This window comes from Xenopus tropicalis, chromosome 5 (genome assembly GCF_000004195.4).
Source record: "Xenopus tropicalis strain Nigerian chromosome 5, UCB_Xtro_10.0, whole genome shotgun sequence".
Lineage (NCBI taxonomy): Eukaryota > Metazoa > Chordata > Amphibia > Anura > Pipidae > Xenopus > Xenopus tropicalis.
In genome coordinates, this window is record NC_030681.2 from 69,894,752 (window position 1) to 69,955,699 (window position 60,948).

Here is a 60,948-nt window from a genome sequence, read left to right on the forward strand (position 1 = left end):
TTCTCCTTGCCGAAGTCACGGCTACTAGGAAAGTCGTTTTCAGAGTCAAATACCATAAGGAAATTTCTTGTATAGGCACAAATGGTTTAACTGTTAGGGCTCTTAAAACAAGGGGTAGATCCCAAGGTGGACCCCGTATCTTGATTAGAGGATGTATTCTTTTGGCAGCCACCAAAAAACGAATGACTAAAGGCTTCTCTGCCCATCTCACATTTAACACAGCAGATATGGCTGAGACTTGCGCTGGAAGGGAGCTCCATGACAGACCTCTATCTAGACCCGACTGTAGAAATTGTAAAATATTGTTTATAGAAGGCTGAACTGGATTAAAACCCTGCTGCTGTATGCTACACAAGAACTGATCCCAAATCTTGTAATACTGTGTAGTCACCTTTCTCGCCTTCATCAAAGTGGAGATAACCTCTGTAGAGATTCCCATATTTACAAGCCCTCTCCTCTCAACCTCCGTGCCTTGAGATTTAGATGGTGAGGAAAGGGATGATGGTCCCTGCACAAATCCCGTCTGTTCCTGAGGTGGAGGGGTGGTTGACTCATCAGTCTCTTGAGAAGAGGGTACCAGGGTCTACATGGCCAGTCTGGTAAGATTGCTATGACATTGGCTGTGGATTTCTTTATTTTGCGGAGTACCAGGAAAATCATAGGAAGGGGGGGAAAGATGTAGGAGAGTTCCTCCCCCTAATCCTTGGCTAAGGCATCCACTGCCTCGGCCTGCGGGTATGGGACTCTTGAGAAGAACCGTGCCACCTTTGCGTTCCGTGGGGTTGCCATCAGATCTATGGCTGGAATCCCCCATCTCCGAGTTATAAAGTTGAAGACATCTTGATTGAGTTCCCATTCCGTGTAATCTAGAGGAAGACTGGAAAGAAAGTCTGCCGTGATGTTCTCTGTGCCTGGAATGTACACCACGGTAAGGTCACCTTTATTGAGGCACCGGCAATAAGATCTAAGAAAGCTCGTAGAGCCTGCTCTATGGCCCTTAGCTCTAAAATATTTGAAGGGACATGCCCTAAGTTTGAATGCCAGACACCTTGTGCTGAGCGGCCAAGGCAATGCGCTCCCCAGTCTTCTGCTGAAGCGTCTGTATAGACTTCGATCAAAGTCGGCTCTAGGATTGAAAACCCGTTCAACAAGTTTCTTTCTTCCTTCCACCAACGGAGACTTGTTCTTATTTTTTGCGGTAGAGGAATCAATTGCGACCAATTCTTTTGGTTTCTGTCCCACAGACACAGGAACTGGAACTGGAACTGTAGTGGTCTCATCTTCCACCTGGCCCACTTGACTAGGCCAATGCAGGATGCCATCAGACCCAGAACCTTCATCATATGTCTTGCAATGACCTGAGCCTGCAGACAAACCTTGGAGATCTCTGCCTGTAACTTCACAACTCTCTCCCGGCTTAATCGGATTAAGTTGTTCTATGTGTCTAGAAGAGCCCCTAAAAACACTAGAGTTAGAGAAGGGAGAAGATTGCTCTTCTTGTGGTTTATTAATCAACCCAATTCTCGGCTTGGATATTGTCAGATCCCGGTTCTTCACCGCTTGTTCTCTGGACCTGGATACCAGGAGAAGATCGCTCAGATAATGGTAAATCTCTAGACCTGCCTGTCTGAGCCATGCTATGGCCACCACGAGAACTTTTGAAAACGTCCGTTGAGAGTCCGAAGGGTAGACATGTAATTTGAAGGTGCAACGTTCTCCAGGCAAATCTCAGGAAGGACTGATGTTCTACTGCCACTGGCACGTGGCTATCGAAATTAACCAATCCCCACAATTGATTGTTGGCCTGATGGTAGCTAATGACTCCATCCTGAAGGACTGTACTCTTACAAACCTGTTCAATTTTCTCAGATCTAGGATTGGCCAAAGATCTCCAGTATTTTTTGTTACAAGAAAAAGCGGTGAATAAAATCCCTTTGACTGATGATGAAATCCCTGATGACTGCCTCCTTCAGGATCAGTTGCTGAACATACTCTTCCATGGTTCGAAAAGCTTCCTTGTCCCTTGGGACTCTTGTCTCGCGAAAATAGTTTCGAAAAGGTTTTGAGTAAAATTCTATTCTGTAGCCCCTGAAGATTATACATTTTTGCAAATTTGGAATCTGTAGGCATTTTCTTGGCAGTCTTTTGCTATTCTGCCTGTCTTTTTCTTTTTATTAATAAGTACCGCAGAAGAAGAGGAAGCTACAGAATCTTGGAGAGACAAAGTCTGTTTAACAGCCTTAATAAGTGTGGACGCAAGCTTATAATCAAAGCCATATGATTCATCGTCCTCAGAGGAAGAAACAACTCCAAAATCATCTCTAATTGAAGAAGAACTACCTGCATCACAGCCCTTACTAGTAGAAGCCCTTGCTCTTTTAGGAACAGCAGCCTGTTTAATCCCTTCAGCAACAGCTTGCTTAATCCATGCTAAAACATCTTTAGAGGAAGACTCAGCCTTGTCAGAATCCTCAATATCACAATTCATAGGGAGTCTTGCATGCACTGGTTCAGACACAGGAGGTTTTAAAATTTCAAGTACACAGTCCTTGCAAAACTTCTTCCCCTTTAAAGCAGATTGAAAGCAGGTTAAACAGGCTCTGGCTTCAGCAGCAATATCAGGATTCTTAGGGGTGAGCGATATACTGCAACAAAACAGCAAGGGAAACTCGCTTAACTCCCACTCTCTCTTTGGTTGTTAAGTAGGGCAAAAACTAAAATATAACTTTACCTCAAGCGGGGTGGCACAAACGCACGGCTGGCACAGGGACAAAAGGCAGGAGAGGCGCGTGCACCGCATGGGACGCTGTAATAAGCGGCGCCTATGATGACGTCATCACCTGTGCCAGCCGGCCGTAACCCAGGCAACGCACACCGGCAGAGCGGTCACAAAGTTTACAGCCCGTACCGGGCTAAGAAGGGGGGGCTCCAGGCACCCAAAACCTCACCACCAATGGGCCCTGCACCAAGACACTCCTCTGGAGGCTGAGCGGTGCGGCATCGGATGGGAAGAGAGAGAGGGGAGACAACTCCCCGCCCGATATGAATCTGCACTGCTGACAGAAGGAAAAAGACATGGAGCAGGAAGGGGGAGGAGGCTTTATAGGGCAAATTGGGGTTTTCCTTCTGTCATCACTGCGGGAGGAAGGAATACCTTGGGGCTTTGAGATACTATGATGGGATGGCCAGGAAAGTCCATTTATTATGTACAGTGACCGACTCTGGTATCAAGCAGGAGCATAAGCAAAACAAAAGTAAACAAAACCCTTCCCACACTTGGGCTCAAACTAATACTTAGGGTGATTTCCCTCTCTATTACTGGTCCCCTACAGGGTTACCGGCTAAACCAAAAGAACCGCTATACATCACGGAGTAGGAGATGAACCTAGGGGAAATATATCTTCCTTCAACCTGTTTTCCTGTTACCAGTTCACAACACTTATGAGCTGCCCTGCTGCCCTGTACTCCACCCCTCATGAACACATTACTGACAAATGCAATTTTGTCATCCAGCTCCATACTTGTCATCATTTAGGCACACAATCCAGGGAGCCTTGGCATGTACACTGCACTACCGAAACCTGTTCTTACCACTTGCCCGGTGGCAGTCAATAAGTACAGGACTGTGTTATGTCTGCCCTCACCACACTGCACCTTGTGCCAGAGGTACAAAGTGCAGATAAGCCCCTGCTGCAAGTTCTTTGAGAATGAACACTTAAGGGGGTGTGATTTTGTATTCCTGTACTTGCGTAGGGGCATAACTAATAACTGCTCTTATCTATTCCTAGCTAAGTTAGCAATGTATATATAAATATAAGTGGCATTCAAATAAAGGATATTTGATCATACTTTGTCTTGTGGGACAGGGGCTCTAATTTCACCATGAAGCAAGATAGCTTCTGGTAGCCAGAAAGTAAAATAAAGTAGGTGAGTACACAGGAAATAAATTCCCTCATGCAAGCACAAACACATTTGTTTCCAAAACTACTACTTCAATATTTTATATTAATTTAGGTGTGTCTTGGCAGGTGTGTCTTGGCAGTGGCTCTGTTTTAAGAAGAGAAGAATGAAAATTAGAAACTTTACAAAATGAAGAGGAGAGAAATACAATTCAGCAACAGGTAAAGGAAGGATCAAATCTAAACCCTCTCAGAGGGGAGAAGTACAATTCAGTAACAGATCAAATCTAAACTCTTTCTACTTTCTTTGGCACTCTGTAGCATATGTGTAATGTGCCTCCATAAAAGGCACATTAGTCAACAGTAAAATCCAACCCTGGGTGGCAGCACTGGGCATACTATGGTATGCCCAGTACTGCCACCCAGGGTTGCATTTTAATGTTGACTATTATCTAAAAAAGCTTCTGTGCTTGGTTTTTGCTGATGATTTTCCACACAGGTCCTCCTGTGGGGATTCACATTCACTTCTCTGGTTAAAATTCAGTCACTGGTGGCGAGGGCTCAGATTCCTAGGGGCACATTTACTAATCCACGAACGGGCCGAATGCGTCCGATTGCGTTTTTTTCGTAATGATCGGTATTTTGCGATTTTTTCGGAAAATTATCGTGACTCTTTCGTTACCAATACGATTTGTGCGAAAAAACGCGAGTTTTTCGTAGCCATTCCAAAAGTTGCGCAAAATCTGGGGTTTTTTCGTAGCGTTAAAATGGGCGCAAAAAGTTGCGATTTTTTGTAGCGTTAAAACTTGCGTGAAACGTTGCGCCTTTTAAGTTTTAACGCTACGAAAAAATCGCAACTTTCGGAATGGCTACGAAAAACTCGCATTTTTTCGCGCAAATCGTATTGGTAACTAAAAAGTCGCGATAATTTCCGAAAAGTCGTAAAGGCGCCGAAAAAATCGCAAAAAATACGAAAAAGTTGCAAAATGTTCGTTTTCAAATCGGAATTTTTCCAATTCGGTTCGGATTCGTGTCTTAGTAAATGTGCCCCCTAGTGTCCCATCATTTTTTAAAACAGGCTTGTAACTAAGAGGCGCTATTACAGAAAATAAGGAATGTTGTTGCCATTAAGCCTACGAATGGCATTTCAGACAAGATTTAGGGTGTATTATAGTAACAGGATGAAAGTTTTCAACAGTTGTAGTTACTCATAATAACAGATGTAGACTAATAGACACTTTCTTTTGATCAGTTGCTCTGGGTTAGAAGAACTTTAACAGACATCTTAGTAAAACATTTTTTAAAGGGGATCTCCACTGAAAAACATTTTTTTCATAGAATTTGATGTAAGACATCTTTAAAAACCAAAGCTGGGTCAATAACACATCTATTAAAACTAATACTATGGACTATATATTGTTCTTTTGATAAAGAAAAGTCATCTTGCAGATGAGGATAAGGAAAACAGTACTTAGTAATAATTAAACAATATTCTGGTATACTCACCAATGTTCTTTGTACTTGAGTTTCTGTAATTTGTACTGTAATTTAGTTGTACATATCAATAGATAAGCTAAACTGTGCAATTGGTTTAGACATTCACCACACTGTTATCTGACTATGCAGTTTATCTCAAGTCCATAGAAAGAAAGTAATCTATTGAAATTCCTATTATGCATGTGTAAACAGATAAAATAGCTTAGTCTTTGACCCAATGTTTCACCACTATCTACTTGATGTCTCACAGGAAAATGCGTCCAGCCTTTATATACAGCAGTTCTTTTGTTTTATTATCCATTAGGTCACGTAAAGACGTATTTGTTTTCATCTAAGTTTTAGGACACTTCACATTGTAGCAGGCTTTAGCAAAGCTGCCTGCGGCAGTTAGAAAAAGCATGAAGATGGATTCATCAACTCTAAGCTTAGAGACTAATGAACCTGTTAAGAAGAAAGGAGTCAATAAGTATAAGATTCTGTCTGCAGTAAGTATCAAAATTTTTATATGTCTTGTTATTGTTAAACATAGCTTTGCTGTTCTTTGTACTGAGGGTTTTTTTAGCTTAGGTAAAGTACAATTACATTTTTATTCATATGCTCAAAAGGAAAGCTGTGTGTATTTATTTGCAGTATTAAGTTAGAACGAGGACATTTTGTGGATTCTTTATGGGGCTTATTCTGAAGTCACACATAATGTATATAAGTCCTGTTTGTGCATTTCCTGTCTTGGAGAATGTCTGTTGAATAAATTTGAGGACTGCGCCCAGGCAAATTTACTACACAGTTATGTGAGTGCTGGCATCCTGTTCTGCATGTACTGTAGATATATATATATATATATATATATATTTGTCTGTTTACTTAGAGCCCTATGTGGTGAGCATATTTAGGAGGTTGACTTTCCATTTACAAAGTCAGCAATTATTTTAAAAATCCACAACCTTAATGAATGTGGTGGGGGTGTGAGTTTGTGTAAATAAACAAAGCACATGGTGGACCCTAGACATTTTAACTGGGGGCCATGTATTTGTCACAGCCTTTCCCGAAAGATTAGTAAAATCTGTGGGGAATCACACAGTTCTCTTTTTAACAAGAGATTGTTCATGATTTTGACCCCATTTTTACCTTATTTATCTTATGTTTACTGGAATAAAAAAAACAAGAAGGAGTTGAACTGGTGGTAATTTTCTCTGGGTTACCCCTTATTCTGTTATGGGGGATTTTTTTTTAAACTGGAGGCTTTGGTCTCTATTTTGTATAGTCCTTTTCCTCCCTCATCATCTGCATGGCTGTACCAACACTCAATTTAAATAAATTGTAAACATGGTCAAAAATGTTTCTGCTTCTTACTGGATTACTTCTAAAGCTACTTCCCCCCACCCACTCATACCAGGATAACACTAGATTTTTTAAATTTGTAACTAAAGGTTGGGACTGGCAAATTTTGCTCCTGTCAGGTTGAGAAGAATTTTGAGGTCAAACGCATTTTTTTGCATCGAGCACACAAAGACATAAACTTATCAGTTTTCATTATTCAGTTACATTCTTTTTGGAACAAGTTGAGATGTGATTCATGGCTTAATTTGTTGATTTACTTGTTTATATCAGTGTTTTTGCTGCATAGTAGTGAATTATTTGTGAGTCACTCAATAAATTCACAAAAATGATATTTAAAAAATCGTTGCGTTTCAGGAAACTTTATAGACCATGATACAACTATATAATATATACTGTATAATTGAATTTTAGTTCAATTTCTTTCAGTTATTCACTGTTGTTGTAATGTTCACCTTTATTCTTTTACGGGGTTATAAAATTAAATGCACTAAGTTTTCCCAGGAGTAGTAACTCATAGCAACCGATCAGCAAGTAGCATTTAATGGTCACCTGTTTAAATGCAAATATCTTATTGGTTCCTATGGGTTATTGCGCCATGCAACCGCTAGCAGCCAGTCATAGTAATTTATTATGCTTTGTAAAAAAACGGCAACAAAATTTGCCACACATCGGCAGGGTTTGCTGTGTAAAAATTGCCGCCATTTTTTTTGCATAAAATAACAACATAAAATTTGTTTAGACGCCCTAATTCTCAATTTATTTGACACAGCTTTTTACATCCTTATTTTGGTGAATTTCATTTTCACACAGCATAATAAATAGCTCCCTAAATGTTCAAAGGTAAACTGTATTCAATGGAGACAAACATTACCAGTGATGTTGCCCATAGCAATCAATCATCAATTTGATTTAATCACCTACAGAAGTTAAAAAACAAAAGCAAAAATCTGATTGGTTGCTATGGGCAACATTGCTGGTGTTGTTTGTCACCAATGTTAATAAATACACCTCTTAGGGTTGGCGACTTTTTACGAAGAGCTGCTTAACTGGCTGTGACTCTAGGGCCTTTCTTAACATGCTTCCTGAACAAGAAAGAGCTGCATCGGCAAGGGCTGAGATCAACGTGTTTCTACTTGCTTGCAGTTAGAGCCCTGGAAGTTTTACGTAAAGAATGGACAGACTCCTTATTTTTTCCAGATCATCGATAAATTCTCAGGCAGGTTGGGGATGAAGGGAAAGGAATGCCACTTTTAAAGTAATTAGAAAGGCACTTCAATCATCACAGTCAGTGCAGCAGCCCTATGCGGGGCAGCAACGATGACTACGATGTCAGAGGCGGAGGCTGTGCCCCTGTAGACTACGGGTTTGCTAGACTAGATTCTTTGTGCTTAGTAAAATTTGTATTGTACACTGCCCTCAAACGTTTTGTTTGTGCATGGGTTTAGAGGTTAAATTGCAAATTTCATGTGTTATGCAACTAGATCTCAGTACACTGCATGTTGTAAGTTATTGTTTGCACTGCACTTATTTTAGGCGGAGTGACTTTCTTTCTTTTGCACTTTTTACACTCTTGATCTTAATACAACACCTGAAATGTTAAACTTATTCTGAAATGAATGCTGAACCATAATAGGGCACTAAATATCCGTACTAAGTACTAATAAGTACTAATTACTCTTAGATTTTAGGCAGGTTTCAGGGGTATCTAAAAAGTGCTGATTGGTGGTTACTTATGCCAGCTGATTCTGAAGCAGCAAAAATGTATACATTGGACTTGTGTAATAAAAACATTTAAATTCCATATACAATACTAGACCGCTAAATTATTGGATTGGGCTTCACTGAGAGAGGAGGCTTCAAGTTTCATAAAATGTAGATTAGTACATAATGTCATATGGCTAAGGTTTGTTATGTAGTACAACTGCATTATGTTGATGCTGGCAACTTTGTGTTACTGGTATTTGGTGTAGAGCTCTAGCACTGCTTCAAAGATGGATTTGCCACCAAGGGTCACAGGCCATGGTCAGTTCTCTAATATGTAATTTTATAGTTGCAGTATACTTAACATATGTCTTTCTTTTTCAGGTTCTGCTTGTTGCCTTGGTGGCCATGTCTCTTGGCTTAGGTCTCGGATTAGGACTGAAGAAAAGTGAGAAGACTGAATCAGCCCTAGGTACAATATATTTTATCCTAATTTCTGGCTGTAGATAGGTTAAATTCCCAATTATAAAACCTAGATGATAGATGTCTCAAACACAGAAAGAAATTTGTGTGCAAATTTAAGCTAAATATTGCTTCTTGTTGTCATTCAGCCTTTAGAACAAAGAACTACTTACAGGTGTTTGTTAGCTGGGGCTTACGGCCAAGGGCACATGGGGCCTAGGTGCAGGCACACGCAAAATTTGTCATTTATTGGCAGATATTGGCTGTGTGTGCCTGCACCTGGACGCATTCAATCCTCACAGGTGCAGGCACAACTATAAAAATGTTTAAGTGTAAGGGCAGATTGTCAGCCTGCGCTTATCCACAGGCTGGCAATTCGCCCTGTGTGCCATTGCCCTAAAGCAGTGATCCCCAACCAGTGGTTCGTGAGCAACACTTGGATGTTGCTCTCAGTGGCCTTAAAGCAGGGGCTTATTTTTAAATTTCTGGCTTGAAGGCAAGTTTTGGTTGTATAAAAACCAAGTATAATGCCAAACAGAGCCTTCTGTATGCTGTCAGTCCACATAGGGGCTATAAAGTAGCCAATTATAGCTCTTATTGGCACCACAGGAACCTTTTTCATACTTTTGTTGCTCCCCAACACTTTCTCCTTTTAAATGTGGCTCACATGTATAAAAGGTTGGGGATCCCTGCCCTAAAAGCTCCTTGCTTACTCACTAGTGCTCCTGAATTAAGGGTAAGTTCAACATGGTCTTACTACTCAGTCACACTATCTGCTGGGGGGACTAATGCTTTTAAATGCACTACAGACAGAGATCTACAAAAAGGCAGTGTAGTATTTATAATGAGGGGTCTAGACATGGCACATGAGCTTACATATTTTGACCAAAGTGTGGTACAAACACCTCATTTTTGTAACTTTTTTAAGGCAGAAATTGTGGGCTGGTAAACATTCTTCTTCTTTTTATGGATGAATGCCTGACAGGTCTGATTTTTATAAAGGGAATACATGCAACAGGCTAATAGTGTGTGTAAAATGTTCCTAATTGAGTATTGTAGTAGAGCACAGTTTGGAGGCCCATTAACCTCCCCTTCCCTAGTGGACAGGACAGTGTGCAAAAAAATTGGGTGTCTAAAAAATATAAAGGAATATGAAAAATTCCTTGGTATTGTATTATTACTGTTAATGTGAGCACAGCTGCCTTGCAGCACTGGGGTTCAGCATGCAATTCTTAACTGGACACCATCTGCAAGGATTGGGTATGGATGATCTCCCTTTGCTTTGATGGGTATTCTCCCATAAAATAAAGGCGGGTTAATTTATTATTGATTGAATGGACCCTAGAGTATGAAATAGGTGACTCAGACTGTAAGCTTAACTGGGACTGGTATGAATAATCAACAATCTCTGTAAATACTGTATAAATGTGCCTGTATTTGTAACAAATACAAATCCACGAGGTCACAGCAGTGACTTTCTTAAAGGTAGCATTGGGAAAGGCTTATTAAATCAGACTGGCTTACTGTATATCTGCAAAGCAAAGTTTATTTACCATGAACAATGATATCTCAGCCCTCTTTAGGGCTGTGGCACACGGGGAGATTAGTCGCCCGCGACAAGGGAGATTTGTGTTACATTCTCGCCAGTGGGATGGCATTTAGGGGAGATTATTCGCCTGCGACAAGGTAGATTTGTTGCAGGTGACTAAACTCCCCGTGTGCCACAGCCCTAACTGAAGTGATAGTTACTTATCCCTTTATAGATTTGAGAGGGGTTATTATATGCAAAATACAGTAGCTGGTGTAAAAAACCAGTTATAGTATGTAAGCAATATAAAAAGGACCATGATTGTTTTTAAAACAAAGGGTGCTGTTTATTTATTACAGAGAAAATGGAAATTATTTGAAAAATAAGACTGGCTTATTTAAAATGGACATCAATTTGAAGAGAGATGGCACGCACTCCTTGGTCCACTAAAACTTGTCTTTATTGTAGAGATCTTAAAACAAAGAAAGTCCTGACACGTTTTGTATACAAAAGATACGTAGTCATAGGCACAAATTTCAAATGAGCACAAACAGCTATTTAAAATACAAAAGGGGAAATTACATCAAAATTCTAATTAATGCATATGCAAATTATTAACCCCTTATAGCTGTTTTCATGATTTCCTAAAACATTAGTATTACAAATATAAAGTGCGATACAACATTTACTTAAAATGGACTCTATGGTAAATGGCTCCACACCTATACACTGTAGTAAAAGATAATGTTTTATTTCCTTGAGTGTTAGCATTCTTCTGTACAAAACAGTGCATGTTTAGTTAATTACATACTAACCAAACCCTCACCGCACACATAAGGCCAAATAAAAGAAGATAAATACGGTAATTTGTCAGTTCAAATATACTCAAATTACCTTAGAAATACAAATTGTAAATGGCCAATAACTGGAGTCCAGTTAGTTTTGTGCGAAAAGTTAGAAAAGGCAAATCAACAGCAATGTTGAAGTAAATAATAAAAAATATAAAATAAAAAAGAAGTATAAAGCATCAGACACAGTTTCGATGCATGCTTATGTTAGTAACAGTCACCCCTTTTAACCCCTTTAGTAAAAAGTTTCATTCAAACCTTTGCTTGTAGTACACAGGAGTTTATGCCTAGTTTTCCTTCAGACTGCCACTCCCTGAACAGATTTTGCTTTTATTTCACAATTCTTTTAAATCTCTTGTATTATGCAACTGTACTTTATTACACTGCATTGTTTATTGTTTGCTCGGCACTTATTGTAGGTGGATTGACTTACCTTCTTTTGCACTTTTTACACTCTTGATCTTAATACAGTATGAGATCCTTTATACGGAAACATGTTATCCAGAAGGTTCCAAATTACAGAAAGGCCATTTCCCATAGACTCCATTATAAGCAAATCATTCTAATTTTTAGAAATGATTTCCTTTTTCTCTGTAATAATAAAACAGTACCTTGTACTTGATCCCAATTAAAGGACATGTAAACCCCATACACAAAAATATAATCAGTGAACAGCCTTTTTGAAATTATTATTAACATTTATTTATAAAGCGCCAACATATTCTGCAGCGCTGTACAATAAGTCTTTCAGTACCTGCCACACTGGTTGTCCAGAGGTTAATAGTAAGTCTGCAGCATCCCCTTTATCACTTAGATTTCCTTCTCCTCCTGTAATCCACTTGGCCCCCTCCCTCAGGAATTTGCTTTGCTTTGCTCCTTCAATTTTCTTTCTCCTGAGCTCAGCTCAAACAATGCAGAACTTTTATCAGAAAATTCTGCCTGCGTGAGCCTGTATTCTTGATTAAATGTATGTGTGTGTGTGTATGCTGCTTGCAGATTTAAATTTATCTGATGAGTATGTATCAGAGGAAAAATGGCCACTGGGTGAAAGCTGCTATTTGCTTTAGGAACATGTGATGGTGCTAGCAAATGGAGGGGATATATGCAGTACAAATGATGCCATTTGGGTGGGTGAGACATACCCAACTGATATACATTGTAGGCAAATGTAGGCTTTACATGTCCTTTAAGATAATTAATCCTTATTGGAGGCAATACAAGCCTATTGGGATTATTTAATATTATTTTTAGCAGATTTAAGCTATGGAGATCCAAATTACAGAAAGATCCCTTATCCGGAAAACTCCAGGTACCGAGCATTCTGGATTCTTTCAAAACGTTAACCTTATTCTAAAAAGAATGCTGAATCATATTCACTCAAGGCACTAAATGGTAGTAGGGGATAAGCTTGAGGTAGGTTGCAGGGGCATCTATAGTGCTGATTGTAAATTAGTGACTGCATGAAATATTTTATTCCTGCATCAGCAAACAGATAAGGACAAAGTTATGCCAAGCCTGAAGCTGCAAAATGTACAAATTGTACTGGCTCATAGACCTGTACTAATAATATATATATTCAATAGACTATTATATAGTGATGGCAGTGGCAAGCTAAAGGTGCCAACACTTTATGAGACTTGAACTTATTGTACTTGACTGTACATGTCTTAATAATCGTGGAGAAATTCAGTCAAATTAAAGAAGGTGCAGTCTAACACCATTTTAATAATGTTTTAGCTTTTTAAATGAGTGTAAATTGTTAATTATTACTGAAGCCTAACAAGGCAAATTAATATTAGAGATGGATATTCTCTGAAAGCAGAGGAACCCATAATACATTGTGGTGAGAGTGATATAACATGTGTATGTGTACTCCACATACAAAATTTGCATTTTAATTATTAAAAGCAGTCTTTTGAATCAAGCAGCAAACTAACAGATTTTGTAGTTATATAGGAATTATGTACAAAGCTTAAAGGAGAATGCAAGTCAAAATTTAAAAATCATACTGCCCAATAGTCCTCCTATTGTTTTTTTTTTAAAGTTTCATTTTTTATTGTTTTTTAACACAAAAAGGTGGGAAGGAAGGGAAAGGGGAAGGGGGATCAACGGAAGTACATTACATTGTCACGGTACAGTTTACATGCATCGTGAGGATAACATTGTACAGAGGTTTACCATACAGAGGGCGAACAGTACAATATTTGTATTTTGCAACACTATTACAGTAATTATTACACTGGATGGATTGGGCGAAGTTAGTATAGCGGTCCATTTAAGGGTGTAGGGGTTAATTAACTGGGATTTTTATGTCCCATCGGGTATACCAGGATTTAGTTCCAACCAAGGGGACCAGATTCTTTCAAACTTCAAGGGGCACCCACGAGCTTCATAAGTGAGTCTGATAGAGGGCAGCGCTGCATTGATGAGGGTTTGCCATAATTCCGGTGAGGGTACAGTATTGCCCATCCAGTTTAGTATTATGACTTTCCTAGCATAGTACAGAATAGTTCGGTATAGGGATCTAGTTTTGTTGAGTGGCACAAGATCTTCGATCTGAGCCAGCAAGCATACCTCTGGGGTGCATAGATTAGGAAGGCCCAAGTTGTCTGCCATGTATTTAGTTACCCTAGACCAGTAGCTTTGGATTGGTGGACATTCTCAGGCTAGATGTAGGAAAGCGGATCCTGTGTTGTGACATTTAGGGCATGTGGCCTCAGGACTGCGTCCCATTTTTTGCAGTTTGAGGGGGGTAACATACAGTTGGTGAATAAACTTATATTGTATTAGTCTGTCGCGAATTGAGATCAGATCAGTATATAGCACATCAATAGATTCATCCCATTGTTCGTTTGTCATGTTGGGGATTATTTGTTGCCATTTACAGCGGGCCGTGTTAAAAGGGGGGGAAATACTGTTCAGCAGAGTTTTATAAAATCTGGAAATTAATTTGCCTGTACAGGGTTCCTTGCTACTAGCTCGATATTTGAGGGGGCAGGTGCTAGCTCCAGTGTCATAAATTGAGCTTTGAAAGCGTGCCTGAGTTGGAAGTAGCGAAATATTTGGATGTCCCTTCTATCTAGTTTCCCTTGAAGCTGTTCTAGGGTGGGAAATTTATCCTCAACCACTATGTCGCCTAGGTACTTGATACCCATTTGGGCCCAGTAATGTACGTCTTGGAGGCCCTGCAGGTGCGGTAGTTTAGAATTGCTCCATAGGGGGAGGAAAGGAGAAATGGGGGGAGTGAGATAATTGAGTAATTTAGATGCTGCTTTCCATGCCCTGACTGGGACAGTAACTGTTGTGGGGCATCTAGGATAGTCTGAGGGCCTTCTGTATATAGTGTTTTGGACTGCCTCTGATGAGCCAATCTGGTGGGCCAGGATAAGGAATCCCGGGTCTTTCTCATCTGCATGAAGCCAGGTGTGGATGTAGTATAACTGACTGGCCAGGAAATATAGGTGTAGGTGTGGGAGAGCCAGTCCTCCTTCTGACACCGGGGCCGTGAGGGATTTCCAGGATATTCTAGGGGTCTTGTTGGCCCATAGGAAGGGAATTAGTATTGAGTTTAATTTTTGGAAGGTCTTTTTGGGAACCCAGACCGGTGAGTTGTGTAGCTTGTACAGGAGTTTGGGGAGATAAATCATTTTGTACAAGTTCACTCTGCCCCATAGCGTAAGGGGGAGTTTGGCCCAGAAGGTTATGGTGGATTTGAGCTGAGTAATGAGAGGTTCAATATTATCGGCTATGTAAGGTGTGGTTGAGGGTGAGATCTGTATTCCTAGATATCTAAACTTAGTAACCCAGCGTAGGCCATGGGTGTTATCGGGGGGGTTCAGTATAGGGTCTACCGGGAGTATTACTGATTTTTCTTTATTTATGTGGAGACCCGAGTAGTAACCAAATAGTGAAAGTATCTGGAGAGCCGCCCGCATGGAGGTGGAAGTGTCAGCTAAAAAAAGTAGTAGGTCATCCGCGTATAGGGCTAGTTTATCTTCCATAGTGTGTTGTTTGAAACCGGTTATATTGGGGGATTGTCGTATTAGCAGGGCAAGCGGTTCAATGGCAAATGCAAATAATAGGGGGGACAGGGGACAGCCCTGTCTGGTGCCTCTATGGAGTGGGAGCTTGAGAAAGGGTCCGGAGGGTCCCGAAACGTTGCTCTTTGCTTGTTTTTATGTACTTGGGCAAATAAAATACAATTTTTTCACGATTTGCATCTTCAGTGTGCTACTGGATTTTTTTGCTGTCTATGGAGTGGGAATGGCTCAGATGGGGTTCCGTGAATTTTAATGCGGGCCATTGGTTTTTTTGTATAGCAGTTGGATCCAACTGATGAATTGCGGTCCGAATCCAAATCTCCTCAGTACCTCCCATAAGTAAGGCCATTCTACTGAATCGAATGCCTTGGCCGCATCCAATGAGACCAGGGCACGTGAGCCACTATTGTCATGTTTGAGTTGAAGGTGGGTATAGACCCTTCTGAGGTTGTGAGAGATGGATTTCCCAGGCATGAAGCCGGTCTGGTCTGGGTGTATGAGCAGATATTTTAGCATCGGTATTGATAAGCGAAATGGGTCTATAGGAATCGCATATTTCTGGGTCCTTTCCCTCTTTGGCTATAAGAACCACGGTGGCATCGTAAAATGAGGGAGGTAGTTGACCCTTTTCTATAGCATTGAGATATGTTTGGTGAAGATGTTGTACTAAGAGAGGACCCTGTAGGTTGTACCAGGCTACTGGGAATCCATCAGGTCCCGGGGTCTTACCCGAGGGGAGAGCCGCTAGTGCTTCTGCCACTTCTGATTCCGTTATAGGGGCGTTCAGGTGAGCTGCCTCAGGCTGGTGAGGCTTGGAAATTCTATCCTATCAAGGAAGTGTGTAAGTTCCTCTGGAGTAGCATGGTATATTGACTGGTAAGCCTTCTGCTAATATTTCGTGAAAGTATCAAGAATTTCAGGGGGAGTGGTAACAAAGGCACCAGTGGAGTCTCTAATTCTGGGGATAAGGGTTTGTGAGTCCCTGGATTTGGAGAGATAGGCTAGCAATTTGCCGGCCTTCTCTCCTTGCTCAAAAATTCTTTGATTAGTGTAAAGTAGCCTTTTCCTTGTAATTTTGGTATAGGCTAGCTCTACCTCTCTTTGTGCTTGGTTAAGGAGTTGATGTGATTCCTCTGATTGTGTGTTAGTATACTCTTTTTCTGCTTCCCCCAGGGCTATCTCAGTTATCTTGACCTCTGCTTTGAATTTATTTCTAGTCCTCCTATTGTTTAGTAAAAACGCCACACTTTTGGCTCACCTAATCAAATATTTACTCAGTCACACTTACTTCACATTTTCTAGAACAGGCAGCCATCTCTAAAAAGGCATTCTTCCTTCCTTTCCCTCCTTGCATCATACTGCACATGTGTTTCATTCCCTCCCCCCCTCCCCTCTGGCAGAGCTGCTTCTGATTGGCTGGTGGGCATGTGTAGCTCAGAACAGGAGACAGGATCAAGTTACACACATGCTCAGAGAATAGGAAGGACAGAGAGATTTCAGTGATGTCACTGTAGTCTTCACACTGCTGTAGGCTGCCAGCACCATATCTCAGAGAAGTAAGCAGGGATCTGGGAATTTAGATATGCAGTGAGTACCTTTAGACTTACTTTTAATTTATATTAACCTTTCATTGTTCTTTCAAGCTGCCAAAGAGACTGTAAGGTGCTTGTTATCTGACTACAAGGCATACTTATCAAAAAGAAACAGATACCCATATGTTGTCAGGTAGATCTATATTTACATGCATCAATATTTCAGTTTCACACCTAGGGGCAGACACAGTTTGGGGTGCTAATGTTAACGCAAGTGAAGGGCATCTCTTGAACCAGGTGGATGCTCCAGGGAACCTGGTTCTGCACAGAGCTGCGGAATATGTTGGCGCTTTATAAATAAATGTTAATGTAATGCCCATAAGTGTTCTGCCCTAGAGGGAACACTACCACTGAAAGCCTGGGAGCAGGAACCCATGAACAAGAAATAGTAAGAGCAGGTTAGTTTTTTAATAGCACTTTCTAGGAAAGTGAGACAATCAGTTTTATTCAGTAAGAGCAGCTTCTTGCTCCAACCAGGAGAGACAGTGGGAGTAGTCTCCTTTACAAGCTCTTCTGCCTTAGTGAATTAACAGCTGTAGAGACAAGGGTATCAGGCTTAAAGTTATTTACCCTGATCAAGTCTGCTGATGGGATCTGGGCCATTTTAGGTGGAAACCAGATGTTAATCTACTTGCCCAGCTGGTCCTCCATAGTGCATCATTTGATACTGCTGCATTCTTCTGTATCTGTAAGCCTACCATTCCATCTGCATTTGTGAGTATTCACCCTGCTTTGCATTTGTCTTGGACAATAAAGTTTTTAGTGCTAGTTTCCTGCAAAAGAACTCCTGGCATCCTTTTTTTCCATCACTATCTTACATCTGGCAGTGGGAGGTTTAGTCTAACAATATACATACTCTTCCACATAGCAAAGGCATGTTCTTTGAAAGAGAGTTCAATATACCCCATGCTTATATGTGTTTATGCATTACATAAGGCTCTAGATACATTGGCCCCACTGCAGCCTGAATTCAGGATGCTGCTGTCATGTACTATACTAACAAAAGAGTTGCAAGTTTTAAATGAAGAAGCAAGAGCTGCAGTAGCTCACAACCCAATGCGTTAATTTTACCACATTGCGTTAATTCTCGCTCAGAAATAATACTAACGCATGATTCACAAACACTTAGACGCGCTAAATATCGCATTAGTCTGTGTGAAAATTAACACCTACTTGGGGCAGGCGGTAATTATAGAAAAGTACAGTTCATGAGCTTTTGGTAACACAATAATGACTTTCCAGTATGATTTATTCAAGTCTGTGTTGGCCCTAGAGTGATGTATCCTCCAGTTTGCAGGGAAATGGTCATTTTCAGAAAAAGTAGTTTTACGAATGTAATGGTGTGTATGGCTAATATGGCGTGCGCGTGATAAGTAGTGCGCTGCGTTAATTAGCGCATGTTGCGTCTAATACCGCACAAAAATAGTCTTCGCGACTTAACGGAAACAGCATTGCGTCTAAATTAACGCAAATATCCTTTGAATGAATCGCGAAAAATAAGACGTGATAAAATTTTTAACGCATGCAATAAATAGTGCTTGTTTTAACCCACATTAGTGAATCAACCCTATTGTATTTAACATGTTCAAGTTTGACAAGGCCCATTTTACATGTTGCTTTAAGTCACAGCACAATGTTGTTCTTTGAAATGACAAGTGCTACTTTAAACAAATAGCTGGCCTAAAGGTGGGAGTTTTAATGTGTATCTGTGATAGCATTGAAATGGCACCAAGTATTTTAGTCTTTTAGCAGCATACCCTAATAAAGAGCGCAACTCTATTTATTAATCTATTTATTAATCTATTTATTAATGACCCATCAAGTTGCATATGGCTGTTCTTTGAGCAGAGCAAAGAGTATTTGTTTATTTTTAAAAATTGGGTTTGCTACCTGCTGCTCTATTTTAATGCTTCCTTTTGTATTTTAACCAAGGATAGTTTGAAAAAGAACTTTATATTCCCAGATTGACTGACATTAATCACAGTATGACATTTGACATTAGCAGTACAATATTTTCTATATCAGCAACAGTATCTGTTTTTATTTTTCTTCTTTATATCTACAAAATGTCTTTATAATATGTGATCTATGTTCTTATTTACAGTCACATGTAAGAACCGATGCAGTGACGCTCCAAGTGGGAGGGACATCGATTGTCGTTGTGACTCTGAATGTACCAAGCTAGGAAACTGCTGTTTTGACTATGATGATCTGTGTATGAAACCAAGTGAGTGGCAGGATTCTAGTATTTTCAGTTTCACATGTCATGTTTTAAAAAGTGTTTTTAGTATTTTAGGATAGCAAGCAAGTTAAGCCTGTGAGTCATTAGTCAGATCTACATTACTGTCATTAGGCAATGAATTCTTGAGAAAAACTCAGTCTTGCTTATACTTATATTGCTTTTGTGGGATCTATTGCCATTGCACTAATAATAATATTGCTCTGACCTTTACAAAAAGTGTAAATGGAAAAATTCTGGGTATTTGTGGAGGGGGGGGGCATAACGCCTTTTCCTTATATTATAGAATAATAAGTTGGTCTTGCACTCTGTTTTTTTGTAGAGGAGGTATGGACTTGTAGCAAGTTGCGGTGTGGAGAGAAGAGGATTTCTGACAGCCATTGTTCCTGCTCTAGTGATTGCTTGACACAAGGAGATTGTTGTACAAATTATAAAACAGTTTGCCAAGGTAAGATTTGCTTTAAGACACTTCAAAAGCACTGAGAACACATATGGATCCATGGATAAATTGCTTGATTCTATATTGGTGTCAATGTTAACATTAAGGCTGATGCCACACAGGGCTGATTCTTGGCCTGCGGTAAAACACTAGTGGAGAATCAGCCCCTACCCTGCTATCAGCCTCTTTCTTTGCCTGCGTCCAAAACCACTGAATCGGCAGGCACACACAGCATATATTGGCGAAGAAACTTCTTTTTCCACAGGCCAAGAATTAGCCCCATGTGGCATTAGCCTAAAGAGTCCGTTCAATCAATAAATAAAAATGTGTAGACATATTTACATCTAACATACTTTTTCCTGGACTTCACATGCACTCATACCATTTATATAAAAAAGCTACATTAATAGTGTTATGGAAATTTCAGATACCAAGGTAAATAGGTAAGATTTATTAATTATAGTAAGAACTAAAGAACAAAGACAACACAGGGTTTATATAGACTTTGTGACATAGTAGTGTAGGGGTTTACCAAAAATGGGCCCTTAGGACAGGAACCCCTAGGACAGGCCACAGGGTGGTGATAGTAAACAGGGACACTGGGATGACTGGGTTGTTAAACAGTTAACAGGGTGTATACCTGCAGTTCGGGATATGGCCACAGGGTGGTGCATAGGCCCATATAAGGGGATGCAGCCATGTACTGTGGGGGTCAGACATTTTAGCCCAGGGGCTGCTCAGGTAGTGTGCACCCCTGGCACAGTTTAGATAGTAGTTCTATAATAGGTCGCTCTAGGAGTGATATGTAGGACACCAGGAGTTTAGAATGGGCGGACATTGCCCCGCCAGGAGTGGAAGTGAGGTTAAGACCTCCCGGCATTACATCAGCCGGAGTGCAGGGCCATAAGTGGTTAGGTAGGTGGACAAGGTCACCGCTAGCCCAGGAGGCTGGATCTGAGGGGGCTTAGGCGTGAGTACCGGGGTGGGCTGCCTGTGGTGATGCTGCCTAGCGCGAGTACCGGGAAGGGCCCCAAGAGGGGGTGCCTTTTGGCGTGAGTACCGGGGAGATCACCTAGAAGGAGACACTTGGCGCGAGTACCGTGAGTTGCCCAACAGGAGAAAGCTCTCAATGAGTAGTGAGGAGGTAAAGCCCTGCATGCTGTGTATCAATATATGTGCCACTCCTGGAGAGGTCCTGCCCTAATAAACTGATCAATCTTCTACATCATATCAATTGTGTATCTGACTCCTTCCTGCCACAAGGATCACCTACCTGCCGGTAAGCTACTACCCCAGGGAGGGGCAAGGTACTGGGGGCTGTGTGTGGATCCCAGGCAGAGGTACTAGAGACTGTTAAGTCCCAGGGGGTGGATCATAGTTCCACAACACCATCCCTGGGTGGAGGCACGCCTTTAAGGGAGAAATCCCTGTTAACCCCCATAGTAAGCGGGGGCTCAGGACTCCTGTAGCGCCAAGAACAAGTAATCAGCAGGTAGCAGCACAGAATAATTCTAAAGTGGGCTACAGTAGCATACATCATAAGAAACTTATGAACATAGGCGTAACCAGTTTACCAGTGTACGCACATAGAAATATCTGTTTAAATAGGTGGTTCTGTCTTTAAGGCCATTGTAGACGTAATTAAGAGAATCCATCAGAGTTGGGGGGGGGGGGGTGGCTGTGGGTGAATCTGCACACACAAAATGTATTCTTTATCAGTAGCTTTTTACCTTCCTGTTAGCAGTAGTAGCATAGAGGAAACTTGAGCCCACTTTGGATAACAGGTAGAATTTGATTAGTATGATTTTATTACTTATGTAGTTATAAACAGGGTTCAGATGCTGTGTCTGTCTACTCATCTACAAGATGAAGACCTATCATATACAGTACTTATAGGACTGTTTTTCTAAAAAAATATTTATTTGTAGATGGTGGACAGTGCGATTATGCTTCAGTGCTTATTTTGAAGAAGTAAAGTCTATTATTTGTAGGATTATGCTTTAGAAGAAGTAAAGTCTATTATTTGTAGGATTATGCTTTTAACCGTGCTATAGGATTATGCTTTTATTGTGCTTTTAACCATGGTTTTAATTTTTGTTTTATTTTTTCATTTTGTTTTTGTTATCTTTTCATTTTCACAATGAAACTGACTAATGGAAATATTAACAGGTGAATGTGCCTGCTTTTATTTATTTATGAGATTTTTTGAGGGTATTAGGTGATCTAGAACTTTGGGGCATGTCCTAAATCACTGGTCGAAAATGGAGTTGAAGGACTCAGCGGGTCTATCCCATAGCTTTTTGTCAAAGTCTTGATGCACGCATACTAATTTGTGGGTATAGTGACACGAAGATTCATAGCTAGACAGATAAATATATCTATCTGTATATTTTTATAAAGAAAGAGAAAAGAGAGAAAGAGAAAGTTAAATAGGCTCTAGAAACTTTAGCTCTAGAGTTTCATGCACAAATATAACGGCCATGTGCAAACTAGCTTATATCATTGTATTTTACATTTGCTTGACATTAAGATATTTGTTTATATGGCTTTCAGGTGACACTGCCTGGGCATCAGACCCATGTCAAACCTCTAATGAACCACAGTGCCCAGCTGGGTAAGTTTTCACAGATGCTAAATGGTTTAGTAAAAAAAAAATGTTTTTCTTTCTGAGGAAGTGAACCATGACTGGTTCCTTTTCATTCTTAATATTCTGCTGGTTGTAGAGATCTTTAGTGTGTGGTCAATTTGGCAGATCCCCCACCCTAAGGAATGCATTTGCAATTAAAAAAAATCTTGTTTTCATAGCTTTGAACTACCACCCATTATACTTTTTTCACTGGATGGATTTCGAGCCGAGTACTTACAAACCTGGGAACATCTCATGCCAAACATTAGACAACTAAGTGAGTAGCCATCAAATTATCTATAAATTCTTGTCTTTTTTAATTTCATGTTTTGTAAAACATTTTCATTTGTTCTTATTTCCGGAGTCTAATACTGAAGGTCTAATTCAGCAAATGTGGGTTTGGGCTGACCCATGAATTACCACCTCTCTAGCAGTCATCCAACCAGCAGGATGTATGTTTTTGAGCAGAATGTATGAGCTACTACTGTGTACAGACACATGGCATTTTAGCTCCCTACTACCATGGATCAATTTAAACTTTAAAGCAGGTTTCCCTCATTTACTAGTGGATCACTACAGCAAGGTGTATTATAATTTAACTTGTTTAATGAAATAAAATTTATTATAACTTATCTTTAACACCTACAGAGACCTGTGGAACGCATTCAAAATATATGAGGTCCATCTATCCAACCAAAACTTTTCCAAATCACTACACCATTGTAACAGTAAGTATATAAACATCTTTAAAGGAAGAAGAAATGAAAACATTCTGGGGCTCATTTATCAAGAGAATTGCAGCTCATTTTTCCTGCTACATTGTTGGAATCTCATTTTGTTAGTCACAGTTTAGTAAGCTGTTTGTAAGTGCTTCTTTGCCAAATGAAGAGGTAGTTACAGTGTTTACTTTAGTTGCTGCAAACAATTGTATGTGTCTTGTACTTTATACATATTCAAAGAATACCAGAATGGCCAGGGAATAACTCCAATGTGTGCTATCTGCACTGTAGAATCCTGTAGATAGCTGGGCACCCATAATGTAATATGGCTATTTGGGAGGCTTAAATAGGAACTAAGCTGCCTTGTCTATTAGGTGTAATTAGGGACCAAACTGCCTTGTGCATTTTATGCATTTTTATGCTTAGTTAGTTAGTAAAAATTATTTTATTTTTTTTATTATTTAGTCCTGAGGAGATGTCTTTAAAAGAGATCACTAAAATTATTACTTAACTGATAATCTACTCTACGTTGTTAAATTTACTTTTTTTTTCTCTCTGAAAGGCAACTATCCCTCTTATTTTGACTGTGTGTAGTTTTTCCTTTATTTGATGAATATGAGTTTTTGTATGTACTAATGACTTTAAAAAGTTCTTAAATAAGTCTTCAGCTTTTAGCATTTGTGTACTGATACAGGGAATTTTGCATATTCCACAGGGTCTGTATCCAGAATCCAATGGTATAATTGATAATAATATGTATGATGTACATATGAATAAACATTTTTCTCTTTCTGGAAATGAGAAATTTAATGAATCTTGGTGGAATGGCCAGCCGGTAAGTTATGGTTTGTCTAAAATTTCTACATAGCTACTATATGACAAGTTCTCTGTAAATACAAACATACTGTGAACTGACTTATTTGCAAGTATCAATCAAAAGAGGTTGTAAGCAGTGCCATCAAGTATAGTCTGTTGAGATAGGGTAATATGGTTGGGTTGCAGCTCCTTAATATATTGGATACATGCATTGTAAAGCAATATGGACAATTTCTGCCTTAGTGCAGTAGCTAACACAGCTAGCTTTTCTGTTGTGGTCAATTATTACTTAATGTACAGGTTTCAAAGCCAGAGCTCTATTGTCAATGATTATTAAGGGCGAGTTGAGAAAAGAGTAACAAATTAATACAGATATCCCTTTATCTCCATAGTGTTCTATGGCTGGTGGGTTGGCTAAGTAATTATCCTAAGGTGGCCATACGCGTACTAATTTTGATCTTTTCTGCAACCATTGGTCGCAGGAAAGATCGTTCGTTCCCACCATTGACGTTCAGGGCTCAATTGTCAGATATGGAGGTAGAAACAATAGGGATTCTACCTCCACCTGACTATTCAGCCCTAAACGCAGATTTTGCTCGGGCACCTTGTCCTGCCTGATCGATATACGTCGTTGCTTTCGCAATATCGGTCGTCTCATCAATCCCCATACACGCACCGAATATCGTGCGAAATGAGGTTACGTACAATAATATTGGTGCGCGTATGGCCACCACTAGAGAGAAAGAAAAACAAATGAGATTGGTCTTCCTATGATCTTCAACCCCTAACCCTAGGACTGGTAATATCAACAAATACAATTACGTACAATTACGTTTACAACTAACTGTTAACCCAATAAAATGTTTTGTTTTTTTTTAATTTAGGTATTGTTGGAATTATTAATTCTTTCATTGTTCAAAATTATTTTTGGCTGGAAAACCCCTTTAAACTGATAAACTATTTCTATCTTGTACTGATTATAAAATCTCTTCTTTGACACAGAGGCAAAGAAGACTCTATTCAGTGTTAAATGGAGCCTTAAAAACTTATTATTATATTACTTATTACTTATATTATAAACAGTGTCTCAAAACCCTGCCATAAAAGCTAATGGCATATTTAAATAAAATGATCATGCTTTCAACAAATGTTGCATATATTTGAAAATTGCAGACCTTTAGGGTGGTGTCACTGACTACTAGCCCTTTAATAAAAGAAACAAGTCAAGTCTTTAATCCTTACCACTTTAATGTTGGCAGGGTAGTATTCAAATATGAGCTGAAATTGTCCCTAGCTGCTTCCTAAGACCTCCCTGGTCAATATGGTGTAGATGGCTGGGTATCTTATGTTACATATATCTTGTGTCACATGTGCCCTCATTCTCAATTTGCCACAGGGACCATAGGTCATTAATGGTGGGTTCATACATTTGTTCACAAAACAGCAAGTTTCATTTCTCTCAATCCTCATTTTACCAAATACCCAGTCCCCAATACTACCCGTGGAGGGGTGTAATGAAATACATTTTTTAGTATCCTGGTTTAAACTTAAAGCCTTGTATCCAGTTATTTGATATTTGTAATGCACAATGCCTGACTGGTTTTTCATTACATGCAGATCTGGCTGACAGCCATGTATCAAGGATTGAAAGCTGGCACTTTCTTTTGGCCTGGTTCAGATGTGGCTATAAATGGTTCCTTCCCATCCCTATACAAATTATATAACAAGTAAGTTAGCCTTGGTCAGTACAGAGAAGTACTGTATGCTTAAGTTATGATGATCCAAATTATGTAAAAAAAAAACCCTTATCCATAAAACCCCAGTTCCCAAGTATTCTGGATAGCATATCCCACACTTATATGAAAAACGTGTAGCTAGGTATCAGATGCATGAATAGTTTAGTGCCAGTAAGAGGGTGGTTTTTAAGCCTTGGGAGGCTGACATTACTTGGCAGGATAAATCCAGTGGCAATATCCTGTATAATACCCCAAACACATGACAAGTTAAATGTAATTCCAGTTTATTGTATAAATCCCTCAGAAACATGGCAAGATAAATATTGTGTCATGTCCTTGTATAGTACCCCAGGACACATGTCAGGATAAATACAGCATAAAGCAAAGTTAAAAATAATGGCAATTTAATTTATATTGTCCACAGAAGGCATGGCAGGATACATAAAGTGTCATGTGCTTATATAATACCCCACAATAAATACAGAGCAAATTTTTATGTATAACATTTCCAGAAAACATGGCAGGATAAATAGAGAGCCAACTAGACAATGAAAGGAAATGTCCTATTTATTATGCTATGAGTAATCAGCTGAAGGAGATGATGCTAACCTCTTTAATACTGTTGGCATGGCTTGGCACATACTCTTGACATGAGTCTAATTCTCAGATGAGCTATTAAGCTCCACTGGGAGCAACATACAATGGGTTTGTAAGCAAAATGTTGCTCAAGAGCCACTGGTTGGGGATCACTACACTAAAAGGTGTGCTCTTAGTCCCTTAGTACTCTTGTGCTCTTACTCCTGGGGCTGTAAATGACCTTTATAATGTTCCAACAACAAGTGAAGATTTAACATTTTTTATTTACATCTTTGTTACAGTTCTGTTATATATGAAGAAAGAGTGACCCACATACTAAATTGGCTTGATCTTCCAAGAAATCAAAGGTATTACTTTTATTTTAAATAATACAAAGTAGTGTCTTAATAATAAAATTCACTTCTAATACACTTTGCTGTTTTGTAGGCCAGATTTCTATACATTGTACATTGAGGAGCCAGATTCTTCAGGACATACCTACGGACCAGTTAGTGGTGGTGTAAGTACACCCTTTATACATGTTTTACCAGAGCCAGAATGAAGGTTAGTCCTTTGGAGTGATATTTGAGTTCTGTTACTATAATAAAGGGCTCCTTTAAATATTATATATATTTAGTCCAGTGGCATTTGAAGAGATGTTGGAAAGGAAATACTGAAAGACTGACACATGGGAAAGTTTAGAGAAAGATATAGTTAATGGCAAATAAGGAGAGGGGACAGAGAATGGAATAGTACACAAGGAAGAAGGAGAAAAGTTGGAAGAAAAAGGTTCATTCCATGTCTTAACTGGATAAGATCTCTTTTGCACAGAGACATGGCCTTCTGCAGGGGAGCTGCTTCCATGAGGGAAATTGAGAGACTTGCCTGAGGCGGCAGTACCCTGCAGATTACCAAGGGTGGCAAAAAGCAGAGCCTGGTAACTTTAAGAGTCGAAATTCCTCTTTCTAAAACAGAACTTTTGTTTGTTTTTCCCATTCTTTTATTAGTCATCTCCTATTTATGTCAAACATCATTGTGATGCACTGAACTTTCCTTCTCTGCAAATCTGCATGTATTTATATGCATAAATGTAAAGATTCAGTGAAGGAATGAATGTAATTTTATCTCCTATACAATACTGTCTAAAGCAGGGGTGCCCAGACTTTTCCCCCCTTTGTTTCCTCGCAGCATACGTACGCTTACCCTATAAATGCGCTGAACTTCCTGCATTTCCCAGCTTAGACACGGTCCACCAGAAATCCGCGGGGGACTGACTGGTGGACCGCGATCGATGCTTTGGCCACCCCTGTTCTTAAGGAAGCCATCTACGGGCCAATAAAATTTGCTGATGGTCTGAGTTTGCAGCTTATCGGCCTGTGTATGGGGCATTAAAAAGGGCCTGTCCGACCAATATCTGGACGAAATTCGATCACATGTCGATCAGGCTGGTTTAAAAATCAACTAGTTCCCCCCTGCCCCAACAGGCTGCATCCCATCTTTGTGATCCAATTTTTCAGCCTGAGGGCCTAACGATCGGATTAATTTAATATTGCCCACATCACTGGCTGAAGGATAGGAACTGGCTGAAGGATAGAGTACAAAGAGTGGTTGTAAATGGAACATTTTCTAATTGGACCAGTGTGGTTAGTGGAGTACCGCAGGGGTCAGTCCTTGGGCCTTTGCTTTTTAACTTGTTTATTAATGACCTGGAGGTGGGCATAGACAGTACTGTTTCTATATTTGCTGATGACACTAAATTGTGCAAAACTATAAGTTCCATGCAGGATGCTGCTGCTTTGCAGAGCGATTTGACAAAATTAGATAACTGGGCAGCAAACTGGAAAATGAGGTTCAATGTTGATAAGTGCAAAGTTATGCACTTTGGTAGAAATAATATAAACGCAAACTATCTACTGAATGGTAGTGTGTTGGGGGTTTCCTTAATGGAGAAGGATCTAGGGGTTTTTGTTGATAACAAGTTGTCTAATGCCAGGCAGTGTCATTCTGTGGCTACTAAAGCAAATAAAGTGCTGTCTTGTATAAAAAAGGGCATTGACTCAAGGGATGAGAACATAATTTTGCCCCTTTATAGGTCCCTGGTAAGGCCTCACCTTGAGTATGCAGTGCAGTTTTGGGCTCCAGTCCTTAAAGGGGAACTATCATGAAATTAATAATGACTGAAAAGACTCATCCCATTAAGTTATTAAACTTTCTAAATATAATGTATTACCATTTTTAGATAGTTTTTAAAATATTCTAGTTTTCATAGTGGTCCCACTGCAGCTGCCCCTCTCCTACCTAGCCTCTGGCCAGCTCTGAAGTCGGAGTCGTGTTCATATTAACTGACAGATCTGCCTCTCGTTCATTGGCTGCCAGTGCTGTCAATCCTCAGCTGTGGTAAGCCTACATCAGTAATTCAGTGGCTTCAAAAGTTCCGTTTTTAGTAAGATTTACACACAGCTCCTCTCCTTCTTCGACATCCCCCTCCCCCAGAAAACTTGTGAAAAGTCAGGATCGTAACCCTGATCGTAACTCAGTCGTAACCCTGTCGCACATTTGTTTCTATGAGAGTTTTGAGACTCGCAAGCAGCGCATCTAACACTTGCGAGATGTGCGACAGGGTTACGACTGAGTTATGACTTTTCACATCCTTTCTGGGGGGGATGTTGAGGAAGGAGAGGAGCTGTGTGTAAATTTGACCGAGAATGGAACTTTTGAAGCCACTGAACCACCGATGCAGGCTGAACACATAATTTAAAAGTGGGGGCTGGGTCTGTTTCTCGGGGAGTGCAGTCAGGCAGGGAACAAGGAACGAACCCACTGTGCTATGTGCTTCCCAGTGCTCCCTTTACACACTCCTTTTAGGGTGGAGGTGGCTGGGTCAGGGCAGGGAGCGCAGAAGTTTTGTGTTGGGGGGCGGAGTCAGGGAAGAGGAGGAGTTTTGTGAGTGGGTCTGAGAAGAGTAATACATTTTTATATTCATTTTTATTTTGGTTGTCCCCATTATATTTTAATTTTAAATTGTATATATTGTATTAAAGTTTTAAGAGCACCAAACTATATTCTGTGGCTATTGGTAATGTTGAGGTGGCAAGCACCATGTGCACATGATTCTCTCTTTGCACACTATAGCAATTATTTAAAAAGAAGGAAGCCATTGTACTACCTTTTGCCGACTTTGCAAGAAAAAATAATACACTACAAAACTTTAACCCTTGAAGTGCCACTGAATGTAGAACCTATGTTCTGTGAATAAAAGGACTGAAGTGCCACAGATAGCAGATTCTACATTCTGCAACACTTCCGGGTGGAAATGCAGCTTTTAACGCTTTTACTGCCTAGCACTTATGTGATACGTGCTTGAAGAAAAAGCTCTGCCTGCCAAGCACATATCACATACGTGCTTCGCATTTCATTGTCCTCTCTCTGCACTGGCAGCTTTTGCTGCCAGCATAGAAAGTCTGGTGTGCCCCCAACCCCCTAGACCAGTGTTCCCCCAACCAGTGGCTCAGGAGCAACATTTTGCTTGCCAACCCTTTGGATGTTGCTCTCGGTGGCCTCAAAGCAGGTGCTTATGTATGAATTTCTGGTTAGGAGGCAAGTTTTAGTTGCATAAAAACCCAGTGTAATTTCCAAACAGAACCCCCTGTAAGCTTCCAGTCAACATAGGGGCTATCAAATAGCCAATAATAGCTCTCATTGGCACCTCCAGGAACTTTTTTTCATACTTGTGTTGCTCTCCAAAACATTTTCCATTTGAATGTGGCTCACAGTTATAAAAGGTTGGGTATCCCTGCAATAGGCAATAAGCCATGGGGGCTGGCAAGTCGGTCCTGCGACAGAAGAACAGTTCGTATCACACTCGTGTCTGCTGTTAGAGCTTCCTCCTCCAGCCCCCCTAAGTCACTGTAAGTAAGAACTGTACTGTAAGTGATATATATGGCCTTGAAATCTGAAGTATGCAGCTTTCTGGCAGTGCTTTGGGAAGTTAGTAGTGTACTGCATGGAGTTTTTGACCTATACAAGTGAGAAATCGCCATAAAACTATATATATTTGGTATTGGCATTTTCAAGAGACATTGAACTTTCCAAATAAGTTGTATTTTTGTGCATAAAATAATTCATGTTTTTGATATGGGTGTGTTTATATTATGGAAAATATTATTTTTCTTCCTTTTTTAGACATTTAGAAACCTATATCTTTTTACAGAAGTGGAATTACACAAAAATTCTAGCATATTTTGAAAACTTAGGTTGTCCTGAAAAAAATTATATATTGTTTTCCTGGGTAAACTAAAATTTCTCCTTGGGAAATATCCCTGAAGTAAAAGAGTACAAATGTTCAAAGATTGTCTGTTATTATAAGTACCAGAAGGGTATACAGTTGGTGGGAGAATGCTTTGCATTCAGCATAGGGGAGGGCGGGACTTTTCTACTGGTTTTGTGACATCACAGCAAGGTGTTGCCACTCCCATTCAGCAATGACTTGAACTGGCTCTCAGAGAAAGGATCCTAACAGTCTGTAATATTATTTAAAAAGTAAGCATATTTGGTCAACAAATATATTTGAGAAAATTATTATTTTCATCATATCTTTCCATCTGGACAATTTGATTTTCACGATAGTTCCCCTTTAAGAAGGATATTAATGAGCTGGAGAAAGTGCAAAGACGTGCAACTAAACTGGTTAAGGGGATGGAAGATTTAAGCTATGAGGTGAGACTGTCGAGGTTGGGGTTGTTTTCTCTGGAAAAGAGGCGCTTGCGAGGGGACATGATTACTCTGTACAAGTACATTAGAGGGGATTATAGGCAGTTGGGGGATGTTCTTTTTTCCCATAAAAACAATCAACGCACCAGAGGTCACCCCTTTAGATTAGAGGAAAGGAGCTTCCATTTGAAGCAGCGTAGGTGGTTTTTCACGGTGAGGGCAGTGAGGTTATGGAATGCCCTTCCTAGTGATGTGGTAATGGCAGATTCTGTTAATGCCTTTAAGAGGGGCCTGGATGAGTTCTTGATCAATCAGAATATCCAAGGCTATTGTGATACTAATATCTACAGTTAGTACTAGTGGTTGTATTTATAGTTTATGTATGTGAGTGTATAGATTGGTAGGTGTGGGTTGGGTGTGCTGGGTTTACTTGGATGGGTTGAACTTGATGGACACTGGTCTTTTTTCAACCCTATGTAACTATGTAACTATGTAACTATCAAGATGGTGGATCTTTCCATGTATGGACAACTTCAATGCAAATAAATTAAAGATAACACTTAATAAATTACATATTCTCTACTTTCCCTTTAACATGGTATTATTACAGCCTTAATGAATGTTCTTATGGGTCTGATTTCATTTAGGTAATTGAATCACTGCTTCTTGCTGATCGAATCATGGGGATGCTATTGGATGGGCTCAAGCAAAGGAATCTGCATAACTGTGTCAACCTGCTAGTAGTTGCCGATCACGGTACCTTTTTCCTTTTATAGTTACTTGTCTTGTTTTTTTAATGTACTGGAATGCTGGCTTTTTTGTCAGTTAATTGCTGCAGGCTGCTAGTAGAGCTTCCCATTGGCAATAACCAGGATAAGAGCAATAGCACAAGGGTACTTGTGAGGTTTTAAAATATGAATCTATATAAAAAGTTTCCAATAGGTCATACTGATAATTTTTTGCTGATAGGTTTGCTTTTGTAAGTAACTGTTACTCGACATTCCTAAACCTGCCTGTTGTGCCAACCTGACTGTTCTTTCTCAGCCTGTCAGTTATAGCTTCTAATGCTAACGGACTACTGCTGCACAAATATGTCAGCCCCTGCATTGGACAAATACTTTTATGGCAAAATTAAAAAGATCATGCAAATACATTGATATGAAAGATGTAAAAAAGTTTAATTTCTGGTGTCAGTAACTCTTTAAGGAGAATGTTCACAATGGGAATGCAATTACATGAATGTAGGCTGTAACAATATTGCCAGTTTTCTCACCTATATGAAACATTTGAAGTGGTTTAAAAGTTATTTGGAAATATGATTGCAACTGAATACAGACACAAAGGCAAACTGTAAATTGTGTCAACATGCTTTTTTTGGCAACACTTAATGCATTGGTATAGTACATTGACAGTTCTAATAAAAGATGGCATACATTTTAGAAGCAAAACAGCAGGTTCCCCTGCACTTACCCATTATCAATATGCTAAGGACATTAAGACATTGCGGGGCAGATTTACTGAAACTCAAACTTTTCTCATTCTTTTATGTTTACATATCAAATAAACTAATTTCCACAAATGAGTGACATTTACTAAAAGTCTGAACTGAAGAAGTTGTGGAAAAGTCGCAAAGCTGCAACTTTTGCCCTGAAAGCTCTCCTTTTCCAAACCGTCACACAGAAAACCAGCCCCAAAAATCCCAAAACCTCTAACAATTTAAACCAAAGAAAGATCTTCCAAGAAGATCTGACAAATTTTATATGGAAAATTGTCAGATTTGGAATTTTAGCAGTTTTGTTGCATAGTAAGTCTCGAAAAAGTCACAACCATTTCTTTTGGTGACTTTTAGCGGTAAAAAATCCAAATCTGAAAAAAAAATTTTGATTGTTAGTGGCCACCTAGGTCTTGAATGTATTGCAATATATAGTCAAACAAACCCTGTCTTGTTTAAAGGGGAGGGCAGTTCTTAATGCACAAATTGTCTTAATGTTTTTAAAATGTTTATAATGGGAGTATAGAGGACCTCTTGTCTTTGTCTGTATACATTTTGAAAGCCAAATCACATCATGAGCTTAGTAGTATTATTTCAGGGCAACATAAGGAGGGAAACATAGGGAAGTAGCTTGCTGTAGTATAAGTATTAGGGGTTTCATTACTTTTTTATTTTCTGTAAATATTCCCTAACTTAAATACTTGATTGGCAGCTTGTGATGAGTTAATGAGGAAGGGAAGTTTTTTACCTTCCAAAATGTTGTGTATATGACAATATAAATCTTTTGGGCACCCATCCATTGCATTCAGTGGCCTGTGACTCTTTTTTTTTTCTGGTAAATTTTACTAGTTTGCGGGGAAGCCAAGTAGTTAACACTTTGTTAGCTCATGGAGAGTTGCCATTGTTCAGTGCCTTGTAGCAAAAAATAAAAAGAGCCTCTCAAGTTAACCTCAGAGTGTGGAAAATCCTACCTGACTCTGAAAGGGAATGCGGAGCAGTTCCTAGATAAATGTTGAGCATATTAATGTACTATTGGCATTATGGTGTTATATATAACTATATAACCTTAGATGTTCTGTTTGTGTAAATGCACTTAGGTAATACCTTTTATTTAAAATGCATTTTTTTCTCATGTACTTAGGAATGGAAAAAACCTTTTGTGAGCAGTTAGAGTACATGACTGATTATTTCAGCGACATCAATTTTTTCTACATCTATGATGGTCCTGCTGCCAGGATCCGTGCTCGAAATGTGCCACAGGATTACTTTAGCTGTAAGTACTCCATAAGTTTTAATTAAGACGATTAGGGAAATGGAAATACATTTTTTTTATTCTGTATATTTAAGGGGGTGATTTATCAACATTTGAGCTTGATTTTTTGTACAATTTGAGTTTTTTTGCACTTAAAAAACTGAAATTCGAATTATGGTTCAAAAACTCTTGTATTTTTTAAGTGCAAAACAAACCGAAACTCGCATGTAAAACTTCGCCATCTCAAAAGTTTGCAAGTTTCTATAGAAGTCAAAGGGAGTTGTCCAAGGCAAAGTCAAGCCAGATTTTCAATTCGAGATATTCGAGTTTTACAGTGAGGAACATAAGTATTTAAACACCCTGCTATTTTGCAAGTTCTCCCACTTAGAAATCATGGAGGGGTCTGAAATTCACATTGTAGGTGCATTCCCACTGTGAGAGACAGCATTTAAAAAAAAAATTCAGGAAATCACATTTTATGATTTTTAAATAACGTATTTGTACTGCACTGCTGCACATAAGTATTTGAACACCTGGCAATCAGCAAGAATGTTGGCTTTCAAAGACCTGTTACTCTGCCTTTAAATAGTCCACCTCTACTACACTCATTAATCTAAATTAGTAGCACCTGTCTGAGCTCTTTAAAGACACCTGTCCACCCCACAGTCAGTCAGACTCCAACTACTACCATGGGCAAGACCAAAGAGCTGTCAAAAGACACCAGAGACAACATTGTGGACCTCCACAAGACTGTAAAGGGCTACGGGGCAATTGCCAAGCAGCTTGGTGAAAATAGATCAACTGTTGGAGCAATTGTTAGAAAATGGAAGAGGTTAAAGACGACTGTCAATCGCCCTAGGACTGGGGCTCCATGCAAGATCTCACCTCATGGGGTATCACTTATAATAAGAAAGGTGAGGAATCAGCCCAGAAATACAAGGGAGGAGCTGGTCAATGACATGAAGAGAGCTGGGACCACAGTTTCAAAGGTCACTGTCGGTAGAACAATACGCCGTCATGGTTTCAAATCATGCATTGCACGGAAGGTTCCCCTGCTCAAGTCATCACATGTCCAGGCCCGTCTGAAGTTTGCCAATGACCATCTGGATGATCCAGAGGAGGCATGGGAGAAAGTCATGTGGTCAGATTAAGACCAAAGTAGAACTTTTTGGTCTAAACTTCACTTGCCGTGTTTGGGGGAAAAATAAGGATGAGTTGCGTCCCAAGAACACCATCCCTACTGTGAAGCATGGGGGTGGTAACATCATGCTTTGGGGGTTCTTTTCTGCGAAGGGGACAGGATGACTGCACTGTATTAAGGAGAGGATGAATGGGGCCATGTATTGTGAGATTTTGAGCAACAACCACCTTCAGTCAGAGCATTGAAGATGGGTAACCAAGGAGTGGCTCCGTAAGAGGCATATCAAGGTTCAGCCAGTCTCCAGACCTAAATCCAATAGAAAATCTTTGGAGGGAGCTGAAACTCCATGTTGCTCAGCGACAGCCCCGAAAGGGAGATCTCTGTGGATGAGTAGGCCAAAATCCCTGTTGCAGTGTGTGCAAACCTGGTCAGGAACTACAGGAAACTTTTGACCTCTGTAATTGCAAACAAAGGCTTCTGTACCAAATATTAACACTGATTTTCTCAGGTGTTCAAATAATTATGTGCAGCAGTGCAGAACAAATACATTCTTTAAAAATCATACAATGTGATTTCCTAAATTTTTTTTAAATGCTGTCTCACAGTGGGAATGCACCTACAATGTGGATTTCAGACCCCTCCATGATTTCTAAGTAGGAGAACTTGCAAAATTGCAGGGTGTTCAAATACTTATGTTCCTCACTGTATATGAGTTTTGAAACTTGAAAATTCGAGGTATTCAAGGCTTTTTCATTTGAACAAATTTACCACATTAATAAATAAGCGAGCATTAGATATACAGTACAGGTATAGTATCCATTATCCGGAAACCCGTTATCCAGAAAGTTCCAAATTATGGAGAGGCTACCTCTCATTATAAGCAAATAATTCAAATTTTTAAAAATGTAATTATACAGCAGTACCTTGTACTTAATCCCAACTGAGATATAATTAATCCTTATTGGCGGCAAAACAATACTAATGGGTGTATTCAATATTTAAATGATTAGTAGCTTTAAGGTATGGAGATCCAAATTATGGAAAGATTCCTTATCCGGAAAGCCCCAGGTCGCGAGCTTTTTGGATAACAGGTCCCATACCTGTATGAGTTTATTTGATTTAGAAAAATAAACTGTATTCTTAAATTCAGTTCTAGGCAAGGCACTATATTTAAGGGCTACAGCACACAGGGAGATTTGTCACCCACAGGGAATCTGCACTACCACAGGCAACAGATCTCCTAAAAATGCCTTTCCCTTTACTAATCTGTGGTCACAACATGTACTTTACAAAAATGCCTTCTACCACATTTTTCAGAAATGTCTGCCAGATCATGGCAATCTACAGCTACTGAATCAAAAGCTAACAAATTTGAAAACACAGAAAATAAAAAATTATGACTAACAGCAAATGTATTTGAATATCTTTGTCTTCATCATACTATCCCTTTTATATTAATACATATTATATTAACCTGACAAAGGGGCAGGTCACCTTTTCTTATAAACGTCCCCTATGACATGTACAAATATAAGTGCCCCAAATAAGTCTAACCATTTTTCATATTCTCCCTTGCTTAGAATGTAAACACATACCAACCCATTCACAGGTTATAAAGGAAGTATCTTCGAATTTAGACTTTGGGTCAACTAGAATGGAGTAGAAAATGAAATATACACAAAGCTTGTGAGATTTTAAAAACTTTTATTTATTCTTGACATACAAAACTGTAATTTGTTTTTCTTTTCTTGTTTAAGTTAAAATTAGAAATGTAGTTGTCATGTGTACTGGCTTCACTAATTGTTTCTGTATTGTACTTCTGTGCCATGATATGCTAAAGCCAAGATTATTTCTTTTTTTTACAGTTGATTCTGAAGGGATTGTAAAAACTCTTACAGTGAGTATTTTTGAATATATGATACCTAGCTAAAATAAAAACTTCAGAATTCAATAGGGGTTTCTAAAGTCTGTTCTCTGTACAAAAGAATGCTGTACTATTTTATGTTGTTATCAGGGCAGCATTTAGTGCACATAATAGATTTATAGATTATTCATGAATGTTATACTACTTTTGAGAAGCTGTAATTGAAGTCAAGCCTTCCCTGCAAAACTTCCCACACCTAGAGGCTCATTTATCAATGTACAAATTTAGATTGTTTGAAGGTACGATTTGCTAAAATTCGTATAGTTAGTTAACAATAATTTCTGATGTGCGTGAAATGTTACCAATGTTACGATCTGAAAGTTACAAAATTTTTGTATCCAAACTATCATAAACGGCGCAAGAAACTTTCTGACTTCGAACCTTCAATGCATGTTTTTGAAAGCCTCCCATAGGACTCAATGGCACTCTGCAGCTCCAGCCTGGCCAAAGGAAAGTCATGATACCGAAGCTTGAATGAATTATCAAACTTTCGTACTCGTTGCGACAAATACGATTTTGTCGCACAAATTGTCGCAAAGAAAGAAAAAATTTAAAAAAATAGTAATCGGACCTGTCGTACTTTAAAGGAGAAGGAAAGGCTAATAAAGAGTTAATCTCAAGCTGTAGGCATACCTTCAGTTCTCTCAATAGTGTCCTTAAGTCTCCCCATATTTCTCCCAATTCAGATGATCAGAAGCCTCAGGAAAAAAAAATGCTGAGCTCTGTAAAGAAAGTTTCCATAATGCCACGCTCCTGCACCAAGACCCATGTACATGCTCAGTTAGTAAGCCTATGAGGAAGCTTCCTGCTGATTGGCTCAGATCCACATTCCTAAGAGGGGGGGGGAGTTCTTAGCATTCTTGAGGGAGGGGGGAGCAGGAGAGAGGATAGAGCTGCGTGTCTCTGGCACAAGAAAGAGGTGCAATGTTTCTGTGAGTGCTTATGGCTGTATATACATAGACCTTTCTGATAAAGCTTACTTAGTTTTTACCTTTCCTTCTCCTTTAATGAATGTGCCCCCATGTCTATGAACATGTACAGAAATTGGTAAATTGATATATTTACCCAAACTGTAGTATTATTTTCAAAAATAGGGTTTATTATATTTTTATTATATTTTTTAAAATATAAATGGTTTATTACTGTGCTTTTTCTACCTTTATTTCCTTGGCAAACAACTCAGTCATGCTGTTTGTCAGTAGTAAATTTCACTTTGATGTGTCATGCTCGAATCACCCAGTAAGAGCAAGGGAAATCTGTTTTTTACTCGCATGGTTTTGTAGCTATAAAAAAAGGATGAATATTCATATGTTTTTCCCTTTTAGGTACTTTACGTTAAATAGAAAAGTATGCAGCAATTTTGTTCTTTATACACATGAATAAAACAACACATCTGCTTATGACCACTAGATGGTGCGGTTATACTAATAACTGAAAACTGTCCCTAACAGAGCAAGCATTTTCATCCCATTGCGAAAAAAACTAAATATAGTAAAAAGGAAATGATTGTAAGAAGAATATGTTATATTCTCCTATTTTATTTTATATGAATAAGTTACAAACCATCCTTTTAAATAGGGAGCATTTTCAGGTTTAGGTTAAGTAAAAGAACCCCACAAGGGTGTGTTTGGGATTAATATGGTTTTATAGTTTTTTAGAATTGCATGTGGTCTTCACTTGCCAATGAGTGTAGCTAAAAAACACCTGTATTTATTTCCCAGGAAGTTGATGTCTCTGTGGATACAACTAATCTCATATCCAGTTTTCTTATTTTCCCTCCTGTTTGCTGCCCAATGACTTAAGGGCAAAGACAGAGAGCTACTTAGTAGAAGCTAATTATCACGGCTAATAAATGGCAGAAAATACCCTGCCATAGAGAATAGTAAGAACTGCCTAAAACACATGTAGAGACAATTATCAGTAAATGATCAGCATTGTCTAGTTTTGTAGCTGCTACTAGTAGCTCCATGTGTCTTCACCCTAATCCCTATCACTTTTCTCAAAATCAGTGTTACTGCTAGAGGACAAAAGAACTGCATTCTGAAAGCAAACATTCCCTGATCAAGGTTGCTTTAAACACTGAGAAACCTCTCAGATTTTTCCACAGGGTGCCAGTTAATGGTGCAGATGTGCATTCTTACCCTACACACTGTAGCGGTAGACTGAGCCTGCACCATGTGTAGAAACTAAAGGAAGGCCCTGACAAAGTAACCCAGAGTTAGTTAAAAAAAATAGGTAACATTCCCAGTTACCCAATCTTATTTACACATACTTTCATAGTGCTGAGTGATTTTTTTTGCACATTAGAGACTTATATTTGGATTCACAAGACTACTAAGAAACACTTTCTCATTTGAGATCAAAAATAAAAACAAAGTTTTAGAATACATTACATGTACATTAATACATTTTCCCCCAAATTATACTACTTTACAGTTGTATTCATGGTAAGTAACACTTTTAATACTTACAGCAGGGATTTAGTTCAAGGCAATATTAATTTAATTAACAAGACAAATATGTGCTCAGTGCATTGCTTCTCTCTATATTTGCATTTATTCATAAGAATGGAAGCAACGTGTTTATTCCTTTGGCTAAGGCCTTATCTGTTGACTGCAACAGCAAATTATCCATTTGTGTCTTCTGTAGCAGTTTAAAATACTAATAGCTACCCTGTTAATAGTAATCCTTGTGTTTTTTTTTAAGTGTAAAAAACCTGTTCAGCACTTTAAGCCATACTTGACTCCGGACCTTCCCAAGCGATTCCACTATGCTAATAACATTCGGATTGACAAGGTTCATCTCTATGTGGATAGACAGTGGCTGGCTGTAAGGTAAAACATTTTTATTAATAATGTTTTCATAAATCTGTGCCTTCATGAGGCCTTGGACCCATTTTTTTGTGTTCTGCCACAGAGTAAGGTTTCTATTTTCAGCATACATTCTAAAAAAGACCAGTTTAGGAAATATGGTAAATTAAGTGGGCTATTAAGCACATAAAAACCAGATAGATACCAAATGAACAACAATTGCTTGGTTCTAATGTACGCAGCAAAGCAATATATAAAAATGAACAGCAAGTTTCTTGTAGTACAGGTATCGGACCCCTTATCCAGAATGCTCAGGACTTGGGGTTTTCTGGATAAGGGGTATTTCCATAATTTGGATCTCCATGCCTTACGTTCACTGAAAAATCATTTAAACATTATTAAACCAAATTGGATTGTTTTGCTTCCAATAAGGATTAATTATATCTTAGTTGGGATCAAGACAAAGTACTGTTTTATTATTACAGAGAAAAAGGAAATCATTTTAAAAAATCAAGATTATTTGCTTATAATGGAGTCTATAGGAGATGGTCTTCCTGTTATTCGTAACTTTCTGGATAACAGGTTTCCAGATAATGGATTCCATACCTGTAATATAAACACACTGGTTAATCTTTAAATCCATGACACATGCCACCAACGAGGCATGGAATATAGTGAACCCTGATTGAGGACAACCACTATCCTAGATTAAATTATGAAGTTAGTCACTAACAAAACAAAACTAGGCATTACCCCAACCTACTAGATGGAATAAGTATGTACACCATATGATACAATATCATATAAACGTATAACATGTTCAACAATAAAATACATTGGAGAATTTTGTTTTTTTTATGGTCAGTCAATAACAACATCATTTAGTCCCAGGAGTAACTGCCAATTGCAGGGTAGCAGAATGATGGTACTAGAAGCCATGAGAAGGCATGTGAAAACTTTTTTGCCTGGTTCAATTTCTCAAGGAAATTGAAACTGGTTCCCTACCGAGAAACTTCATTTAGGAACTACCTTTTGCTTATTATTGTATGTATAAAGTTTAAATAGAAAAGGTTGCATTGTAATCAGATACAATACTCTGGGGCTGATTTACTAAAATTATTTTTTTTCTGGCCTTCAAAGTCATATAAACTCAATCATTGCTGTATTAGAAAATGCCACTTCCCTTTAAAAATGTGTGAAATAGAAACCAATGATGGGATTAACCTGCATTCTTTATTGGATCTCTGTCTAAGGAAGAAATAAAAAAAAGTTAAAAGGAAGTTCAGCTTTAGTGCACACTGTTTACTGAAAATTTCTATAGGAATCTATCAGTATTATTTTATCTTCAGTATCCACATCCTTCATGCATAACCTGTTGAAACAGATCCAGTCCAGGGATAATTCATTTCACCTATGTTTGTAGGAAAGAAGCTAAACTGAGTGCAGACTTCCACTTTAAAGTGTAAATATTTATATAAAATGCTATATAAATGTCTCCAACATAGGCACCTTTTTCTGATAAACAATATAATCAGGCCACAGGACACTTCTCCTTTTTCTTAGCTTTCATACTAGAATGTAACTTTACATTTCTGGGTTTTTTTTAAATATAGGGACAACAGATACACTTTTTGTGGAGGAGGAAATCATGGATATGACAATGAATTCAAGAGCATGGAGGTAAAAAGCATGCCATACAGGTCATATACACATTATAGAAAATGACATATCTTACAGTCTAGACAGATGCCGCCCCTCATAGATCAATAAAATTTCTAAGTGCTAGTAAGGGCAAGGGCTCATGGGGCGGATTGTCAGCCTGTGGTTAAGCTCAGGCTGACAATCCACCCCTACACTTCTAGTCTAATCTTCTAGTTGTGCCTGCCCCCAGAACTATTTTATCTGCCTGGGTGCAGCCAATATATGCCAACAAATGCAAGACTTTGGATATTAGCTGTGTGTGCCGGCACCTGGGTGGATTCAGTACTTCTGGGTGCAGGCACAACTAGAAGATTTTTTTAACGTGGAGACAAATTGCCAGCCTGCGCTTATCCGCAGTCTGACAATGCACCCCGTGTACCCTTTCCCTAAGGCTGCGGGCACCAATACATTCATGTAAAATACCCCAGCTCTATAACCATCTGGCTTATATTACAGTTTAGTAATTTCCATAAACTAGAAAGCATCATGATACATTTCCTGTAGTCTAGTTGGAATATAGCACTAGGCATAAGGGTGAAGACACACAGAGCTACAAGTAGCAGCTACTTGTCACAGCTACAAAAATAGACAATGTGGATCATTTACTGATAATTGTCTCTACATGTATTTTAGCAGAGACTATTTCCAGTATTAACTATGGCAGGGTATTTTCTGGCATTTAATAGCTGTATTAAACCAGTAGCTGCTACTAAGTAGCTCCGTGTGTCCTTGCCCTAAAGGATTTTCTTAGCTGTTTCAGGATTGTAAACTTTGACCCATTGTTCCACTATACATTTCTTCCCTGTGCAACCTCCTTGTCTTAGCACAGGAAAATTTAATGTGTACAATTCAGAATTTATTAATAGTTTATAACATAGATAAATGCCGTTAGTAGCTCTGGGATTTTTAAGACATTTGTTTTCATAAACAAATCATAAATAATATTTTCCCAATGTCTCACCTGTAGAAATTTAAACCAACACATAATTTATATCTAATAAGTGTCCTATCAGAGAATCGTATCACATTGACATATAAATCCGTTACTATTTCTTTTTTTACGTTTCAACTTGAGCCACTATTTTATGATGTTCTGTGTGTTATTCGCAGATCACATGACAGGAAATAATACAGATTCTAGCTGTAACAGAAAGAAGTGTGGTGATAAAAAGCAAACCTCTGTCCATTCATTGGCTAATATAACCTAGCATGTACATGTGCCCTTGGTTTGTGCGTGAGCACTGTGTCTCATACGAGCCAGAGGGGGTAACTTAATGCTTAAAATAGCAATGTTTAAATTTGGGGTTATCCAATTGGGCATACTAATAGAAAAATATATTTTACGTGAAAAGGACTCTGCTTCTGACATCAGTGTCAGGGACATAATTGTAGCCCTATTTGTTATTCTGACCCTGTTACCCTGTATAAAATAATATTTAATACTAAATTTCACTACCAAATTCCTAGTTCTGTTCGATTGCCATGGTACAAAAGGAAGTACTTTGGATTCTAATGTCCATGAAAAAAACAAACATACAGCAGGGTGTAATTATTGATCTGAAATAAGAGGGCAATGTTAGATTGTATTGGACTTTCTGAGGGAGATGAAGGCATCAGGCATGTGACTGCCTAGGCCAAATCTAGCTAAACCTGTGACTGGTGTGCAGCTGGCTACAATGGGGTTTCTCACTGCAGAAGGAGTGACTTGTTCTAAGTTAACTAAAATAAATTGTCTGTCTTTGGAACAAATTACTATTATGACTATACACGGAGCAAGAGCTACAGCTGCAGATACAATTGGATGCCATGCACTACCTGAATTGTCTGTAAATAATTTTGTGCAAATTTCTGTGAAATACATGTAATATTGAGTCAGTTTTAAGCATTTTACACAAGTTAGTATCTGTGCCAAATTATGTGTTATATTTCTTAATGAAGCAGCACTTGAGATAAAGCCCAAAGGATGGAAATGACACATTTCCTGGAATGTGTTTCTTTTTAGTAAATCATATTTTTATAATTAATAAAGGAAATTCCCATGTGCAAAAACAAAGAGGTTAAAAGGTAAAGTCACTTATAATTAAGGTCAAGTTGAATCCCATATGTCACATATTCTCTCTCAAAGTACTAAAGAATTGCTATTAGCAAAAGTTTTATCCTGTTTTTTTGTGAATTAAATTTTGTCCTGAAAAAACGCTATTTGAGTAGATACTGAGCAGGGAAAAAAAATCTTGACATTTGATAAATCTGCCCCCAAAAAGTTGATAGGGCTCATTTACAAATGCAAGGTGCAAAAGCCTTTACAAATCATTGTTGTTACAAACAATGCAGCCTTTTTAACAAAATTCCACCACAATAGTAGGAACCCACAACATAGCATGTTCCACAATTTGTGTGTGATTTGCCAATCAATTACACTTACCTTAGGAAAATAGTGCACAAGTGTGAATGGTATAATTTCTGGCAAAAACTTTGACGAAAGCCATGACAAATTCTGTTTTGTGCCCTTTGGGATGCTTTCATATAGGTCTTTTCATATGTTTGCATAATTGTTTTTCAGGCTATATTTCTAGGACATGGCCCTGGGTTCAAAAGGGGTGTGGAAGTAGAAGCTTTTGAAAATATTGAACTCTATAATTTAATGTGTGGTAAGTTCTGATTTTCATGATATATAGTGTTTCTTAAAGAGCAGAATACAAAGTTGTAAAAAGTGTTCATGTTTGCATAAATAAAATTTGTAATACTGTATAACCTAGTGTAGTTTTATGATTAAAAAATTTTGACAAGGAAAATAGAAGCACCAAATGGTTAAACTATATGATTATAGGAAATCTGAGCCTCTTAAGTGGTAGAAAATAACACAGTATAGGTCTATATGGGACCTGTTATCAGGAATGTCCAGGATCTGGGGTTTTCTGGATAAGGGGTCTTTCTGTAATTTGGATCTCCATATCTTAAGTCTACTAAAAAATAATTTAAACATAAATTAAACCCAATACATTGTTCTACCTTCAATAAGGATGCATTATATCATAGTTAAGATAAAGCTCAGGGTACTGTTTTATTATTACAGGGAAAAGGGAAATCATTTTAAAAATATGTAATTATTTTATTACAATGGTGTTTCCGGATAATGAATGCCATACCTGTACTACTAAATCATGCGTTCAAAGCAAAAAAGTATTATAATAAAACTGAGTAATTGTGATGACAGTATCCCATTAAATATTTAAGGACCTGTTTCACCTCTCAAACTACTTTTTATTAGAACCACGACCACATCACAACAGCATGGATTTGCTAAATCATGCAAGTAAACTAAAATACATGTGGTACAAATATACAACAGCTTGCTGCTCTTTTAAAGGAGACGTAAAGATCAATAAAGAATTCGCCTAGACATATTACAACATAAGTGTACCACAGCCCATTGGCAGTGAAGATTTGTGCCTCAGAAAATGCCCCCAGTAGCTGCCAGCATTCTTTTCTGCTGCTTCACAGTGTATGCTTCATCAGTTACCTAAGTTCAAACAACACATCCCTTTTATTGGAAAATATATTTTGGCACCCACACATTATATAAACAACATGTTTCCTTTTTTATTAGATTTGCTGCAAGTTCACCCTGCTCCTAACAATGGAACCCATGGAAGCCTCAACCATTTATTATCTAAACCATTTTACACACCCACTTTTCCTCTTGAGAAATCTAATCCATTAAGCTGCCCAGTCTCTTCTTCAGTTCCAAGTTTAGGCTGTGTCTGTAATTCTACTGTAAGTAAACATACATATATTTGGAGAGCTTTAATGAATAAATAATATGTACCCGTAAATAATTGAAAGAATTAATGTGATTATTTTTAGGTGAATGAGAACACAATGAATGACAGATTAAACCTTGACGAGAATAGAAGTAAGTTACAGCAAAAACAGGTTGTCACCATATTTTATATTAATGTATTAATTCATATTTGACATTATTTTACTCTTTAGTTAAAGAGACAGAAATGCTTAATATTCCATTTGGTCGACCAAAGAATGTTAAAGAAAACAGCAACTACTGCCTTCTTCACCACCAGGGTTATGTTAGCGGGTACAGCCATGACATCTTAATGCCACTCTGGACTGCTTATTCATTAGAAAAGGTATTGTTTTGATTTTATTTAAAGTTATCTTGGCTGAAGTGGGTAAACCTGTTTAGCAAAGTCAACCTTATTTAAAAGTAGTCTTAAAAGTAAAGCACTTTTGCCGAACAAGAACATAGTTCTTAAATGTTCCTCATTATGAGCAATAACACAATAGCAGGTTAGCATCTGTCATTGCAGATTTTCTTTGCACACATATATATTATCACTTATTATCACATCTACACTTCATGGTTTACTAAAGACTAGCTCTAGAATTTTTGCCAATTTCTATTGCCAGCCAGACGATATTACGATATCTTATTGTGAGAGATATTTTATTGTGAGAGAGATGTAAAGTCAGTACTTATAAACGTAATAGTTAAAATCAAATTACGGTAGTTAATTCATTTTGAAAAATTTATGTATTACTGATATTACTTCACTGCCCATAACTGCAAATAATAATACATTCATAAATTCCTTATAAATGCTGTTTTAAATAAGGTATTCATTAGTGTAGCTATTGACAGTGACACAAAAAAAACCCAGCAAGATTTACAACAGAATATGCAAAATAACAAAATAATCACCAAAAAAATTAATAACAAATAACCCTGAAATGAATTGCTTCACGTGCATGAATAACACCACATAGTTATAGCACTTTAGTAAACACTTTATTAAAGTGTTATTAAAAGTGTTTTATTAAAACACTTTTCCAATGGGCATTTAACATTTTTTAGGTACAAGAAAAAAATAATTTCTCAAGCAAAAGTGTATATAGCTGTAAAATGCCCCTTTAATCCTCAATGCAAAATGCTTGAGGAGAGAAAGTAATTAAACCACTGTTAAGCTGGCCATACACGTGGCGATCATCGGTCGCACGAAACATCGTCAGATCCACCACACACAGTCAGGGCTGAAACAGCAGATAAGGAGGTAGAAACAATAGGATTTCTACCTCCTTCTGCCGATTCAGCCCTGACGGCAGATTTTGGTCAGGCGCCTTCTATGGCGCCCGATCAAAATTTTCTAACCTGGCCGATCGGCGAGTCGACTGATATCAGCAGCTTCCTGCGATATCGGTCGACTCGCCGACATGCCATACACGCACTGAATATCGTACGAAACGAGGTTTCGTACGATAGTATCGGTGCGTGTATGGCCAGCTTTAAACTGGAAAACATTATATTTTTATGAGCAGTGTTGCATTGCATAAAAATATAACAGTAATTAATTGGCGTCCTTGTGTTTAATAACTAAAAACATATTGGTATTGATAAATTCCTATGTCACTGCAGTCACAACACATCTAATAACTATTTGCTTAGACTGAAAGGAGGATAAAAAAAGGTCTTAAAACTAGCTTATCAGCTTTCCCAAAAACAAAGTAAGAAAAATAGCTTTTTTTTGATGCATTGCTGAATTTAGGCCAGTTTTCCTACCTTGGTATTTGTAGAAGGTGACACCCTAATATGATTTAATAGCAGAATAGTAATCTATTTTGCGTTTGAATAAAATTCAGTAATAAAATATTTTCCTTTGGGTGGGTACTTAGACTTTTTATGTCATCACTAACGTCACTCTGGTTGTATCATTTAGTCCAGTGCCTCTTTAACTGTGAGGCATGAGTAAGTTTCTTGCCTTTGTACTTCCTCTGATAACTTATCTAAAGCACCAGTCTTCTGTTCCACTGCTTTGAAATAGCGTTTGCCACAAGACTGCATTGTTAGAATGGTGGGGATTCATAACACTTTATGTTTTATCGTTAAGATAAGACACATTAAATTTACATGTAGGTCTGTGAAAGCAATGTAAACAGGCTATGTACAATTGTTTTGTCAGTATAAATGTTATTTTGGTTTTATTATTGTAAATGGGTGAGGCCTGGGTGCTAATTATGATAAGCATGTGAGGCCTTTGTTGAAAAAAGGGAAGAAATGCTGATGTACATTAACTAATCCATAGCAATCCTTTTAGTGCTGCTGCTCTTTGGTCTTGCATGCATGATGTTGGCAGTAAACATGCAGTGTGGAATACATTAGAGGGGAACTAAAAACTGTAGATTGTATAGTGCCAGCACTGTGATCTTTTTATGTCATGTAGATTCTGGGGACATGAAACAGTGGACGGCTGCTTGATCTACTGGATGTTTTAAGAGTAAACAAAGGGAAATATTTTTTAAAAAGGAGCTGTAGAATACATATGAACCATTTACCAAATGTTGAACTTCACAGCCTTTTTGCGTCATCTGTGATTTTATAAAGTTAGCAAATAGAAGTATATTTAACATTTTGGATTCTAGGGGGCAAAAGAGATGTCAGTTATAGTTTGGCCAGAGGTCTACAGATAGAGGTATACAGTATATTGTTTAAACAATTTAATATCCTAAATATAAAATGAAAATATGACCAGTAAACTAGGTTATTTTTAATACAACTGTACACTGAGTTTAGTTGCTAATGTCATTGTTTTTACAGGTTTATACATAGTAAGTCTGTACCTGACTCATTCTGTCTTTTTCTTCAATCCTGTTTTCTGCTATTTGAAACTGGCAATATTCCCCTGGAGTCATTATGATGGCAACCATACAGCAAAACCTTTTTCCATGACTAATATTGTTAAACATAATATGACAAGTGGGAGAGCTGTGAGAGAAAGCAGCATTAACAGAGGTTGTTGTGTATTCTGATAATGTGTGCTTTCTGCTTCTTTTCCTTTACCAGGGAGATGGATCCCCATTGCCTCCTACACTAACAGACTGTCTGAGAGCCGATGTTAGAATCCCGGAGGCAAAGAGCCAGAACTGCTCAGACTACAACCAGGGCCTGAACATTACCCACAGCTTCCTCCATCCTCCCAGTTAGTGGATTTCTTTTAATAGTCCTCTGAATAACTTTCAGCCATCAGGATGTGGCTGACCAATATGTCTTAAAATTGTTACAAAACAACATTTGTATGAAATGTGATGATGTGGACTGGCATCCCATTTTGTTTTTCTGTTTATCTTCCCATGATAGGAAGGTACCAGTCACCATTTAAAGCAGCAGTTCACCCTTCAGTTGTTTTATAAGGGTGAATATATAATATGTAGACAACATCTGTTCCAAGCAGAGCAAGCAGCTAAATAAGCTGATTTTATATTAGCAAACACTATGGGGCAGATTTACTAATCCACGAATCCGAATCCCGAAAGGGAAAAAATCATATTGGAAACGAAAATTTTGCGACTTTTTCGTTGCCGTCGCAATTTTTCGTATTTGTTGCGACTTTTTCATTGCCATCGCGACTTCGCGTATTTTGCACGATTTTTTCATATTGAGCGATAGTAAATGGCGGAAAAACCAATCCGATTTTTTTCGCAACGCCGACAGAAAAGTCGCAGAAAATATACGAAAAAGTCCAGACGGCGACTAAAATATCGCAGGACATACGAAAAAGTCCCGACGGCGACAAAAAAATCGCAAAAACACCAATCATTACGAAAAAACGCATTTGGGCGCCTTCGGACCGTTCGTGGATTAGTAAATCTGCCCCTATGTGTTCTGAGTCTTTTGGTTCTTAAACTGGGCATACACTTTAACTATATGTATACAGCTAAACATTCACTCACATGGTAAGGTCACTAGAGCAGATCTTATTATGCACACTTTAAGCTGGATGATATCTGGCTGATCTGATCATTTGGACCATAAATGCCACCAGTGCAGGCCCTGTAGAAGGGAACTTCACTATTATTTATTGACCCATGGATGGCCATCTTTAGTCATTGTCAGTGGAGCCCATGAGAGCAGGACCTGAACATTGCTGAATTTTTTTGGTTTATGCAAAGTTATAAAACAGGTAATGCAGAAACAATACAAGAGAAATTTAGATAAATCAGGAACATCAAAGCTTAGGCCCTCTAGTTGTTGCTAAATTAAGCTTTCAACATTCATCAATGGCAGGATGCTGGAGTTATTGTTCAACTACCGCAATGTGGAAAGTTTAAATGCTAAATAGGACATACAGACCTATACAGAGAGTACAGCATATCATGTATTTCCCTTTTTATGCTTGAAAATAGTCTGTAGGAAACCTGTAGTAAGAACCTTAAAGTAGGTCATCTGTAAATAGGATTCTTTCTTTCCTATATTAGTTCTTCTATTAACAATTGGTTCCATTAGAGAATTTTAATGCAGAACTATTCTTCTCTACTTTTTGCATCCAATAACAATAAAGTAAACCACAAAATCAGGTGATATTGTGTAAAGTGTTGTTATAAGCTTTGATACTTTGCCCTGTACTTGTGTACACAAGATTGCCTTATGCCATATATATATTGCCATACTTTTCAGTAGATAAAAGACACATTATTTTATATGACGTGTTACACTAACAATTGCCATTTTTCTAATCTGTTTTATTGCAGAAGTAAACAGAACTGAAATGGAACAATATGATTCATTGCTAACAAGTAACATTGTTCCAATGTACCCTGAGTTCCAAAGTAAGTCGCTTTATGTATAATAAATATATATTTTTAATTGTCCAGTGCTTTCAAAAAGCAACACTTTCTTCAGAAAATCTTTACAAAGCCTTTGCCTCACTGTATTTTGACTCTTATATATTTCCCCATATATTTACTGAAATCATTCACATCTTTACACAAATAACATATTACTGTTCATTTAAGACTACTAAGGATTTTTAGTCATAACAGCTGCTATAACAAAATGACTTTTGTGTTGTTTTCCTTGCAATATCCTGCTCCATCTTTGTTTATACTGTATATTATTGATTCATTTTTAAATTTGTGTACAGAGCAGAGTGATTTATTAAGTTTTATTAATTACAGACCTAGCTATGACTGTGCAGTATTTGTTTTTCACCCGACTGCTTCGCTTAACTGTTTAACATGATCTGCACACCATAATAGGCACAACATTAAAGACTTTATAATATAATGGCTAAGGAGTAGTGATGACCAAATCTGTCCTGTTTCGCTTGGCCGAACTGACTGTGAAAATTTAGCAAAATGTAACTACCGCTTGACTTCTTTGACACACAGCTTTTTTTGATGCAACCGAAACACAGTGAATTTTTGGGGTAGTTTAGGGAAAAAATTGCCAATGGTGAAATTTTGCAGCAGATCCATGCCTGGTGAAAAAAATTGTCCATCACTAAGAAGAAATATAGCAGAAAACTAAAGTTGGCTACCAACAGTTTGGATTCTGTGGATCAAACTGGTTGGCATACAGGCCTGTATTGGGTTGGATTTGGCAACACATATTCCTGGCCCATTAATAACAGCCCACACACACTGTGCAGTCAGTCCACATAGAAAGTTGGAGGTCGTTGAAATCAGCCCTTACCAGTCTGCATTTCTGGTCATCTGGTGACATCCCACACATAATAAATTTAGAACTGATTAAACCCAGCAAATTGTTTTATGCAGATTATGCAGAGAACTTTTAACCAGATCTCTACAAGCTACGGCAAATGTGTTATTTTGATCAATATCGATAAACACAGGTGCAGAACTACTCAGTGCCAGTGGTGAAAATTTAAAGTTACCCACTGATGTCAGTTAAATGCAGACTGGTGCTACAAGTAGTGGTAATTACTCTATACCATTGCCCTAAATGTAGTCATGAATGGAAAAACTGTCCCAGGTTTTGGTTATAATCACATTTCTAGCAAAAATCTGTATATTTAAAAAAAGTTGCTCAGGTTAATTGTACTTAACTATTGCTGTTCTCACTATGCTAGGGATATGGTTTTATCTGCATGACACATTACTGCCTAAGTATTCGTTTGAAAAAAATGGAGTCAACGTAATTAGTGGACCTATATTTGATTACAACTATGATGGCCTTGTTGATGTTATGAGTCAAATAAAACAGTAAGTAAAATTACACAGATTATTCTGCCTATAATAATGTACTTACTATATATAAAATGTTTTCAATATAGTTAGTTGGCCAAAAATGGAATCTATAAAGACTTAAATGTACAGAGAGCCAGAACCTCACTTCCTGATTTACAGCTCTCTAAGCTGTTGCAGTCAGTAACCAATCAGTGACTTGAGGGGCGGCCATATAGGACATAACTGTTCAGTTAGTTTGCTTTTAAATCTGGCCTACATGCTCACAAACTAACTGAACAGCTATGTCCCATGTGCCCCCCCTAAAGTCACTGACTAGCTAAGAGGTCAGCTAAAGTAGTGTTATGGCTATTATGTTACATATCTGCTTACTCTAGCCTTTATAAATTACATTTTTACCTAACTAACTATATTACAAATATATTTTATTTTGCGCAGTCTATTTTACCCAGTTTAATTTTTACACTGAACTGTTTCTATAAAGGGAAACATTTAGGAAAATGTAATATAAACTTCATCCCATGGAAATAAGATATGTTCTAATTTTAATTAATTTAAAAATACATACTGTTTTTAAATATTCGAGATAATCTTTAGTATAACCCTCTCAACAATCTGTGTCTATTCTATTTTCATTTAGGAATCAATGTGCAATACATGGGCGATAAAATATGCAGATAGTCCGAGTTGGCAGCTTATGTATGGGGCCCTCAGACAGGCCTACCAGACCAATATCTGGCTGAAAATTGGCCTATCTATCTGGCAGGTTTAAAAAAAGTAGAAGGAGCGCATTGGCACATTTATGTGGTCTTTGTCCCAATGACCTTTATCTCTTCAATTTGATCCGATAGTTTGGCTTGACCGATGAGGTGGGCAGTATCAGTGTATGGGATCAGATTTTAGTTGACAACTAAATGAGAGGCAGTTATCTCTAATACATTGTCTAGGCAAAGATAGCACAAACCAATGGTAAATTAGAACTGCCAATCAGACCATTACTCCTGCAAGAGAGAAGTAACAGAGAGGGTTTGCTGAGAGGGGGAGAGTGAAGAATAACTTGACTGTATTTAGAAAAGTTAAATTTTTGTTGTAGTTCCCCTTAAGTGTTCAGTAGGAATAAGAAGGCTATGACATATGTTTCACATAATTTTTTATGCACATGAAACTGTTTGGTGACTACTCATTTCCTGTGGGTTGAGGTACTCTCATCCTGGGATGTTCCTGTTTATTCAATCAGGAAGTATCTACATGACTGTCTATATGATATATATGACTTACTATTTCAGCTTTCTTGCATTTGTTAGAACAAGCAAAATGACACTCAGGGGCACATTTACTAATCCACGAACGTCCGAAAAGCGTCCAAATGTTTTTTTTAGTTATGATCGGTATTTTTGCGATTTTTTCGTTGTCGTCGCGAAATAATCGTACTGTCGCGCTGAGTACGAAAGTTTCGGATTCATTCAAGCTTCAGTATCGTGACTTTCCTTGGGCCAGGTTGGAGCTGCAGAGTGCCATTGAGCCCTATGGGAGACTTTCCTTGGGCCAGGTTGGAGCTGCAGAGTGCCATTGAGTCCTATGGGAGGCTTCCGAAATCATGCAAAGTCGCAAAGGTTTGCCCGCCGTTTACGAGCGCTCAATATGAAAATCCCATTCGGGATTCGGATTCGTGGATTAGTAAATGTGCCACTCAATATACTGACTGAGAATACCAAATAAGCACCTTAAAGTGTTTGTCTCCATCAAAAAAAGTATAGAGTTATACAATACTGTTTTTGCAGATATGTTCCAGACACTCAAATCCCTATACCAACACACTACTTTCTGGTGCTGACAAGCTGTCAAGATGTTGCCAGTACTCCTGTCAACTGCCCCACTTCACTGGATGTCTTGTCCTTTATCATTCCACACAGAATAGATAATAGTGAGAGCTGCGCAGTAAGTAATCATTCTCTTTCATTTCGGATATATACTTTATATCAGATGGAGATACAGGAATATATTGAAGGACCAGCACTCCTTTTTTCAGCTAAATGTGTAGAAGCTTTATTTTACGACACATTACTCTGAATTCACAATGATGTGGTTTAAAATAAAGCATCTATGTATTTAATTGAAAAATGGAGTGCTTCATTATATATATATATATATATATATATATAAAGTCCAGAATGGGAAGCACACCATATAAAGTTACTAAACCTTGGTGCTAGAGCCAAAAAATCTTCAAGCAGGAAAAGTGTCAGCACTCTTAGGATTTTCATGAAAGATCAAAGAGGTCATCAAGGCTTTTACAATGCAAACGGTGAAGTTTATTACCAACGTTTCAGTCCTCACTTGGGACTTTCGTCAGGGAGTCTGACGAAAGTCCCAAGTGAGGACTGAAACGTTGGTAATAAACTTCACCGTTTGCATTGTAAAAGCCTTGATGACCTCTTTGATCTTTCATGAAAATCCTAAGAGTGCTGACACTTTTCCTGCTTATATATATATATATATATATATATAAATGGATCCATCCGGAATTACATGAGGGTTTGATATTATGAAATAAAGTTTTTTAAGTTTTATATTTGAGGGTGTATTCAGGGTCTTTTGCAGTAGCCACACTTTGTGTGGGTGTTGTGTATTTTGAGGTTTTGGATCTTTTTCCTGATTAAACCATAGGGTAAAGACACACAGTCCTACTACTAGCAGCTACTTGTCATGGCTACTAAAATAGATAATGCTGATTATTTACTGATAATTTTCTCTACATGTGTTTTAGCAATAGCAATTCTTAGTTTTGTCTGTGGCAGGATATTTTCTGGCTTTTGGCAGCTGTGTCAAGTAGCTGCTACTAAGTAGCTCTGTGTCTTCATCTTAACATAACAATCTTCTCTAATGTAGTTACATGCATACTGCAAAAAAGTTATCCATTAATAGATGTGTTGCTTTGGGTTTCAAGTCATACTTTATACAGGATCTCTACAATCTAGGTTTCAACCCTTTCATTATTTGATAGTAAAAACAGAACAGTCTACATTGTTTGGCAACTTTGTGAGTTTCTTGCTTTACAAATCTGGTTAAAGTCCAGCATAAGCCTCTGTAGTACAGGTATCGAACCCCTTATCCGGAAACCCATTGTCCAGAAAGCTCCGAATTATGGAAAGCCTGTTTCCCATAGACTCCATTTTAATCAAGTACTTCAGATTTTTAAAATTGATTTTCTTTTTCTCTGTAAAAAACAAACTGTACTTGATCCCAGCTAAGATAAAATTAATCCTTACTGGATGCAAACAATCCTATTAGATTTAATTAATGTTTTATTGGTTTTTCAGTAGACTAAAGGTGGCCATACACGAGCAGATCCGCTCGCTTGGCGATGTCGCCAAGCGAGCGGATCTTCCCCCGATATCCCCACCTACGGGTGGGCGATATCGGGGACCATTTAGGTAAAAAAAATAATAATCCGATCGTTTGGCCCTGGGGCCAGACGATCGGATTATGTGGGCGGCAATGGGGCAGTCGGATCGGGGACCGCAACAACGAGCCGATGCGGTCCCCGATCCGACCAGATTTTCTAACCTGGCCGATCGAGATCTGGCCAATTTCAGGCCAGATATCGGTCGGCCAGGCCGCTCTGCTCTCCCCATACACGGGCCGATTAGCTGCCGATATCGGCAGCTATAGTCGGCCCGTGTATGGCCACCTTTAAGGTATGAAGATCCAAATTACAGAAAGACCCCTTATCTGGAATACCCTTGGTCATAAGCATTCTGGATTACGGGTCCTATACCTGTATTTGCCTTAAAGGAGGAAACAAACCTTCCTAACTCTGACATGGCAATTGGACCAGTCCCTGGTGTAACTTTGTGCTTAAAGTTAATTTAAGTAACCCAGTACTTGTATATAACTTGTATATAAAAATTGTTACTGATGAATCATGTATTTGCTGTTTGTTGTGGGAAACTGATCTGTTTTTGTTTTCTTTATTTTATTTTTTTAGGAAAATAAGACAGAGTCTGAGTGGGTAGAGAAAAGGCTCCATGCGCACGCAGCACGTGTTAGAGATGTAGAGTTGCTTACTGGACTGGACTTTTACCAGGAACAGAAGCAATCTGTGCAGGAAATCTTACAACTCAAAACATTTTTACCAACCTTTGAGACTGAGATCAACTGAAAACAGCACATTGCATGGCATATTAAAGCAATTGTACCATATTTCAGAGCAGCTTCCATGTATATTTTAACTGTCAGAGTCCTAAGGGTCGATATGAATTACCACACACATCTCATCTCTCAGTTGATCAATGTAGTCCTGCTTGAGTTATTATGAGATAATGGTTTGTGATAATTTTGCCAAAAACCTTATCATCTATGTTATCACCTTAAATGTAGAAAAATATCACAAATAATCTAAGTAACTCCATATTTATCACCAGTTTCAAATTAGCGATAATCTGCTTTTATATATAAAAATTGTAAAATTCACTGGTGTTTTACTTGCTAAAAAATGCTTAGAAGGATTTTTACCCCTATTAACACTAGTAGTAGTTTTACCCATAGTAGTGTTATTCTGCACTAGGGCATGTTACACTGACAATAGGCTACTAATCCCTATTAATATGTTAATTATGTTTGTATACTGCAACTAAAATAGGAGTGAAATGAAGTTTTGTGATACAAGGCATAAGCAAAAAGCACTATTACTGCTCTCTGATGATAACTCACATTTTCTTATTTATATGGATTAATACTGCACAGAATAACTAATGTTATTTTATAGGCAAAAAGACATAATTAATCATGCAATACCTAAAAGAAAAATAACAGCTGAAGCACTTTCATTAATTCTGCTCCTATTTAAGCCACCTTAAGTGAATATACCCTATATTCAGTTTCTGCATGTGTGTATTTATACTGCCAAACTGGCAGTTCAAGGGAAGATAAAATAAAGGGCAACCTTATTTCAAGTGTGTATCCTTCAGTGGCTGTTTTATTTTGTGATAAAAATACAATGCCAATAAACAGTATTAAAAATGAAATCAAAATGCTGAAGCCCTAATGTGCTAGAGTGCTAATTTTCCTGCTCTAGTTTGTTTGCAGGACAATGGCGCTGAAAGATACGGTATGTTCTATTTATGCAGATAATTGTAGTATTTATTAGAGATACATATTTGATTTTGTAATGTGGTTTGTTTATTTATTAGCTGGACCCTTTCTTATATTTTTCTTATATTTTTTAAGTTTGCCAGTTTTTTGGACATATCATTACCTGTCAACACAGGTTAGCTATATGAAAAGTAAGCCTTTTTTCTCTGTAAGATGTGCTTGTATACTTAACTACTTATTTCTAGAGATGTAGCGAACCTCACAAAAAAAGTGCGAACTTTTGCGAACTTTGCATACCCCATAGACTTCAATGGGAAGGCGAACTTTAAAACCTAGAAAAGCCATTTCTGGCCAGAAAACTGATTTTAAAGTTGTTTAAAGGGTGCCACGACCTGGACAGTGGCATGCAGGAGGGGGATCAAGGGCAAAAATTTCTCTGAAAAATACATTCTTGACACAGCGTTGCGTTTTGTGCTGTAAAGGGCAGAAATCACACTACATTTCTAAACTTGTGTAATAAACTGCTTTTACAAGGACTATTGGGTTACAGCAGATGAGATCAGCAGGACAGCTGCCCACAGCAGCTACATACAGAGCAGTAGAAAGTAGATTACTAGTCAGCAAAGCTACCTAAACTGTCCCTCAAACCCCTGCACAGCTCTCTCCCTATGCTAACTCAACAAGCACACACAGGCAGAATGTAAAATGGCTGCTGGGCTTCGGTTTATATATGGAAGGGAGTGGTCCGGGGGTGGTCCAGGAGGGAGAGCTGCCTGATTGGATGCCATGTATATGGTGGCTCTGGGGTGAGAGGTCAAAATTTGGCTCCAGCTAAGGCGAACCCAAAATTGCGAACTTCGCTAAAAGTTTGCGAACTTGCGAACACCCGATTTTCGTGCGAATTAGTTCTCCGGCGAACAGTTCGCTACATCTCTACTTATTTCTTCCCTACATAGAATTTAACATTTTTCTAGAAGGTAAAAATATATTAATTGATTCAATTAATATATGAATAAAACTGACCTAAAATTTGTTTGATTGACAGGCATTTAACTAAACCCTAAACTTGTTTAGAATATGGCTAGAAGTTACATATTTTATATACTTATTGAACCAGCCTAAAGGTTCAGCATCTCTATAGTAGTAATGATCCAGGCTTTCAAAGTTGTCACAGAGAGACACCACACCATCACATGCTCAGTGTGCTCTGAGCAGCTGTTGAGAAGCTAAGCTTAGGGGGTCCTTGCAAATTATCAAGCAAAAAATTAGGTTTGTCTATCAAAGACAGTCATGCTACAGGGTTCAGAGCTGCCATGCACTAATAATCTGTATTATTTACTAATCAGCCTTGTATTATGACATTTAAATTCTATGTGTACAGTATATTGTGAGTTGGTCCCTAAGCTCAGGTAACTGAAAGCAGCATAGAGTATGTGAAGTGAATCAGCATAAAAGAAGATGGGAGCTACTGAGGGCATCTTTGGAGGCACAGATCTTCCCTGCTAAAGGGCCAGAATCTGAGGTGTGAACTGTGCAGGGGGCCAGTTAATCACAGTACTGATACCATTTAAAGCTTACACAAAGGTAAGCCATCAAAGCAGCCAGACAGGTGGGGGGCAGCACTGCCTTAGGGCTCTGGCACATGGGGAGATTAGTCGCCCGCGAACAGGGAGTTTTGTCGTGGGTGACTAATCTCCCCGTGTGCCAGAGCCCTTAGAGGATTCCTAGAGGAGCTGCTATTGACATGCCTCAAGTGAATTGGATACTAATGCCATTATTAGTACCCAATTCAAGGGAAATAGCATGGTCTGCAGCTTGCACATGATTAAACAAAACATATGTATGTCTGTATTGCTCATAGGTTGCAATTATATTAATATTAGTTCAAATGATTCAATAAGAACTCATGTGATATGCATGCTTTATATGAGGGAGGGCAGGGAGCAATTAGTCTGTTTATCTGATTTTAAAATGCTTCTTTCTGCCCCATTGTCAATAAGTCATCAATCCTCTATTAGTATCTGTGTGTACCTTGGTTTCTAAGGAAAAAAACCAATTTATTTACACTTCAGTATAACTAAATCTCCAGAACCTGAATGAATGGACCCTTTTTCAAAAATCCCAAGCAGGTCCCAAGTGTCTGGACAGTAGATCCTATACAGTATCTGTACTGCCTGCTAACACCACTAAATTTGTTTGTGGCAGGATGTCTTCAGTAGCATCCAGTGCAGCAACTAGCAACTCTCATAGAATTGCTTATTATGAATATCATTGTCAATATACTAATATTATACTATTTTCATGAACTCAGATGCCCAACACAGACAGCACCATTACATTATGCACTCATATGCCATAAATGTGTCATCACAATATTTAGCTGGATCACATACAGCAAATAATAGGATATTACTAAATATAATAATAACTGGAGATACCTCCAGCTCAGACACACCTTTCATGCTCAGTTTTGAGACTATAAATAACACAACACTGTACAATATTACAGTGGTGAAAAGGATGCATGAACAAGCATTATTATAAATAATTGAGTTTGAATATATAGAGATTAACTGCCTTATGGTAAGAGTATTATCTCAGCCAGTATAGTCTATATTTCCATTAGTGTGTTTTCCAGTTTAGCAGTATTCTTATTAGGGCAGCCATCAGAAACTTTGCCCCCCCCCCCCCCCCCTTGAAATCAAGCTTGTAGTAAAACCTTTTTAGCCACACCCATTCTGTACACTACAGTAACTACCAAGTAGCAGGTAGACCGTGCTAGAAAAAAAGATTCAACTTGATCATGTGTTTTTTTCAGCCACAACTACAGGTATGGGATCCCTTATCTGAAAACCCGTTATCCAGAAAGCTCTGAATTACCGAAAGCCTGTCTCCCACACACACCATTTTAATCAAATAATTCAGAATTTTAAAACTGATTTCCTTTTTCTCTATAATAATAAAACAGTGCCTTGTAATTGATCCCAACTAAGATATAATTAATCCTTATTGGATGTAAAATAATCCTATTGGGTTTAATTAATGTTTTATTAATTTTTTAGTAGACTTATAGGTATGGAGATCCAAGTTACGGAAAGACCCCTTATCTGGAATACCCTTGGTCCTGAACATTCTGGATAACGGGTCCTATACCTGTACTGTGATACAAACATACAAATTATTTTACTAAAGAACGGGTATAATTATAGAGGAAACAGATCCTGCAACTGGTTGGCAGCTAGGAACTATAGAGGGCCAAGTGGGACTGTGACTGATAAACAGCTGCAATTTATGTTTATGTAAAATGTCTTGTTTCCAAAGTTTAGGGGCCTAAATGATCTTGCTGTGGGACCCAACAACAATTCTGCTGCTGTTCATGTAAGTGATAACTCGATTCAGTAATTAGATGCCAATACAAAGAGTTGTTATTTTATAAAATTAGTTCATATAAAGCGTTCCATTGATTTACTAATGGCTAACTGGCAAATTTGGGAAAAACTGCCTCCCTTTGCATTTTCCTACAATTAAGACAGATTGCCACAAGTAATACCCAGGCGCCCATACAATACCAACTTTATTTACAGTGGCTAATATACCCCCTACTGTAATATATAAAGACATTAAAAGTCACCAAAAAGTTACGTGACCATATAAAACATGAGGTCACATAATATGTAATGTGATTTAGTTATGCTCTACTTTCAAGTTTTATCAGATAATATATAACAGTTCCAGTAATAGTCATTGTTTTGTTATAGGGATCAACCTTCTTCTCCAGAATTTCTGTCATCATGGTCTAATCCTTGATGCAGCCTGGCTGTTGATGATGTCACAATTTGAAGTCAATGGGAGTTTACTTAATGGCAACTTTATCATACTGCGCTACTTTTTTTAAGCCACACCTTTTCTTTCTGCCGCTGGAGTCTATGGGTGTTTTTTTTTTTTGCTGCAGAACCTGGCAAAAAATTCACTCATTACTACTTGGGACCTGGGGACACTTTCAGTTATTTAAATTACCATGCCTTAAGTCAACTAAAAACATTTTAAAAATTAAAAAAATAGCCTTTGTGCTAGCTTAATTATTAGAAAACAGTACGAATTTTCTTGCATAAAAGAAACTATAAAGGAGATGACCATCCTTTATTGCGGGTGACTAATCTATCCGAAATGGCATCCCAATATAAATTGACGATGGGGTGGCATAAGCGTCACTTTGGTTTCCTGAAGTCATCTGAACTTGCCTTCCAAGGAAACTTTGGCCGACTTTGTACAAATCTGTTGGTCAGCAAGCTTTCTATCATGCCATCAGAATGGAACAATAGTAGGTAAAATAAGTGAACAGTAGAAAATAAAGCAAATACATGATGAGAGATATAGGGGGGTGAAGAGGGTCCTATATCTGTATTGCCTGCTAACACCTTTAAATTTGTTTGTGGTAGGATGTCTTCAGTGGCATCCAGTGTGGTAACTAGCAACTCTGTTATAAGTACAGACCCAAAGTTCAGAATCCATTTTCTCAAAATTACTAAAATGATTTGACATGCTTTTTTTTTAATATTATTGTCCATATACTAATATTATTTGATATAATTTTCATGAACTCAGATACCCAGCATTATTACATTATGCAGTAATATCCCATAAATGTAATTTATAATATTTAATTGGATCACATACAGCAGGTAATAGGATATTACTAAATATAATATTAACTGGAGATAGCTCCAACTCAGACACACCTTTCATGCTCAATTTTAGGACCATAGGATTCAGTT

At 38.2% G+C, this 60,948-nt stretch overlaps 1 protein-coding gene across 2 annotated transcripts; it reads left to right on the plus strand.

Moving 5' to 3' along the window:
* The first annotated feature begins 4,043 nt into the window (after window positions 1-4,043).
* enpp3 (ectonucleotide pyrophosphatase/phosphodiesterase 3) lies at window positions 4,044-56,039 on the plus strand. Of its 2 annotated transcripts, XM_031902479.1 has the most exons (26): window positions 4,044-4,121; window positions 5,701-5,881; window positions 8,820-8,907; window positions 19,010-19,132; window positions 19,467-19,592; window positions 22,137-22,197; window positions 22,389-22,486; window positions 22,858-22,937; window positions 23,644-23,763; window positions 25,362-25,471; window positions 26,359-26,424; window positions 26,504-26,576; window positions 31,414-31,522; window positions 33,400-33,531; window positions 36,517-36,548; window positions 39,282-39,409; window positions 40,999-41,065; window positions 43,647-43,734; window positions 44,694-44,860; window positions 44,951-44,999; window positions 45,080-45,231; window positions 47,940-48,075; window positions 49,625-49,702; window positions 50,965-51,097; window positions 52,861-53,017; window positions 55,068-56,039. In XM_031902479.1, the coding sequence occupies exons 2-26, from the start codon at window positions 5,795-5,797 to the stop codon at window positions 55,239-55,241; spliced, it is 2,634 nt and encodes an 877-aa protein (XP_031758339.1). In that variant the 5' UTR covers window positions 4,044-4,121; window positions 5,701-5,794; the 3' UTR covers window positions 55,242-56,039. The 2 variants fall into 2 exon arrangements, with proteins under 2 accessions (XP_031758339.1, XP_002936359.3); XM_002936313.5 differs by lacking the exon at window positions 4,044-4,121 and having other exon boundaries at window positions 5,635-5,881.
* The last annotated feature ends 4,909 nt before the right edge of the window (window positions 56,040-60,948 follow it).

Excerpts from the sequence above, each read along its gene's own strand:
- enpp3 (XM_031902479.1), top strand. The coding sequence starts at position 5,795 with ATGAAGATGGATTCATCAACTCTAAGCTTAGAGACTAATGAACCTGTT. Across the intron at positions 33,532-36,516 it reads GCCACAGGATTACTTTAGCT|TTGATTCTGAAGGGATTGTA; the intron begins GTAAGTACTCCA and ends TTTTTTTTACAG. Across the intron at positions 41,066-43,646 it reads ATGAATTCAAGAGCATGGAG|GCTATATTTCTAGGACATGG; the intron begins GTAAAAAGCATG and ends ATTGTTTTTCAG.